At 38.8% G+C, this 72,089-nt stretch overlaps 3 protein-coding genes across 3 annotated transcripts; 1 reads left to right on the top strand and 2 right to left on the bottom strand.

Moving 5' to 3' along the window:
- The first annotated feature begins 5,527 nt into the window (after positions 1 to 5,527).
- Positions 5,528 to 18,255, top strand: LOC118816498 (C-type lectin domain family 4 member M-like). The gene is made up of 6 exons (XM_036582905.1): positions 5,528 to 5,629; positions 7,265 to 7,410; positions 7,554 to 7,660; positions 7,762 to 7,903; positions 17,774 to 17,880; positions 18,014 to 18,255. Exons 2-6 carry the CDS (start codon positions 7,306 to 7,308, stop codon positions 18,159 to 18,161), a joined length of 609 nt encoding a protein of 202 aa, XP_036438798.1. The 5' UTR covers positions 5,528 to 5,629; positions 7,265 to 7,305; the 3' UTR covers positions 18,162 to 18,255.
- An 18,621-nt stretch (positions 18,256 to 36,876) lies between these two features.
- On the bottom strand, positions 36,877 to 48,137 carry LOC118816497 (CD209 antigen-like protein 2). Its single transcript, XM_036582904.1, has 6 exons — positions 48,034 to 48,137; positions 41,848 to 41,927; positions 41,223 to 41,387; positions 37,875 to 38,017; positions 37,673 to 37,779; positions 36,877 to 37,506 (listed from the first exon to the last, which is right to left on the bottom strand). Exons 1-6 carry the CDS (start codon positions 48,135 to 48,137, stop codon positions 37,356 to 37,358), a joined length of 750 nt encoding a protein of 249 aa, XP_036438797.1. The 3' UTR covers positions 36,877 to 37,355.
- Positions 48,138 to 52,169: 4,032 nt separating this feature from the next.
- LOC118817085 (C-type lectin domain family 4 member M-like) lies at positions 52,170 to 61,910 on the bottom strand. Its single transcript, XM_036583777.1, has 4 exons — positions 61,711 to 61,910; positions 53,220 to 53,320; positions 53,008 to 53,114; positions 52,170 to 52,916 (listed from the first exon to the last, which is right to left on the bottom strand). The coding sequence occupies exons 1-4, from the start codon at positions 61,835 to 61,837 to the stop codon at positions 52,769 to 52,771; spliced, it is 483 nt and encodes a 160-aa protein (XP_036439670.1). The 5' UTR covers positions 61,838 to 61,910; the 3' UTR covers positions 52,170 to 52,768.
- Positions 61,911 to 72,089: the final 10,179 nt, after the last annotated feature.

Here is a 72,089-nt window from a genome sequence, read left to right as displayed (position 1 = left end):
AATGAGGGAAGGTTTGATATGCACAAACTGGAGGATGTTCATGGATGTTCTCAGCATATTTACTCTATATGTATTATTAATATAATGTTTATTTATTTAAAAGAAATACTATTTCTGTTTGTTACTGCTTCTCCTCATTGTTCCTGACAGTAGCACAGTAGCCTCTGCAGGCCCTCTAGTAGCCACTCCACCAACAATCCACGGAGGCATTTTCAATTCAAATGATCAAATTAAATATTTTTATCCATGACTCTGTCAATAGATTAATAAGGACATTGTTGGTTCTCTGTGTGTGAAAGGGGAGGAGTGAAAACCTCCTGCTGAGAAAACACTTTTTTTAAATGATAACTTGTTTTCTCACCTACAAACGTGAAAATCCCCTTTTTGATAAAGCTACGGCCCACCAGGAAAAGTATACAGCACTTGTGGTTTTAGGGACCTTCATTCAGCATTGAAGACATCATAATGTTACAGTCTGTGTTTGGTGTCACATCATAATGATCCACTAGAGGGCACCAGTGAGCAGCTTAAAACCTGATCCAGCACTAATCAGTTATACACATGCTGTATAATTTTTCAGGCCAAACTGACAAAACTGAACTGAATCCAATCCAATCCAAATCGCACAGGGCTGCAACCCAACTCTGGAAGTCTGCGTAAGAATATCCTCATAAGTGAGATCATTACCAAGAGGCTGCATTTAGGTTGACAAACTAAAGGAAAATGTCTGCTTCAAGAAGCTTCTACACATGTACCATGTGACTTGAGGTCTCACACATGTGTCCAGCCTCACTATCTGACTATCTACCACAGTCTGCTTAGTCTAGACTATTTACAGTTACAGCTGAGCACAGATACTCTGCAGTGGCTTCCCACCAGTAGATAAGCTGACGAGCAACACACGCAAAGTCATCAGTTCAGACCTATTTAGACTTACATGTTCTGCTCCAGTCTGTCACAATAAGATGGATATGAGGGAGGATTTCTGTAAAGTTGCTTGTGACAATATCTGTTGTAGAACATTATATAATGAACTGAATCATATTCAATACATAGTTAATTGAAAGTAAACCAAGTTTTACTCAACTCACCATCTTTGCTTCTCTGATCTCACAATCCTAAATGGCATGACACTGATTCTTATCACTGCAGCAAGAAGGGCTAACGTGCGGCTAAACTCCTCCGTTTAACCATATGAATGTTCAAGTGTGCCACATTGTCTAATACATCCTAATGCTCTACCATCTGACCTGCCTCCCATTTCTGAATCTAGCTTCTTCATGTCTCTCCTGGCTCTCTCACCTGGCTCAGGGTGTTTGTACCAAGTTCTCTTAAGTTGTTATAGTTCTTATCAAACTCCTTCTAGCAGCAGCTTCTGCAGCTCAGGAACATGTTGTACACTGTCTAACTCGTCGTGTACAGGTGGCAGAAACTGGATATTTTTCTTTTATAGTGTTGCAGTTAAATTTTTCTTTCTCAAACAGTGTCACGTTGTTTAATTAGATGCCACTTGAACAGTATTTCTAACTGATATTTGAAACATAAAATGTGGTCTTTTCAAAGGTTATGGCACATTTTCCACTTGTTCCCGAATTTGTTCAATTCAGTAAATAAACAGAAATTATTGTACAGCAAAATGCCATATTTAAGTTTGTTCTCTGTAAAGGATGAGAACTTATTTTCACCTAGAACATCAACAGAGCATGTCCTTTGACAGATGGTATTCAAACTTATGACTTGAAAAACCATTGCATGTACTTAAAATTTTGAATTGTTAAAATGTTGAAAATATTGTGTGAACTCAAAATCTGTTTGTAAATCAGCATCTGCCCACGATTCCCAGTGAAACTATGATGAAAAAACACAAATTCTTATTGTTAGAGGTAAATAATTGGGTTCTACGCTGTATGAGTCTCACTGAACAGAGGGTTGAGCTAAAGATCTGAACTGAAGAATAAATGAACACTGATCTGAGACTGATTCAGATTCTCTGGGTTCCAGGTTCTGGGTGAATGGAGAACCAAATAACCAGGGGAATAAAGACTGGGCTGAGATTTTTTCTTTGAGGAACACTGTTTTTTAAATATTTCAATATTTTTATGGACGATCCTCAGCTCATCTTTGCTCCTGAAGGGCTGGACCTGGAAGCTGATTTTGTATTAAATCATGATTTCAGTCACCTGTTATTATTTAATCACTTTACCTCATTACCAACCCTAAATTGCTTCTGCCCCAACATTTTTTGGTATGTATTGTGGGCCTAAATTGTGGGAATGGATGTATATTTACAAAAGAAATGAAGTTGACCAGACAAAACATGAAATATCTTGTGTTCATAATGTCTGCAATGAAATACAACTCAAAGAAGCTCAATATCCCTGCTAAACAATCTACTACTGAACCATCTTAACCACAGTGGAGTAGAACATCCAATAATGACTGTGTGAGGACATTAACAAAAGGGTGAAATATGGTTCACAAACTATACGAAAAGTTGCTTCTGCACACAAATCATGTGACTCACACACCTCAAACACCATCACAGTCTCACATCTGTGGCTGACATCACTATCTACCACAATCTTCTTCATTTAGAACAGGTGGTTTACTATCATAGTTCAGCACAGGAACTGCAGCAGCTTTAAACTGACAGGCAGCTCATGCAGAGTCACATTTACAGTTTTCAGAGTCATTAAAGTTAATATCAGTGAGGGCAGAATAAAAATGATGGAGGATATGTATGCAAATTCAGGAATTACTGTAGACAACAGAAGAAATTTAGATAGCGGTGGGCATTTATATGAAGACCTTAAAGTGAATGAGGATGACAGAGAAACGCAGAAGACCAGGAGGAACAAAAGGAACTCAGGTAGAGTAACTGCAGAGAATATACACATTAAAATGCTGAGAAAGACGACAAAACCTCTCACAGTTTAAATCTTTATTGGATTTTTCTCCATGTATTACTATGACAAATAGTGCTATAATCCTACATTAAAATGTATTGTTAACCAGCTTTAATGAGTAACCAATAGAATTCTCTCTTTTCTTTGAAGGTTTCTCATATTGAGTGATCTTAATGTGATTAATATTTCAGTTGACATCTCATGACATTGTAACTAGTAGGTGTATCTTGCATTGTACTGTATCACACAGCGGCAGTTCAGTATAGAGCAGTTTGCTCTCTGGACCACTTAGAAACACAAAAGCAAATATGATTTTGTGACCCTGAAACACACCAGTCAGTTCACTCAATCACAAATAGCCAGTGCAATAAATAAATATGGATTTTAAGTTAAAAAAAAAATAAAAAAAAGAACTAAAAGAGGAAGTTACTAAATGAATAGTATCTCTTTATCTCTTTACACTCTAAGAAGTAAAATGTAACTATTAAAGGGGAAATTCACTAATTTCTCCTGCATAATTCAAGTTTTTAAAATTCAGAAAAATTCAGAGAGGTTTTAATATGGAATGCTGTTAATGGTAACATAGAATGAAATATGAAACCTCATAACACCCTGCATAGCTCTCCACCATGAATGGATTTAAAATTTTAGGTAAAAAGTTTATTTCAAAACTATCGAAAAACAATGTCTTAGACGTCATGCAGCGTAACCACCAGACTGTAATTGGTTTCTTTGATGTAGTTGTTAGAAACATTAAACCCTTCAGACGTCTGGCTCCTTTCACTACTACTGTGAAGTTTCTCTAGAAAGGATCATTTCACACAAACCTCTCTGAATTACTCTGTTCACATCTTAATGATTGTTTTACACAGAAATTTGGAAAAAAAACGGTGGAGTTCCCCTTTTAATATGTAGCGAGGCCCACAGCAAACAAAAATAAACCAAACAGAAAGAGGGCTGAAAAATTCATCACCATATATAGTCATCTTTTGATCTTACATGAGCGCAGACTAATGTACTGCAAAGGAAATCTGCATGAATGTAAGTAGCTGTCAGCAACCACAAGAGGGAGCCATCCAGCTGATAACTGATGGCAATCTGAGGCTTTAAAAACAGAAGTATATATGACATGCGATTGGGAGCCTCTCTCAGTGTGGCTCGCTCACTGTAGCTCCCTGACAAACTGAAGTATCTGTTAATGCCATTTAGGGGCTCTATGATAATCAAGCCTGGCTATAAAGTCCTTATAGAGGCGATTCATTGCCTTTTCAATGAGCAAAACAAAGTTACGCTGGTTGTGTTATATTACTTTAATTAATTTTTAAAACTTTTTAACTCATTCATGTTCAAAAAGTAAAAGTAATCTATATTAGTATTTTATAGGGAGTGTTTTGTGATTGGTCTAAAGTGATTCCATTTTGTATAGTTATGCCCTGGATGAACATTTAACTGTACATTCACTTCCTCACTGTCCATTTTATCAGCTCCACCTACCATATAGGAGCACTGTGTAGTTCTACAGTTACAGACTGTAGTCCATCTGTATACTTTGTTAGCCCCCTTTCACCCTGTTCGTCAATGATCAGGACCCCCACAGAGCAGGTATTATTTGGGTGGTGGATCATTCAGCACTGCATTAACACTGATGTGGTGGTGGTGTGTTAGTGTGTGTGTCGTGCTGGTATGAGCAGCACTGCTGTGTCTGATCCACTCATACCAGCACAACACACACTAACACACCACCACTACGTCAGTGTTAATGCAGTGCTGAATGATCCACCTGCTCTGTGGTGGTCCTGTGGGGGTCCTGACCAGTTATGAATGGGGTAAAGGTGTGATAACAAATTAAAACAGATGAACTACAGTCTGTAATTGTAGAACTACTCAGTGCACCAACATGATAAAAGGAGCTGATAAAATGGACAATGAAAGAAGATACAAGGTAGCTGAACCTAATGAAGCGCTCAGTGAGTGTGTCAAAAAATCATGAGGTGTATTCACTTCTTTACATGACTGTAGCTAATAATTACAACTAGAAAGCAACCTGTGTAGATATGATGCAGTGCTGAGGTGTAACTTAGTAATCTACAAACTAGTCAACTACCAAGCTAACAGCATTATGCTGTATTATAGTGAAGAGTAAATTGTCAAGTATCTGCACCTGACTTCCACTGCCCCCTGAAAGCCCCTCGTTTTTTTGCTTTTTGCTTTTTTCCGTTCAAGAGATGTTCTGTTCAATAATGTTATACCAGCTCCTAAGGACTCACCATGTTACACAGCTATAGATAGATATATACAGATATAAAAGAGAGATTGAATACCTTTTTTCTTTTTTCATTATTGTTTATGTTTATGAATAGAGAAGTTTAATTCATGTTTCATATTTATACAAAGCCACAAGACATTTTTACATTAATGTAAAAAAAAATTACATTGTTTCTACACACTGTGACTGTTTTCAGGATGCTACAGACTGACTGCAGTGTGTCTGGGGCTGCTGTGTGTTCTCCTGCTGACTGCCATCACAGTGCTGTGGGTCAAGTTCACTGCAGAGAGAGACCAGCTACAGATCAGTTACACCAAACTGGCTGTAGAGAAAGACCAGCTACAGACCAGTTACACCAAACTGACTGCAGAGAGAGACCAGCTACAGAACAGTTATGGCTCTGTGGTTCGTCAGCTTCAGAATCAGGGAGACTGTCTTCAGAAGTTCTCTAATTTGGGTGAGCAGATCATCTCTAAGGTTTAAGATGGTCAAGTCCTTTTGAAGCAACTAAGTCACTTCGAAATGTGTAAGCAAACAGTACATATTACCACATTTAAATCATTGTGTGATTTATGTATCTATACAGTACTGTGCAAAAGTCAGAAAACACCCTTTCATTTATTTAATTTCTAGTCAAAATGGCCTTTAAGGACAAGCGTGAAAGATAAAGAAATAAGAAAAAAGTTCAATTCACAGTCACTATGAACAGAATTTCCAATCCACCGTTAAATAAATGTCAAACCATCCATCTAAGAATTACTAAATGTTAAACTGTTCTGCTCACTAGAAGACCTGATTAGCATTAGCTTAACTAGCACAACAGCTCTGCTCACCACAAAACCGGTTCAGTTCAGTTCCAACTAAAGCACCAACACAGGTTTATATTCAAGTCTAAGGAAGTGAAACAGAGCACCTGCTGTTGGAAGCACAGAAAAGCCAAAGTTTTATCTATTCTGTGGAGTCTGGATCTGTAGCATGTTAGCTATACTAACAGTAGCTTAGCTAGCAGGCCAAATGTGCCACACACCACAGTACAAGTTAGATTCCAACTAACTGGTGCTCTGCTGACACTGTAGATCATAAAAACTCATGTCTGAGAGAGCAAAGTCAAGAGACTGTTGGACTGACAGAAAGTAACAGTTCACACTGTAATAATTCTGATCATCATCATCATTTTTAAATTCAGTGATTACTGCCCAGTGCTAGATAAATATGAAATTTAGATAGATTATATTTAGCGTTGTTCTCTTTGGTGTTAAATATATCTTTGCTGCTTTTTTATGACAATGAAAAATGTATATCTTTTACTTTACTGGAAATTACATAAACGAAATGGGGTCTTTGACTTTTCAGTAGTATTTTAAATGGAAATTTCATGGAGTTATGTTCTTCACTCCCAGTAACGGAGGGTTATAGCACTGTACAATCAGTTGACTCAGTCCAGTTGATGTGTTTTTGCTTTGTGAAAGTTTGATAATTATATAATAAGTGGAATCAGTTTTGAAAGCCTTTAACTGTTACTGTAATATAGATTTATTAAGTATGTTGAGCTCTGTTTACTTGTGATTATCACAAACATTATTTCACACATTCTGAAGTGCTAATCCTGTTAATTTCAGTAACTATTTGACATAACCTGAAAACATTAATGAACAAAAACACTGCATCCAATATGGAAACAGCTACATTTCCATAATGAGTAAATACCAGACTATCATATTACATTTAACGTTATGATGCAGTTAGGAATTGTACTGATATGATATTGGAATCATATCAGTACTGACAGATAATGGCTGAAAATGAAATTGTAAATGTTATATTTATCCACCTTAAGGTTTTATTGCTGATGCAGTCAGCTTTAGCCCCAGTTTCTACATTTTTTACATGTTTATGTATTGGTATCAGAATCAGCATCAGCAGATGTGCATAAACATTATCAGACAGTCATCATCTTTCAGTTGTCATATTAGTATATCTCAAAATTACCAGTACAGTAATCACTCACTCACAGTCACTCACATGTGAAAGAAGAAAATAACTGTGATATTAAAATGTAAAATGAATCTCTGTGTTTGTGTTCAATTCATAGAGGCAGCAGCACAGCAGGGCTGGACATTTTTCAAGACCAGTATGTACTTCATCTCTACTGGAGGGAAGAAGAGCTGGAGTGAGAGCAGACAGGACTGCAGAGGGAGAGGAGCAGACCTGGTGATCATAAACAGCAGAGAAGAACAGGTGAGAGAGAGAGAGAGAGAGAGAGAGAGAGAGAGAGAGAGAGAGAGAGAGAGAGAGATTTGTGATAGTTTACCGCACAAACACATGTGAGGTGAATTACTTTTCCTCTCTGTTTCTGAGAATCTACATCTGGTTGTTAACAGAACTTTATTGAAATACTGAGACGAGGACAGAGAGCTTGGATTGGACTGACTGACAGTGAGAAAGAGGGGGCCTGGAAATGGGTGGACGGCTCAGCACTGATCACTGGGTAAGAGATCACTGAACTGAACTCTGGTGATGGTGCAGTTAAAGACTCTCACTCCTCACTGCTCTGATCAACACAGTGGATTCTCTGATTCTCTGTTTCAGGTTGTGGGGAAGTGATGAACCCAATGGTGCAGCAGGAGATGAGGACTGTGTCGTAACTGGTGACAAGTCTGATCCTGTAAATAACTGGGCTGATTATCCCTGTAATGACCGGTTTGTTTGGATTTGTGAGAAAAGTATTTTTAACTGAGAGTGTTTTAGAATAAGTGACAGCGAATATCAGCAGTTTGTTTGGATCTGTAAGAGAATATTTAGCTAAATGGTCACTTCTAACTCAGCATATTTGTATATAATTCATAACTGTCACTCTTTTAATTACCTTTGATTTGCTGATTATCTTTTCATGGTAGAAAAGAAACAGGATAGGAAAGTCAGAGATTAACAGTGCTGCAAACTCCTTGAATCAAATCTTTAAAAATTAAAAATTCTATAATTGTGTTAATTTTAATATGGGGGGGGGTGGTGGTTCAACCAACTTCTAAGACTGAACTGTGGAGGTGTGGAAAAACATCCTTGCAGATTTCTATGAAAAACTGAAAGTGAGTCTCCTGAACGGAATGGAAGTTGTATTAAAGGAAAAGAGTGGATACATTAAATACTGAATATTTATGAATTTAGTTGTGGAGGTTTCTGGGTAGTTTTCTGTTTAGTGTTTGTTTTCTGACTTGATTTTCTTTTAACAGTTTGTTTCATACATCTCATTTTTGTACATTTTACAGTTTTTTAATCATATTTACTTCATTGCATACATTTCTTTTGAATGCTAAACATGTCGCTGTGTTAGAACCTTTTAATGTCTAATACAATTAATAAAGCTTATAGTTTATCTAGCAGACATGCCAATAAATCATGAATGTGTTGATGGTGACATGTTTTCATTTTAAAAATACTGATATTTTATGGTGTTCAGTTATGCAATCATCACCATCAGGTATGATTTTGAAACGAAGTCATTCAGATGAATGAAACTTTACAGAAAAAGTACATTGTTAATATGGTTGGTTTCAGTGGCTCATTTTAACAAAAACAACCTTTTAGGAAAAGCACACAAACCCTGCTTAGATCTGTGAATTGTTTTGTGGTCAATGTGACTGTAATTGCCAAAAAAGTGCAGAGACACTCATTTATAATCTATGTAAGATATTTTTTTATATAATATCATTATTATATAATCTATATAAGATATTAGTATTATTATTAAGGAAATATTAATGTCACATTGCCCCCTGGCAAAAGTCAGCCATCCCGACAACCCACACAGCCCAAACCTGGGTCCTGGCGTGAGGAGTCCTGGCCTGGACAAGCACCGTTGGGCACTCACTCACCCCAGTCCTTGTTCAGGGCTGTGTTCTTGCCACCCTCCACTTTCCCCATCGTCCAATGTGCAATCACTTAGTGGTGTAGGAGACGCAGGAAAGGCCTTTGAGTTCTGCTATGAGAAATGCTCTTTATTACCACCAGGAGAAAAGAGACATAAACACAGCTGGGCATGGCAGTAAAGGTCACCAGCCATAGCTCTTAACTCAATAGGCATACAACCCACTCTAACTAAACCCACAGCCTGACACAAAATAACACAAACAACACATAGATACAGCTTAAACTAAGGAGCAACAGCATCAACATACAAAACAGCAACATTCACCGCCCCTTTGGTGGAGAAGCCTGAAGTGCAGCTCTACATACCACGAAAGAGAGCAAGTGGCCGCCTCCACAATATACCAGCAACAGGTTTAAATGAAAATCAAATATCACTGATTGAATATGAACATGACTGCAAATCCACCTCTGAAAATCTCCACAAGAATCTCCTCTTAACCAGAGTTACAGCAAAGAAAAGAAACCTGTGTAAGTGCATGTAGCTCAATAACCACAAGAGGGAGCCACCCGACTGAATCAGAGAGGACACATGAAGGTCTACATTATATAGTCTTTGGTTTCACTAAAACTGTGAGGAGGACATTACTAGTGATGTGTCGTTTGTAAATATTAAATGTCGTTTGTGATATTGTAAATATTATGAAGCTGTAACTGAAAATCACAGGACCCACAGCCCCCATTTTTGTCCGTTCATTAATTAAAAGATAAAAATGGTAGACTACAGTTTTATTGAAAATTAAACGACACAACATGCTGATCCCATTGGTTTTATGGGCAGTGGCCCATGTGCCCAAGCCAATAGAAGGCCCCCGTGGCCAATTATAAGAAAATCTAACAGTGGTTATCACCTGTGGTGGGAAGTTTACTAGCAGCACAGCAAAAAAAAAAAAAAAATTAAATCTGATCATGAGCCAGATGCTCTCCACATCTGTCATTATTTCAGTCAAGCTTTCATTTTTTTTTAGTAGTGAGCTAGTGTTACTTCCTTCAAACGTCCTTTGAATATGAAGCTCCAGATACTGAAAATATGTGCCAAGAGGAATCAATTAAAGCAAGATCTGATACCTGACAGAGCAGAGGATGCCATTTCCAAATAGAAATCTATAATGTGAGCTGTCTGAAAAAGAAAAAAAGAAGGAAACAATTGCATCGTCCTTGTTGGTCATGATCTGTGAACTGTCTACTTTCATGTTTAAAGTCATCAGAGGTAAAATATAAATAGAAAAATACTTTCCACACCCACTTTAGGAAAACTGAATGAAGCAATGTACCAGGACTATGTACCAGGGTATTTATACCAGGACAGGACTATGTAATGTACCAGCACGTATTAGAGGAGAATGTAACCTTGTCTGCCTAGAAACTGAATCCCTGTAACATATAATGAAAATAACTCAATGCTGCTTTCTAAAAAAGAAGGTGAAGGTGTTTGCATGGCACTCTCTCCTGACTCAAATTCCAATGAAAATGCATAGACTGATTCAGATTCTCTGGGTTGATGGATGGAGAACCAAATAACCAAGGGAATGAAGATGCTCTCACACTCTAAGATGGATCTGTGAGAAAAGAGTGTCTTAATGATAAATTGATATGATTACTAGAACACAGGCAGAATATACTGAGCAGTTAAACCAGATCTTGTTTCTGTCATTGTACATGTATTCATAAGAATGAACTCCATTGTCTTTTACTTTGGACTTCCCAGAAACAGAGACTGAAACACTGTCTGTGCTACCATATCAATGTTTAGAAACAGTAGGTGAATTAGGATCCTGTGGCCCTCTACAGTATTTAAAACTGTTCAATGTGAAATTCTGCAGGTCCAGTTTTAACGCTCTCTAGTGGCAGAATCTACTGGTTACTAAACTAAACTTCACCTTTAGAACCTTTAGTGTGATGCAATTTGCATATGACAGAAATTGGAAATGGGTGGACGGTACAGCACTGACCACTGAGGTGAAGGATCAGGATTCCAGGCACCTTGAGCTCCACTGGATTATCTGGGTAGCAAAATATATAATATATAACAAAATACTCCAATCTGCCTTCAAAGGATGAAGTCCAGCATAGATGTCCTGTCCTCCCACCTGACACACCTGAGCATCCACTTCTCCTAGCCTCAGAAAGAGACAATTTTATATGATGCGTAATCTCAGAAATTACTTTGTCCAAATCTACACAATAACCTACTTATTGAACTGTCATATCTCTTTCAGAGACGTCTAGGAACATTATTTTAATACGACAGTATATGTAACTTCTCTTTTTCCCTTAGAATTAAACAGGTCGTTTCTGTTACTGAGCTCTGTTCTGATTGGCTGCCTTGTATTGTGATCTTTCAAAAAGCAGTCCAGTCTGAAACATGCCTTATAACTTCAGCATGAATGGGCGGAGCTCAACAGCTGTGGGCTGAATTGGTGGGAATTTTATCATTTTATTTTATCGGAATTATGAAAAAGATTTAAGCAGTTCCAGTTTACAGGATTCCAAAACAGTGACAATAACAAATAATGAAATACGTACAGTAATCATGAGTATGATCATGAGCACATTGTTGCTCAGCATCTCATAAACTTCTAAGACAGGAGTGTCACTGTCAGCTCCTGGTGGGCCATGACTCTGAAGATATCTCCCTCTTCTAATGCTGACATCAACCCACAAAGCTCTTTCTTTGTCTTTTTAATAAAGCTACGGCCCACCAGGACCAGAGTTCAGCACACGTGGTTTTAGGATCGTTGAAGACATCATAATGTTACAGTCTGTGTTTGGTGTCACATCATATTGATCCACTAAAGGGCACCAGAGACCAGCTTTAAAGCTGCTCCATCACTAATCAGTTATACACACGTTGCTGTATAATTTATCAGGCAGGCCAAACTGAAACTGAACTGATTCCAATATTACAGGGCTGCGAACTTAACTCTGAAAGTCTGAATATAAGACTATCCTCATAAGTGAGGACAATACCAAGACGCTGAAAACTTCTGCTTCAAGATGCAGATGTACCATGTGACTTGAGATCTCACAGATGTGGCCAGCCTCACTATCTAACTATCTACCACAGTCTGCTTAGTCTAGACTATTTACAGTTACAGCTGAGCACAGATACTCTGCAGTGGCTTCCCACCAGTAGATAAGCTGACGAGCAACACACGCAAAGTCATCAGTTCAGACTTACATGTTCTGCTCCAGTCTGACCACAGAATGCATGTAAGGAATGATATAGGAATTACTTTAGACAACAGAACAAATTCAGACAACAGTGGACATTCATATGAAGACATTTGTTCCAATGAGGACGACATGGAGACACACAAGAAGAACTGAAGGAACTCCAGTACAGTAACTGCAGAGAAAGTCTTAACTGGGGATTTTCACTTATATAAGCATTACCATGCTATTTAATGCTACAGGCCCAGGCTAGATGAGTTGATTAGGGTTTATGAGTTGCAACGTCCACCTGTGTGCATTTGTCTCTCTGCCTACTAATACACATCTCTTTCACTCAGTAGGTGTTGAGAGACGAGAGAGAGGAGCCACGAGGCAGCCGCATGGGTCCAGTGCCACCACCTTCAGTTCCTGGATGTGGACATCCTCCTGGCAGAGGCTCACCTGGTGGCATATGCAAAGGAAACCCTTGAGCTCTTTCTGTATGGCGTCAATTCCAATTCAACATTGGCAATTGAGGAAGACTCAGGCCAACTTTGTTGTGATTGGCTGGTTGCGAGTTGCTAAAAAACCAGAAACAGGACTTTCACTCTGGAAGACGACCTTCAGCGCACACCAGTACAACAGCGTTAGCCGAAACGCTGCCTGTAATTACTCCATTTTGTCTTTATAAATGTTCAGTAATCATGATTAATCACTTGTTCCCCAATATGTTACATTCGGCAAATAAATAGAAATTATTGTGCAGAAAAATGCCATATGTAAGTTTGTTCTCTGTAGAGGATGTGTTCTCTTATTTTCACCTAGAAAATCAGTAAGGATATTTACTTTGACAGAGGGCATTCAAACTTTTGCATGAGACTCGAAAAAATATTTTATGTACTTAAAATATTGAAATATTAAAATATTTAAAATATTGTGTGTACTCAACAAAATATTGTATATCAGCATCCACCCACAGTTACCGTTGAAACTGTGATTGAAAATCATAAATTCTTATTGTTAGAGGTAAATGATTCAGTTCTAAGCTGTATGAGTCTCACTGAACAGAGGGTTGAGCTAAAGATCTGAACTTAAAGCTAAATGAACACTGATCTGAGACTGATTCAGATTCTCTGGGTTTCAGGTTCTGGATGAATGAAGAACCAAATAACCAGGGGAATAAAGATTGGGCTGAAATTTTTTGTTGAGGAATATTGTTTTTAAACGTTTCAATTATTTTCGCATGCATTTGTTGTCAAATTGGCGATCCTCGGCCCATCTTTGCTCCTGAAGGGCTGGGCCTTGCCTGGATTCTGCTTTTGTACCAAATCATGATTTCAGTCAGCTGTTTCAAATCACATCATTATTTAATCACTTTACCTCATTACTAGCCCTAAATTGCTTCCGGCCCAACGTTTTTTAGTATGTATTGTGGGCCTAAATGGTGGGAATGGATGTATATTTACAAAAGAAATGAAGTTGACCAGAAAAAAGATGAAATATCTTGTGTTCATAATGTCTGCAATGAAATACAAGTCAAAGAACACTTTAGAAATCACTGATTTCTTTGGGGTTGTAGGGAGCACAACATCCATGCTGAACCATCTACCACCTACTACCATCTTAACCACAGTGGAGTACAACATCCAATAATGACTGTGTAAGGAAATTAACAAAATCAACAAAATGGGCAGTCGTGGGCTGGAGGTTAGGGAACCAGCCCTGTGACCGGAAGGTCGCCAGTTTAATCCCCTGAGCCGACTGTATGTGACTTAAGTGCCCTTGAGAAAGGCACCTAACCCCCAACTGCTCCCCGGGCGCTGCAGATAGGCCCACCACTCCGGGCAAGTGTGCTCACTGCCCCCTAGTGTGTATGTGGTGTTTCGCTGCATGGATGGAAATTCCCTGTTGGTGAAATTTCCCTGTTGTGGGCTAATAAAGGTCATCTAACAAAAGGATAGATTATGGTTCACAAGATATCGGAAAAGTTGCTTTTGCACACAAACCATGAGACTCACACACCTCAAACACCATCACAGTCTCACATCTGTGGCTGACATCACTATCTACCACAATCTTCTTCATTTAGAACAGGTGGTTTACTATCATAGTTCAGCACAGGAACTGCAGCAGCTTTAAACTGACAGGCAGCTCATGCAGAGTCACATTTACAGTTTTCAGAGTCATTAAAGTTAATATCAGTCAGAGCAGAAGAAAATGAGGGAGGATATGTATGAAAATTCAGGAATTACTGTAGACAACAGAAGAAATTTAGATCGCGGTGGGCATTTATATGAAGTGAATGATGACAACAGAGAAACACAGAAGACCAGGAGGGACAAAAGAAACTCAGGTACAGTAACTGCAGAGAATATACACTTTAAAAATGCTGAGAAAGACGACAAAACCACTCACAGTTTAAATCTTTGTTAGATTTTTCACTTCACCATGTATTACTATGATAAATAGTGCTGTAAGCTCACATTAAAGTGTATTGTAAACTGGCTTTAATCAGTAACCAAAAGGAATTTTGAAGGTTTCTCATGTGTTTGAGTGATCTGAAGTGTGATTAATATCTCAGGTGACATCTCATGACATTGTAACTAGCAGGTGTATCTTGCATTTTACTGTATCACACAGAGGCAATACAGTATAGAGCAGTTTGCTCTCTGGACCACTTAGAAACAAGAAGTTTAAGACTCTGAAACACACCAGTCAGTTCACTCAATCACAAATAGCCAGTGCAATAAATAAATATGGATTTTAAGAAACATAAAAACAATGAAAAGAGGTGAAGGTACTAAATAAATAGCATCTCTTTATGAAAAACACTGAAACAAGTAAAATGTAACTATTAAACTGGAATTTCACTATTTTCTCCAGCATAATTCAACTGTTTAAATGTAAAAAATAAATAAATACATAATTTAAATTAATTAATTAATTCAAAATCATGCAGTGGTTTGATGTGAAATGGTTCATTGTAGAGAAACTTATAGACTCTTTGCAGATTTCTTTACAGTGGTGGTGATAGGAAGCAGGAGTCATAATGTCTACAAAACAAATACAGTCATTTTATTGAATATCCTAAACCACCAGTGAACCTACATGTGTGTTTTGAGTTTTAATATGTAATGCTGATAATGATAATGGTAACAAAGAGGGAAATCTGAATCTTTGGGGACTGTTTTGCCTCATAACACCCTGCATGTAGCTCTCCACCCTGAATGGATTTTATAAAATCTAATTCTAGGCCACAAGGTTATTTAAAAACTATTGAAAATTGGATCTCAGACATCAGGCAGTTTTCTGTGATGTAGCTTTCAGAAACATTAAACTCTTCTGACGTCTGGTTCCTATCACCTCCACTGTGAACAACTCTGCCTTCTTAAGTTCCTCTAGAGTGGAGCATTTCACACCAAACCACTGTAAACGACTTTTTTTACATCTTAATGATTGTTTTACACAGAAATTAAAACGGGTGGAGTTCCCCTTTTAATATGTAGCGAGGCCCACAGCAAACAAAAATAAACCGAAAGAGGGCTGAAAACTCATCACCATATATAGTCATGGTTTGATGGTACATGTACAGACTAATGTACAGCAAAGGAAATCTGCATCAATGTAAGTAGCTGTCAGCAACCACAAGAGGGAGCCATTCAGCTGATAACTGATGGCAATTTGAGGCTTTAAAATAGTATATGACACGCGAATGGGAGCCTCTCTCAGTGTGGCTCTCTCACTGTAGCTCTGTAATTACAACTAGAAAGCATCCTGTGTAGATATGATGCAGTGCTGAAGTGTAACTTAGTAATCTACAAACTGGTGAACTACCATGCTAACAGCATTATGCTGTCTTTGAAAGAAGAATAACATGACCAGTATCTGCACCTGACTTCCACTGCCCCCTGCAAGCCCCTCAGAGAGACCCACTTTGTTGCTTTTTCCATTTGAGTTGTTCTGTTCAATAATATTGTACCAGCTCCTAAAGACTCAAATCTTCATCATGTTACACGTTAGATATACACAGATATAAAGGAGAGACTGAATACCCTTTTAGTTTTTTTTATTTTTAAAATCATATCTGTGCCAAATCTAATTCATATTTCATATTTATACAAAGCCACAAGACATTAAGTGTGTACATTGTTTCTACTCACTGTGACTGTTTTCAGGACATGCTTCATACTGACTGCAGTGTGTCTGGGGCTGCTGTGTGTTCTCCTACTGACTGGCATCACAGTGCTGTGGGTCAAGTTCACTGCAGAGAGAGACCAGTTACAGACCAGCGACACCAACCTGACTATAAAGAGAGACCAGTTACTGACCAGTAACACCAAACTGACTGCAGAGAGAGACCAGCTACAGACCAGTAACACCAAACTGACTGCAGAGAGAGATCAGTTACGGACCAGTAACACCAAACTGACTGCAGAGAGAGACCAGCTACAGACCAGTTACGTCTCTGTAATGCATCAGCTTCAGAATCAGAAAGACTGTCTTCAGAAGTTCTCTAATTTGGGTGAGCAGATCATCTCCAAGATTTAAGATGGCTAACTCTTTTTCAAGTAACTAAGTCAAATTGAAATTTTAAGCAAGCGATACATATTATTATCACGTTTAAATCATTATGTGATTTATGTATCTATACAGTACTGCGTAAACGTCAGAAAACACCCTTTCGTTTATTTGAGTTATAGTCAAAATGCCCATTAAGTATAAGCATAAAAGCATCGTAAAGTGCATAAAAGTGTTTACATCACTTTTGTGCTGTCTCATCCAGCATTATTTCAAACTCAAAAATAATCAAAACGATCAATTCACAGTCACCATGAACAGAGTGCATCATTTCCAATCCACCATTAAATAACTGTCCAACCATCTATCCATCTGACATTTTTAAATCTGAATGGATTAGTTAAAGACTATGGATTAGTTAAAACACATTACGACACTCCTTGCTTCAGAAGAGTTCCTGAACAGTGTAAAAACTCAAATAAAGATACCATAAAATTTCTATCAGTGTAATCAAAATCTATTTGTTTCCTGACTTAAGTTTGGAAGTGACACCAGAGGTTGTTTAATCCATTTATTAAAGCAGTTAACTTTAGCCAATCAGATCTGATCCAAACACACTTTGGGCCAGAATATTACCAAACTTACAGGATTTATTGTAAATATTGTATTTTCCTGTAAGCCATTTAGATGCAGTGAACTTTACCAATATAGAATGACTATCAATACTTTGATCTGAGTGTCTGAGTGTGTTCTGTGTGTTCTATTTATAGTGAAGGCAGTGCAGGAGGGTTGGATGTTTTTCAGCACCAGTGTTTATTTCATCTCTACTGGAGAGAAGAGCTGGAGTGAGAGCAGACAGGACTGCAGAGGGAGAGGAGCAGACCTGGTGATCATAAACAGCAGAGAAGAACAGGTGAGAGAGAGAGAGAGAGAGAGAGAGAGAGAGAGAGAGTAGGAAAGGGAACGCTGCCCACTGATCTTCAGCTCATTCTTATCTCAATGACAGGAGTTCATCCTTAACAATATGGGCAGCAGTCGAGCTTGGATTGGTCTGACTGACAGCGACATGGAGGGAGTCTGGAAATGGGTGGACGGATCAGCTCTGACCACTGAGTAAGAAATAGATTAACTGGTTAACTGATTATTCCCACCTTCTCAAGTACCGACTGCACCTTTTAGCAGATGGATAAAGGTATGCTAACAGTGAACACTGATCAGAGACTGATTCTGATTCTCTGGCTTTCAGGTTCTGGGCTCAAGGAGAACCAAATGATCAGAATAATGAGGACTGTGGTGAGATTGTGAATGTGCTAAATAAGAAGGGCTGGAATGACAGACCATGCTCTTACAAAGAAGGGTGGATCTGTGAGAAAAGCGTTTCAGTGGTAAACTGATATTGACTAATAAAATGTTAAAATTTATCAGTGGCCACCAACTCTGATCCTGGAGATTTACTTTGATATGGAGTCACATATACAGTCTGTCACACCTGCTCCCACCACTGAACTTGTTCAGAAGTCCCTGATTGGCTGGATCAGATGCATTAGTGTTGGGTAATGGGTGCAGCATCAGATGTAGGTTATAACTAAACTCTGCAGGAAAGTAGATCTTCAGGAGGAGAGCTGTGGTCACTGATTTACATTTACAGCATTTAGCAGATCCAGAATGACTTACAAAAGTGCTTCACTGTCCACTCAGATTATGTATCTTAGCTTTACTATGTTAAGAGTCTAAACACACATTCACTGTTTCTTAGTGTCTATAAATTCTCACTATGAATTCAGTCAAGTGTCCCTGGAGCACTCATATCCAGACACTTCTGTGCTAAAGAGGAGGGTCACATGACTGTATTAACATTTGGGAAGTCTGAGATCCATCAGTGGACAGTAGGTCAGATTATGATCATGTGATCCTCTATTGCAGTTAAACCTACTGAATGTAAAATACATCATATCGTCGCTGTTGCTCAAAAACTTTGTATTGTATTTGTAACTTTGTAAATCATGTTACTTCAGATGGCTGAGAGGCACAAGGAGTTAGTCTGCCCCCTGGTGGTGATGTTTAACCTTTGCAGTACTTTTCTATGATCTATAGTTCATAGTGTCACTATTTTAACTACTTTAACTATTTCTAACTAATCTTTCATAGAAATCAGATCATTTTACACATGTTTCATGTTGCTTCTTTTCTTTTTTATTATAAACCAAAAGGTACATTTTTACCATCATTTTGTATTTTATTTCTTTCATATTTTCTCTATTTGCATAAATTTCTTTTAGAATATTTCTGTGCAAGGAATTCAAGTGAAGATATGATTATGATGTAATACAATTAGCTATAAATCATGACTCTGTGTTGGTGGGGCATCATTTTTATTATAGAAATGTATTCAGTTTCTCTGTTGATGCCAATAATAATTTGATTTCAGTTGCAATCAGCACCTGTGCAGGTCTGCAGAATTACAGAATGTAGCTTATTAATAACTGTATTAATTATTCACATTAATACAACTTCAAACAACTTCAATATGATAAAAATCTTACTAATCTGAATCTTTATCTGGCTTAGAGATCAAAGTTATCACTCTCGGTCTCATAGAAGTAGAAATAATGTAACACTCATTTACTTCCTGAAGAACCTGAATCAGGATAGTAAAGAACTCCAGAACTGTCTGTAACAGGTAGTAGTTACTCTATAAGAAACAATGAACTTTCACTTGTCTGACGCTCAGAGTGTGAGACACAGTGAGACTCCAGCCCTCTTAAGTTTGATCGCTCTCTGATGGGAGAGACTAACTTTCACAATGTTCTGATGCATCATCATCATCTTAATAATATTTTTGGAGGATTTTTACAGATATTGATCTTTTCTTTCTTTTATATTTTTGGTATGTTAATATTTTATACTGCGTTTGTTGCATTTTCTTTTTTGCTGTTGGTGCTGATTCTTTCTTCCTCAGATCGTATCATATCATGTCATTTTCACAGACAGAGTTCAGTTAAAGCTGTTTTTAAATACAAAATGTATTAAAATAGTAAAGCACTTGCAGAAAACTGAGATGTGATCTGGGAACCTCACATGAAGTTTGACTGCCCCCTTGTGGAGGAATTAAAACTCTGCAGTACTTTTCTGTGACCTGAAGTTTATACTGTCACTTTTTCACATACATCTCTACTTCAGCATCTTTCTGATAATCAGATACATTTTTTAAAATTATTTTTGTATCTGTTGCTTCTTTGTTTTTTGTGCTATAAAAGTTCATTTTTGTCATGTTGTGTCATTTTTTTATCATATTCACTGTTGAAGTTGAAGACAATGTTCAATTGACAGAAAAGTCTTGACCAGTGTTACTTGGTAGGGATGTTATTTTTAACTTCAAAAAATCTTTGCAGTTCATTCATTTGAGTTCAGTTATGGAATCACTTAAGCAGCACAGTGTGATTACGAAATGATCATTGTAATACAACAAAACTTCACTTTTAGAACCTTTAGTATGCATCACTTGACCAATGGGGTAAAATATCAGGGCTCCAGGTGCTTTGAGCTCCACTGGAACTTCTGGATAGTGAAACATTTTGCTGTAGAACTTGTATTTGCTTAGTTACAGCAATTCTCTGTCCATAGAAAGTCAAATCTGGCCATGTATGACCAAGTACACATAAACCTGCCTTCAAGAGATGAAGTTCAGCAGAATTTATTGCACAATTATTGTTTATTTACTTCATTTAACATACTAGAATAAAATAAAACATAAAGTGTGGCCTGTGCAAAAAGTCATTTTTTATGTTTTGTGTTTTTTAAAATGTTGAACTCAGAGTTCGTACATTAAAATGTGCAGAAAAATGCCACATTCATTTCCACATTGATTTGGTTCCCTGCAGAGGATGTGTCAAATCAACAAAACATTTCTTCGGATCACAAAACTAACGGTGAATGAGAAATGACTTCGTACTCTACGAAAATCAAGGCCTCAAATTCTTCATCTTGAAGCCATTCTTCCTGGAAAGAACAGTAGTGCTTATTTTGGGGGACTTCCTCCTTGGCCATTTTTGTGCTTTGTCTTTGTTTTACACAGATGCTATGACTTGTAAACGCTCTCTTTATGACTTTCCAAAGCATTAAAAAAACGCCAATTATGCTAAATGAGACAACTGGCCTTAATTTGCCAGTGGGATGGGGGGGAGTGAGGAGTGACAAACAAACCCCCCCAACCCACAAAGATGTAACCAACACTATCACCAACACAAAGAAGTTGGTTTCTTGACATTGAATTTTACATCAAACCACTCTGGATGCCTTGTTCATATCCCAGTGTTTGATACAAAATAACTGGAATTCCCTTTTAACAAAGGTAACTTTAACATTAGCAACCAGGACTTGACGCCATATTGAAGGCTGTAGCTTAAAAACTAAGCTCCGTCTGACTAACCAAAAATCTCCTAACAAAAAAAACAAAAGTGCGGCATAACAACACGACCTACAATGGCATCGTCCTGCAGAAGTTGAGGACAGAGAATCGAGAAGGTCACGAACAAACTAAGCTATCATTGACAAAGCTGGAATCATTAATGAAAGAATTGAAGGCTGAAATGACAAAACTCGAGAAAATAACTATGGAGACAGCGGGCCGCATTAGTACCATGGAGGACAACGGGCAGAGATATGAGAATGTAATCCGGTATTTGCTACGCCGAGAGGTTATTCTGGCGGCCTGATGTGAAGACCTGCAGAACAGGTCAAGACGCAATAACCTGAGAATATACCAAGTGCCCGAAGGGAGTGAAGGAAAGAATGTGCGTTTGTGAAAGAGCTGATTCAGTCTGTTCTCCAACCAATGCCTGATGTGAATCTACAAATAGAGAGAGCCCATTGATCTCTAACAGCTAAACAAAAAAACCCTTCCGCTGCTCCGAGGTCTCTGATGGTCAATTATGTGGACTATTCAGTGAAAGAAGCAATTCTGAGACAAGCATGGAGTCAAAAACAGATCATTTACAAAACAGAGCTGATATATTTTGATCATGACTACTCCCCAGTTATAAAAGAAGAGAGCACAGGTGTGGGAGGTTATTAAACAGCTAAAGCAGATAAGCATCAAAGCCAAGTGCGTTTACCCGGCACAGCTAAAAATGTTCACGGAATCTGGTGAGAAGACCTTCCCGACCCTCATAGATGCCCTTCTGGAGCTTCAAGAACTCGGCATGCAGGTTCGGGTGGACGAGCGGGAGCAGATGGAGAAAGAGTTGTCCCAGTATAGATGGAGCAGCGCGGGAGGGAGACGAGGAAAAGATCCAGTGGTGCTTACTGGCACGGATGTTAGGGCCTTCTTCAACGGAGCTGAGTGACCTCAGTGCATGACTAGTTTTCATCTTAGGAGGCTTGAAACAATGAGCGTTAGGAGGACTGTAACAGTTTTACTGTAACAGACAGAACTTTATGTCGCGCAAGTAAATTACCCGCACAGTGAGCAGTGACCGTTCCATGAGTCAGACGACGGCAGCTCAGACACAATGTGTGATTCCCCCAGAGGAGCAGTCACCCTCCCCTGCCCAAGTCACAACAGGAACTGGTTTGTGTTTAGGAGCTAAAAAAACAGTTGCGTATGTGGAAGTTCATTTTATCTTGTTTGCATTATCTTAGCTGCTTTGTTGTATGTTTTCGTTTTGTTCTTTCTACCTTGAGAGTACTGAGGGACTATGGATATCTTGCATTTTTACAAGACTTGACTTTATACGCACCAGGAAAAGTACAATGTAATATATGGACAGTTTAAACTGTATTAGCTATAACGTAAAGGGGATAAGCAGACCAGTTAACAGGAAAAAATATTTTGCCAACTTAAAAAACTACATTGTTCTGTAGCTATGATTCAGGAGATCCATCTGTCAGAGAACAACCATTTAAAACTAAAAAAAAATGGGTGGATCAGGTATATAGTGCTTCTTTTGAAAACAGGGGGAAAAAGGGGGGTTGCCATTCTGATTAATAAATCAGTCTATTTTAACCTTGAAAAAACAATTGGAGAAAGGGGGGTAGATATGTGATGGTAATAAGAAATATAGGAGGTACTAAAATAACAATGTTTAATCTATACGCTCCAAATGAGGATCATACACATTTCTTTAAGAATGTAGAATCTTTATTAGCAGATAAAGCAGAGGGAACTATTTTGATAGGTGGTGACTTCAATTGCATTTTGAGACAAAACATGGATAGATTCCCAGTAGAAGTAGGACCTTTGTGCAAAAAATCTACCTCTCTCCTGACAATGATGGGTGAATTGGGCTTGGTGGATATCTGGTGTTATTGTTCTTGTTGACAGTGTTGCCTGAACACGCTTACCAATGATCAGTTTTACATACTGCATGTTTTATTGATGATTGCAAGAAAATTAATTACTATTAATTGGATGAAGCCTAACCCCCCAATGATTGTTCAATGGTTACAAAAGGTCAAGCCCAGGTACAATTAAAATGATCTATTTTTAAAAGAAGATGGAAACCTGCTATTGTTTACCTCAGTTAGGCTTTTTTTGTTTGTTTGTTTGTTTGTTTTTTTACAGGTGTAATAACAACACATAAATATATAGGAACGGAACAGAACTGTTTATATATTTAAGCGGGATGATGTTCATGGATGTTCCCAGCATGGTTTGGTGCACTAAAAGCTGTAGACTCACAGACTATAAGAAAACCTGCTTCCAGACATAGATCATCATCTTAAAGGTCATCACAGTCTCACATATGTGGCCGGCTTCACTATCTAACTGACTCTCCTTAATTTAGATGAGTCTATTTACTAACACAGTTAAGCACAGATCCTGCAGTGACTTCCTGCCAGCAGCAGCATTGATCTGACAAGCAGCACATGCAGAGTCACTTTAAGAGTTTTCAGAATTCTTAAAGTCACTCAAAGCAGAATGGATATGATGGAGGATACTTATGAAATTTCAGAAATTACTGAGGACAACAGAAGAAATTCAGATAGCAGTGGACATTTACTTGAAGACATTTATGTCAATGAGGATGAAATGTGTAAGACCAGGAGGAACAAAAGGAACAGTGACTGCAGAGAATATACACATTAAAAATGCTGAGAAAGTGGATAAAACCTCTCACTCACATACAGCAGATCCTCAGTACAGAGGTAAGTTTAAGTCTTTATTGGGATTTTTCACTTACCCGTCTATTACTAGGCTAAATAATGCTATAGGCCCACACTGTAATTCAGTATTAACCAGTTTTAATCAGTAACTAACAGAAACGTTTTTGAAACTTTCTTTTATCACAAGTGAGTCTGATTAACATCTTAACATAAGAGATATGACATCATAACAAGCAGGTGTATCTTGCATTATACTGTATCACACAGAGGCAATCCAGTATAAGGCCGTTCACTGTCTAGACTTCTTGGGAACTTTGCACAAGAAAGCAGAAATGATTTTGAGGCCTGATAAGAGACATAAGGCAGGTGACTCAATCAGAAGTAGCTGGTACAAAATTTTACATGTGAATTTCCAGAGAAGAAACATCAGACAGCAAGTTCACTGTCACGGGAAAAATGACTGCAAGAAAAAGGGCAGAATATTCACCACTATATAAAGTCGTGGTTTCATCATATACAGTTGTACACATACACAGCAAATGAAATTTGCATACATACAAGTAGCTGTCAACAACCTGTCTGCTTTCACCCTTTAAACACGGTGAAATCACTCTGACATGGACACTATTCTTCTACTTAATGGATCATTTACAGGCTTACCCACCTAATTCAATTGGACAGAAATTGTATTTGGAATGGCCTCAATCGGACTAATCTATTCCAACTGAGCTGTATACACGGCCGTATCAGTCAGATTATTAATGGATTATCAGGCTGCATATTACATGGCTAGTGTGTTTAATAAAGTATATATGCAGCAATTAAAAGCAGAGGAATGTGAGAAGGTGTCTTGTTAGGAGGATAATTGCCTGGGGAAAGATGTGGAGGTAGTGGTTAGTCCAAGTCTTTAGGGATCTCACTATTGTTCTCCACTGAGATGGAAACCCCTGAAAGAGAGGATGGCCAGCATGTGAGGGGTCAACCATAATCCTCCCTGCCCTCTTCTTTATCCTAGATAAGTAAAGATCTTCAAGGGTGGAGAGCCGACAGCCAATGATTTTCTCTGTACATCATAGCTTATGTGTCGTGTGCGAAGATGCAGAGCCGAACCAGATGGAGGATGTGATGATGCATTCTATTATGGCAGTATAGAACTGGACTAGCTCTGTTCTTATGTTCTTGACTAGAAGGGCAATTGCACTGATCAGTGCAAGAAGAAACGATTTTTAACTATTGTTGGCTAAATATATAATAGGTTGATAAACACTATATCAGAGGTCTTTAATTAAAATTCAGTAAGGTCCAGTTAAAGAAAATATCCTCAAGCAAAGGTCCGGAACATCATAATGTCTAACTTGCATTATGATTCAGTGCCATATACTGTAAACTGAATTAGCCTAGTAGGTATATCAACATCTTATGCAGTCAACAACTGAATGTCAAATCAATTCAGTAATATTTCAACAATATTTGTTGTCAGTTTTCTCTTTTAGAGCACACCATGTAAAATAATCTGGCTCACTTTCTTCTCCAACTGCTGTGTCTCACCTCGTCCTTCCCCTGTGTGTGCGTCATTCACTCGAGTCTCAGTGCTCATTGTAATGCACAGATCTTATTGGCTGAGTAGCGTCATGTGTGATTTTTACAACGCATGTGACTATTAGTGACCTCTTCACTATATGGACAAAAGTACTGGCACATCCCTCCTAATTACAGAGTTCAGGAGTTTCAGCCACACCCACTGCTAACAGTTAGATAAAATTAAGCGCATAGCCTTGCAGTCCCGATGGACAAACACTGGCAATAGGATGGGTCGTACTGATGAGCTCAGTGACTTTAAACATGGCACTGCCATAGGATGCCACCTTTGCCACAAGTCAGTTTGTGTAATTTCTTGCTAGATCTGCCCCTGTCAACTGTACGTGCTATAATTGTGAAATGGAAGCACCCAGAAACAACAACAGCTTAGCCACAAAGCGGTAGACCACGAAACCTCACAGAGTACGGCCGCTGAGTGCTAAAGTGCACAGTACCTATCCTCTGTTGAATCACTCACTAAAGAGTTCCAAACTGCCTCTGGAAGCAACACTGGGGAAGGCCCTTTTCTGCTCCAGCATGACTGAGCCCCAGTACACAAAGCAAGGTCCATAAAGGCATTGTTCGGTGACTTTGGTGTAGAAGAGCTTGACTGACCCGCCCAGAGCCCTGACCTCAACCCCATTGAACACATTTGGGGTGAACTAGAACAGAGATGGTGAGCCAGGCCCTCTCATCCAACATCAGTGTTTGACCTCACAAATGAATGGGCAAAAATTCCCACAGACACACTCCAAAATCTTGAAGAAAACTTTCCAGAAGAGTGGAAGCTGTTATAGCTGCAAAGGGGGGACCAACACCATAATAATACCTATGGATTTAGAATGGGATGTCATGGAAGCTCCTGTAGGTGTGATGTGTAGGTGTTCCAATACTTCTGTCCATAAAGTTTGTAAAAACACCCTAAATGGGGGCAGTGGCTGGACCGCCAAAGGGCACAGGAACAGGAAGAGGGACAGGTCACAGATCCAGAATGAGACAGGAGCTGGACCAGAGACCTGAAGCAAGAGCTGGGTCATGTCTTCAGTCACAGAGCTCCATGCCCACTCTATCACAGTCAGAGTGGTATAGCCACTCTCCCAAAAAGTTCTTTTTTCCTTGTCACAGCGCTCACCTGCGTTTGTGTTCTGTGCGTTGAAACCAATTGTAGCTTGTATCTTGGTAGCTCCCTGGTTAAGTGGACCTGTCTTAGATTGGAATGCATACATGTGGGTTTTCCAAATGGAGGCAACTTTCTCACTGGGACAGCTCTGGGACCTCTTCTGATTTGCTTTTACACTCAAAAAAGTACAACCCCACTTCCAAAAAAGTTGGGACGCTGTGCAAAACGTAAATAAAAACAAAATGCAATGATGTGCAAATCATTTACACCCTATATTTGATTGAAAATAGTACAAAGACAACAGATCTAATGTTGAAACTGAGAAATTTGATTGTTTTTCCAAAAAATATATGCCCATTTTGAATTTGATGCCAACAACACGTTCGAAAAAAGTTGGGACAGGGGCAACAAAAGGCTGCTAAAGTTGTATAATGCTAAGAAAACACCTGGTGGTTGATTGACAACAGGTTAGCAACATGATTGGGTATAGAAAGAGCATCTCAGAGAGGCTGAGTCTTTCAGAAGTAAAGATGGGGAGAGGTTCACCACTCTGGGAAAGAGTGTACAAACAAACAGTGCAACAATTCAAAAATAACATTTCTCAACGTAAAAAAGCAAAGAACTTTTAAAAGATTCAGAGAATCTGGAGAAATCTCTGTATGCAAGGGACAAGGCCAAAAAACAGTATTTGCTAGCTGTGATCTTTTGGCCCTCAGGTGGCACTGCATTAAAAACAGACATAATTCTGTAGAGGAAATCACTGCATGGGCTCAGAAACACTTCTGAAAACCAATGTCTCTGAAAACAGTTTGTCACTGCATCCACAAATGCAAGTTAAAACTCTAAAATGCAAAGAAGAAACTGTACATAAACAGGATCCAGAAATGCTGTCACCTTCTCTGGGCCCGAGCTCATTTAAAATGGACTGAGGTGAGGTGGAAAAGTGTCCTGTGGTCTGACAAATCAACATTTGAAATTCTTTTTGGAAATCATGGACACTGTGTCCTCCGGGCTAAAGCCTACTCAGCTTGTTATCAGTGCACAGTTCAGAAGCCAGTATTCATGATGGTATAGGGGGGCATTAGTGCACATGGTATGGGTGACGTGCACATCTGTGAAGGCAACATTAATGCTGAATGATATATACAGGTTTTGGCAACATATGCTGCCATCCAGTAGGGATCTGCTGTTAGCGCTAGGCAACACAGCGGTGCTGCTGAATGAGAGACCCAATATCCCCCATGATCTGAGGAGGAAGAGATGGTGGAGTTGTGCATCGTGCCAGGAGAAGACGTTATAGACCTGTTCTTCCCTCAGTCATTATGGGAAATGTAAGATCTCTTCCCAATAAGACCGACATCAGAGGGAGTACCGTGAGTGTAGCATCATGCTGTTCACTGAGTCATGGCTAACTACACTAACTCCGGACATGGTCGTCACTTTGGGTGGCTTCCAGCTCATATGGGCAGACAGGACATCAGGGAGCAATATAAAGGGAAAGGAGGAGGGCTGGTAGTATTTGTGAATGATAGATGCTGTAACTCTGGACACATCACTATTAAGGAGTAAATCTGCTGTAAGGACATTGAACTATTAGCTGTTAGCATTGGGCCGTTTTACCTACCAAGGGAATTCTCACACTTTATCATGATCGCTGCGTACATTCATCCCTCTGATAACGCTGATGCTGCCTGTGACGTCCTGCCCACAGCTGTAAGCAGGCTGCAGACACTACACCCACAGGCCCGGGAGACTGAGGTCATTTGGACTGCAGGGGGCACCTTTTTCGACATCGTTTTGGCATCAGCCATCTTTTATGGAGTGGGGCAGCAGCATCTCAAATGCAGACAGGAAGAGACTTGACAGACTCAATAAGAGGGTCAGCTCTGTCCTGGAAAGTCTCCTAGACCCAGTGTAGGTGGTGGGAGACAGGAGGATGTTAGCCAGACTAGCATCCATGCTGGAGAACAACTGCCACCCCATGCACGAGACTTTGACAGCACGAGGCAGCTCCTTCAGTGACGGGCTGCTTCACCCCAAGTGTGTAAAGGAGCGCTATCACTTTCACTCACCTTCCTTCCTGCTGCTGTTAGACTGTACCACTAGCACTGCTCCCAGTAGAACCCTCCTCCACCACCCACTGGACCTGACACAACTACAGAACATAAACTGTGAAATTCATCACCATTTCCTGTGTGCAATATAATCAATACTCCATGTGCAATACATGTAAAATATCTCTATAGTGTAAAGATTTTTTTCTTGCCTATTCATAATGTTTAAATTGTTAATTCATCACCATTTCCATGTGTAATATAATCATTACTCCATAAGCAATTCAGGTAGAATATCCTTACAGTGTAAATATTTTTTGCTTTTTTATTTATAATTGTTTATATTATTCATTTTTGTGAATAGAGTTTATGTGAAGGATATAGTTTATATTTTTGTCTTATATTTCTTATTCTTTTATCTTTAGTATTATATATATATTGTCTATATAATAACAAGTAACCAGCTGTAACCTTGTTAAGTAATTAATTAATTAGTTAAAACTGTTTAAAATTCATTTGAAAATAGTCCTTACATTTTCATTACACCTTCAGGGTTCTTGATGAAGTCTGAAAAGCTGTCAGTTTTTCTTTTTCTTGCCAGACAGTAGATTTCATGAACATCTTAATAAATACACTATAGGGACAAAAGTATTGAGACACCTATACTTTACACCTACAGGAGCTTCCATGACATCCCATTTTAAATCCATAGGCATTAATATGGAGTTACTCCATCCCTTCACAGCTATAACAGCTTCCATTCTTCTGGGAAGCTTTCTACAAGATTTTGGAGAGCGTCCTTGGGAATTTTTGCCCATTCATCCAAAAAAGGCATTTGTGGGGTCAGACACTGATGTTGGACGAGACGGACTGGCTCACAATCTCCATTCTAGTTCATCCCAAAGGTGTTTGATGGGGTTGTGGTCCAGGCTCTGTGTGGGCCAGTCAAGTTATTCCACACCAAAGTCACCCAGCCATGCCTTTATGGACCTTGCTTTGTGCACTGGGGCTCAGTCATGCTAGAACAGAAAAGGTTCTTCCCCAAACTGCTCCCACAAAGTTGGATGCATACAGTTGTCCAAAATGTCTTGGTCTGCTGAAGCATTAAGATTTCCCTTCACTGGAACTAAGGGACTTAGTCCACCCACTGAAAAACAACCCCATAACATGATCCCTCCTCCACCAAACTTTACTCTTGGCACAAGACAGTCAGGGGGGGAAACATTCTCCTGGCATTCGCCAAACCCAGTCTTGCCCCTCAGACTGCCAGATAGAGAAGCATGATTCATCACTCCACAGAACATGCTTCCACTCCTTCAGAGTCTAGTGGTGGTGGGCTTTTCACTACTCCCTCCAATGCTTGGCATTATGCATTTTGATTTTAGGCTTGTGTGCAGATGCTCAGCCATGCAAACCCATTTTGTGAATCTCCTAATGCATAGTTCTTTTGCTGATGTTGCTTCCATAGGCAATTTGGAACTCTTTAGTAAGTGATCCCTACGAGGAAACTGCTACATCAGTAATAGTAACTCCGGTCAATAATTATTAATATTAATACTGAGGGTAACACAGAAGTACAGTAAGTCAGTCCCATTCTTTATTATCTATTCCATTTCAACATTGGAGCACATCTCTGATAGCAGGTCTGGAGTAATCGAAGAACTCGCCCCAGACATTTAATACAAAAATCTGATCTAGATGGCTCCAGCTTTTCCACTTTCTCAGGGAAGGATAAACAGCCTATGGACAATCTTAAATAGCCTCTCTGTAAACTGGTTGGATTGAAGACTAAAGGCGTTTTCCTTGTTTAATGTATTATAACATTCAAAAATTAAATGTTTAAGTTTGAGGCTGGAGCTAATTTTTTTATTATTGTTAAAGCTATAATCCTAAGGTATAACTGAGATGAAATCAGAAGACAAAAACAGCCAGAATAGTCAGAAAGCCAACAGAGGAATAACAAAACTGGGAATAAAACAAGAGCTCAGAGACTCATAACAGCAAAACAATACATCAAAACTCAGAGCTTAATGAAGGCACTATTACTAGAAACTGATTCAGGTGAGTGAGAGGGACACAGCCAGGGATCTGGACTCCAGAGCACTGATAGGAGGAGACAGAGGTAAATTATCCTGTAAAAGAGGCTATAGGAAAAAGGGCTAAACTTAGATGATTCTGTTTTGCCAAATTGTAATCCAATTCAAGAACTGATGGTCATCCATTTGAATGAATCCATTTGTTTCCTGAGCAAAATGTGGAAGTGACACTGGAGGTTAATTAAGCCTGATTAAAGCAGTTAACTTTAGGCAATCTGATCCAAGCACACGTTTTGGGCCAGCATATTACCAAACGTACATAATTTATAGTAAATATTGAATTTCCTTATAAGCCGCTTAAATGCAGAGAACTTTATCAGTATGGAATGATTATCAGTACTTTGATCTGAGTGTCTGAGTGTGTGTATATGTGTGTTCAATTTATAGAGAAGGTGTTGCAGGAGGACTGGATGGTTTTCGGCACCAGTCTTTACTTCATCTCTACTGGAGACGATCTGGCATGGGAGCAGACAGGACTGCAGAGTGAGAGGAGCAGACCTGGTGATCATAAAGAGCAGAGAAGAACAGGTGAGAGAGAGAGAGAGAGAGAGAGAGAGAGAATGAGAGAGAGAGAATCACTGTTCTTTAGTTGTGCATTTTCAGATTTTGTTATTATAATTACAGGAATTCATTGCCAGAAAGCTGGGCAGCAGTCAAGCTTGGATTGGTCTGACAGACATTGAAAGAGAGGGTGAATGGAAATGGGTTGATGGCTCAGCACTGACCACTGGGTAAGAATAACTGTGAATAGCTTTAAGCCCCATTTATCTCATCATCTCACAAAATGCACACTTCCTATTTCTCAGTGTTCTATTTTGTAGGGGTTTTGCTACGTAATAGACAACACAATATACTGTTTCATAGTTAAGAGGTAACTGTTCTGGAACCAAGCAGAGACGAATGAACAGTGCTGCACTGACACTTAAGTAACATCTAATAACTACCAATAGGTACTAGTTAATTACTCAGTGAGTAATAGTGTAATTAGTATAACAAATGATTAGAGTAATTGGTAACACTTTACATTAAGGGTCGCTAATCAATCATTAAATATATAATAATCAACTATTAGTTTCCCATTATTTAGTTATTAGTTAACTCTTCATTAAGCATTAGCTATTACTTAGTAATTGATTAAGCACTTATCAATAGTAATTAAGTACACTGTTAGTTGATAAGTTAGTTTGTCGTTAGTTTGTGGCTTACTTACTCGTTATCTGTGTGCTAATTGCTGCTTATTACATTGTTAATTAACTAATAAGTGTTTTTCTTCATATAAAGAAGTAACGTGATAACTTACTAGCACCTATGTGTTAATCCCGCTAATTATCTGTTAATTAACTTTCCATCACCTCCATATATTCAGTTGCTTCACTTTTCTCACTTTGGTTCATTAAAGATGCTTATGGTCACATCTGACCATAAGATGAGCGCACACAAATTCATGGACGGTTTTGTTATTCATCACGTTCATCTTGGCATGTCTGTACTCATATCTGGTAGGAGTGCATGTAAATTTGGGCATAAATGCTGGATATGTGGCTAATTAACCAAAACTATTATCAACATAATCTGTAATTGCAAAAATAAGAACAACAATAGAAAATTTCAATAATACTAATTTGTGTGCATAACAGTCCAGTACAAAAGTGGATGTACTTACTTTACCTCCGAGTCAGAACAGCATCATTCCTCGGACTAAACGACTTCGAGTTTTGGGAAAACCATCATCATGTATTTGGTGAAACTGAACGTCAGACCAAACGCTGTCAGACCAAAGGGCCTCAGAAAAACCTGTGAAAATGTTATACTGGCATTTATATCAATATACACAATAGTTTTCTAAGTTATAGGAACCAGAATGCTCGCCCAAGCTTGCGTTTGGTCTGATACCTTTTTTCTGAGGCCCTTTGGTCTGATGGCGTTTTGTCTGATGTTCAGTTTCACCAGATCTGAGTCATGACGATGGTTTTTCTCGAGACTCGAAGTCGTGTAGCTTGAGGAATGATGCCGTTCTGATTCTGAGGTCTGAGGATGTCCTGAAATGTACATCTAGTGCTAATTAACATACATTTGCATGTTGGACAGTCTGAAAACGAAAAAGCAAAGTGGCAAATCAAAAGTCAATGCCCAGCAGGTGGCGCCGATGTTCATTTGCATTTGTCATTTTATTCTGACACTCTGACACACTGCAGCTGACTGCTGTGAAAAAGAAATAAGAACGTAAACTTTGCATTTTGATGTTAGTTTTGACACGTATTCTGCATTTCATGAAGAAAAGCCAAAGTGAAGCTTGGATTTTCTTTTCTCTATTAACTTTTTGATTTTAGATTTGACCATGAAAAACCAGAATAACGACTGAAATGAAATGACAAATAGCAGTTTTACATTTATTTTTATTTTTGTCACTAATGGCTCGTGCTCATGTGAAAAATGAAATTGCAAATGTAGGTATTTCATTTTATTTTCAATTTTGGCAGGATATTTGTGCAGACGTTTGGAAAAAGAAAAGGCAAAAAGAGGTTTGCATTTACATTTTATTGTTTTAATTTTAATTTCTTTTTTGGCCGGATTTGCCTCCCATACCTGTATGACCGCTGTCACTCTGTAATGCAGCGTATCTCAGTAGATGAGGGTGAGATTTCTCCTCCTCTGCCGTTTCAGACGTCTGTGAAAGGAACTTTATGGTGAAGTAGATTATTGTGTGGATTCTGGTGAAGTATTTTCTGAGATTACTCATAGTATAAAGAGTCTTTCTGAGAGTAGAAGTTAGAGGTCAGACAGGTCAGGTGGGAGGACAGCAAAGGTATGCAAAAGTTTGTGCGCCCCTGGTCAGATGACGTTTTGTTGATTTCCTAAGTGAAAATAAGTTAAACGTCCTCTACAGGGAACCAAATTAATGTGCAAATTAATTTGATGTTTTCCTGCACATTTTAATGCACAATTTCTGTTTATTAACTGATTTTAACATTTTTAAATTGTACCATTCACTTTTTTTATTAATCTCTTGAAAGCAGGTTTGTGGACTTGGTCACAAATGGTCAGATATGACTTCTTATGGACAGGGAATTGACGGCAGAGAATCGACCAAGCAAATACAAGTTCTACAGCAAAATATTTCACTATCCAGATATTGCTGTTGAGATCAAAGCGCCCTGGAGACCTGATATTTTACCTCAGTGGTCAGTGATATGCTGTCCACCCATTTCCAGACCCTCCGCTTAATCTCTGCCATATACAAGATGCATCAAACTAAAGGCTCTAAAAGTGTTTTATTTTATTAAAATGACCATTTCATGATCATACTGTCCTGCACAGGTGATTGCACAACCGAACTGAATAAATAAAATGCATAGAAAATGAATACTTTTTTGATAAAACATAACATTCCAAACAAATAACACTGGTCGAGACTTTTCTATTAATTGAAAAATGTCTTCAACTTAAACCGTGAATACGGTAACAAACATGACAGTAGAGGTGTATGTAAAAAGGTAAAATGATAGTATGAACTTCAGATCACAGAAAAGTACACCTGATTCTAATTCCTCCACAAGGGGGCAGTCAAACTTCATGTGAGGTTCCCAGATCACATCTCGGTCTTCTGCAAGTGCTTCACCATTTTAACACATTTTGTATTTAAAAACAGCTGTAACTGAGCTCTGTCTGTGAAAATGACATGATATAATAAGATTTGAGGAAGAAAGAATCAACAACAGCAAAAAAGAAAATACGGTATAAAATATTAACATACAAACAATATTAAAAAAAGAAAAAAAATTATCTGTAAAAAAAAGAATTCTCCAAAAATATTATTAAGATGATGATGATGTCTGCCCTGCAATGGACTGGCGACCTGTCCAGGGTGTATCCTGCCTTCCACCCAATGACAGCTGGGATAGGTTCCAGCACCCCACTGCGACCTAGAAGGATAAGCGGTTTAGATAATGATGTGTGTGTGTGTGTGTGTGTGTGTGTGTGTGTGCGTGTGTGTGTGTGATGATGATGATGATGATGCATCAGAACGTTGTGAAAGTTAGTCTCTCCCATCAGAGAGCGATCAAACTTAAGAGGGCTGAGCATCAGACAAGTGAAAGTACATTTCAAAACCTTCAATCTATAACTGATAGATATGCTTCCTGCCTAAAGGAGGGTCTGTCACAAGTAATAAGCGGGACACAGTCTGGCTTTATGAGAAAAAGATCAGTACATAATAACATTCGTCAACATCATTCAGACTTTTTCTCTTAATACAAATAGCTGTATTTCTTTACCACAACGCTTCGAAATCAGAAGAGGTTTAAAACAAGGCTGCCCAACAGTGAAGTCACTGTTTCTCTTGGTGGCAGAAATATTAGCTAATTTTATTAAGAATTCTAATGTAGCCAAGCTTAAGATTTTTGAGGAAGACATTATCATCAGTCAATTGGCAGATGATACAATTTTTAAAGGATATTACAGAAGTGGACAAAGTAGAAGTGGATGATTAAAAAATGGTGGTGTTGATGTGATTTTGCATTGTGATGACTCTGTTTCCCAAACTGCCTATAAAACCGTGCGCCTTTCATCAGCAGGTGTTATTATATGGAAACTGATTCATTTCCATAATTTTAGTCCTCATACAACTACAATTTATAACAGATACATTCTGTATAAAATAAGTCACTTTATATAAAAGAATGAATGGATGCTGAGGAGTGGGCAGTTCCACACTGTTAGATAGGAATGCTGATGTTTATGCTGTTGTGTTTATAGTCTGAGCCATGTTGGCTGTAGTCTCAGCTGGGCCGGGGGGGGGGACAATGAAAAGTTTAGCTGTATCCTCTTCTTTACACTCATGATCCCTTCTAGAAAATGGAAATGAAATACTAAAAGATAATTTTTCAAATATGTTATTTAGATTAATGTTTAATGGTGTCTTATATCCCCTATCATGTAACAGAAGTTCTATTTTACGATTGTTCAGTAAATATAAAATTAGAAACTAACAGACAGACTACATTAGTTTAGTTCCCCCAAAGGTCGAACAAATACAGCACTTTGGGTTAAAATTTGCTTTATAAATAAAAACTACTTACATTAAATTCATTTTAAAGGTTTAAACAATGTTTACCCTTCAAGTAAATTTTTAAGAAAGAGGTTTAATTTTGAGGTTAACAGCTGTATATTTTATGAAAAATAAACGTCTGACCATTTGTTCTATAACGTGAATGTAATAGACGAGGCTACATATTAAAAATTTTCTGTTTAATATTAATAAAAAGAGTAAGTTTTTACACATGTACTCTAGTTAATGTTAACATGAATTATCCCTTTATGCTTAATCCAACTGACCTTGAATTGAATTTGACTTCCTAACCACTGTAAGGCTAACTTAGACAATTTGCATGGTTTTCCATGTAATTACTGAATAAGGGAAATATGGAAATATCCTTAATCCATGCCCAGCCTCATTACTTCTTTAAGGGGTGTTTTCCCCTTTAAAATCCTGAACCCATGCCCAGTCTACTTATTTTACCTAAAAAATGCTGGTTTTAAGGACACTTTAAGGTGTAAAATCAAGGAGCTGTTTTTTGTGGAGCCACTTGTGGTACAATTTCAATAAGCATATATAATCATATTAAAGTTATTTAAAGTTGAGTTTTATTAATTGTAATTAATAATTTACATTCTGTGATCATGCAGACCTGCACAGGTGCTGAGTGCAACTGAAATCCAATTATCAGCATCAATGAAGAAACTGAATTCATTTTTATAATAAAAAATTATGCCCCACCAACACAGTCATGATTTATTTGCACAGAAGCATTTTAGAGGAAATATGTTGGATTTTTTGAAATATAAAAGAAAATACTAAGTCATGTTAAAAATGTACATCTTCTTCAGTTTATAGTAAAAAAGAAAAAAAAAATCTTAGAACAACATGAAACTGTGTAAAATGATCTGATTTCTATGAAAGATAAAAGTTAAAATAGTGACACTATGAACTTCAGACCATAGAAAAGTACCGCAAAGATTGAACATCACCACCAGGGGGCAGACTAACTCCTTGTGCCTCTCAGTCATCTGAAGTTACATGATTTACAAAGTTACAAATACAATGTAAAGTTTTGTGCAACAGTAATGATGTGCTGGATTTGACATTCAGTAGGTTTAACTGCAATAGAGGATCACATGATCATAACTGACCTACTGCCCCCTGATGGATCTCAGACTTCTCAAATGTTAATACAATCATGTGACCTTTCACTTTGACTGAGTTCACCCTGAGAATACATTTATAGACACTAAGAAACAGTGACTGTGTGTTTAGACTCTTAACATAGTAAAGCTAAGATACATTATCTGAGTGGACAGTGAAGCACTTTTGTAAGTCATTCTGGATCTGCTAAATGCTGTAAATGTAAATCAGTGACCACAGCTCTCCTCCTGAAGATCTACTTTCCTGCAGAGTTTAGTTATAACCTACATCTGATGCTGCGCCCATTACCCAACACTACTGCATCTGATCCAGCCAATCAAGGACTTCTGAAGAAGTTCATTAGTGGGAGCAGGTGTGACAGACTGTGATTAAACTACAGTCCACAGGAAGGTCGACCTCCAGGATCAGGGTTGGTATCATTTTATAACTAAGTATCAGTTTACCACTAAAACACTTTTCTCACAGATCCACCCTTCTTTGTAAGAGCATGGCATGTCATTCCAGCCCTTCCTATTTGGCAAATTCACAATCTCAGCACAGTCCTCATTATTCTGATCATCATTTGGTTCTCCTTGAGCCCAGAACCTGAAAGCCAGAGAATCAGAATCAGTTTCTGATCAGTGTTCATTCACCTTCAGCTCAAATCTCTCAGCCTCAGTACTGTTAACATGCCTTTATCCATCTGCTAAAAGGTACAGTCGGTACTTGAGAAGGTGGGATTAATCAGTTAGCCACTCAATCTGTTTCTTACCCAGTGGTCAGAGCTGATCCATCCACCCATTTCCAGACTCCCTCTGTGTCACTGTCAGTCAGACCAATCCAAGCTCGAATGCTGCCCAGATTTTTGAGGATGAACTCCTGCCATTGAGATAAGAATGAGCTGAAGATCAGTGGGTTACATTCCCTTTTCTACTCTCTGTCTCTCTCTCTCTCTCTCTCTCTCACCCTCTCACCTGTTCTTCTCTGCTGTTTATGATCACCAGGTCTGCTCCTCTTCCTCTGCAGGCCTGCCTGCTCTCATGCCAGTTCTTCTCTCCAGTAGAGATGAAGTACAGACTGGTGCTGAAAAACGTCCAGTCCTCCTGCACTGCCTTCTCTATAAATTAAACACAGAACACAGATGTACACACACTCACACACTTGGAGCAAAGTATTGATAATCATTCCATAGTGGTAAAGTTCACTGTATCTGAGTGGCTTATAAGAAAATACAACATTTACAATAAATTCTGTAAGTTTGGTAATATTCTGGCCCAAAGTGTGTTTGGATCAGATCTGATTTGCCAAAGTTAACTGCTTTAATCAATGGATTTCTGGTGTCACTTCCACACTTTGGTTAAGAAACAAATAGATTCTGCAGGAGGATCGTCAATTATAGTATTGGACTTGAAGTGGGCAAAATAGAACTATTCCTAGGGGAACCAAACTTAATGTGCAATGTTTACAATATTAGCAGGAAACTAACTTTCAAGGGTATAATGTAGACTTTGGAGGTCCGATGTTCAGTCTGATCTTGTTTTTCTAATTTTGTGCAGCCGGTTTTATTGCAGTAATGATTTGGGGATTTGGCTGTATGGAACCCTTTTTTGCCGGGACTGTCTTTGGCTTACAATCTTTGAAGTTACTCAGTTTGTAAATAAAGATTGCTTGCTCTTGGATCCTCCTTGCTTCTCTTCTTCAGCATTACAGTTGATTTTCTAAGTGGCTTTTGCACAGACCAGCTTTAATGCTTTGTTTTTCCTAATATGTTGAAGTAGTTGTGCATTAAAATGTGCAGAAGTGTGTTTTCTGTAGAGGATGCGTTGACTTATTTTCAACAACTTTTGCCTAAGACAGTATGAGATTATTATTTTTATTATTACTATGTTATTGTCAAGCTAACTGTAGTGTGTTTTCACTGTCCTACATTTTACCTTACACACTGACAAAATATCGTCAAATAAATATTGCTTAGAATATTGATGATCAGCAGTTTATCTGTAAAAATATTACCAATAATTTTGGTAATATTTTACCAAAAATGGTAATAATTAATGACTTTTAGACTGAAACATTGCTAGAGATTATAAGAATGTGTGCCCCCCTGACCATAAGGCAAATCCTTAAATGGATGCACCACCAGAGAGCACATTAAAGCTGGCAGTACACTTAAAAGGAAAAAAGACATTGTGAAGCAAAATGATGTGTTTTTGGCCACAATGAAGGTTTAAGTTTGGACAGTGTGCTGTACACTGATAGTGTCAGGTATTTTACTTTATGTACACATAATTTGTAACTGCACTCTCTGCTGTTCTACATTGCACTTAAAGTCAAAAACTGATCCCTATTTTGAATCTACTGAGACTTATATGATGTTCAGGCACTGTGTTAGGAGGGAATGCAATATGTGAAAATGTATGCTCCACTGAGCGATTTGTTTGAGCTGCATGCAAGTCCCTGATATGCTTTTCAGATCAGTGTGTTCATTTAGTTTAACCCTGCATGACAAGCTAGACAGTGATGAGGAAAATATTCTGTTAGCAGGTGGTGTGCTGCAGTGATTTGGGCAGTACTGGTCCTTGCAAAATGATAAATTAGCATAGTTACATTTTTTACTGATAGAAATTTTATTGTATCTTTATTTAAAAAAGAAAGTTTTTTGATGTTCAGGCTTTTCAGACTTGGATCAAGTAAAATGTAAGGAGTGTTTAACTAATCCAGTGTCAGCTTACCTAAAGGTGAGAATTTCTTTTGAAGCTCATCCATTTTATTTTTTACACCGATGTAGCGTGACTCCAACAGATTTTTGTCTTCAAACAGTTTGTTATACTTGGTCTGTAACTGGTCTCTCTCTATGGTCAGGTTGGTGTAGCTGGTCTGTAACTGGTCTCTCTCTGCAGTGAACTGGATCCACAGCACTGTGATGGCAGTCAGCAGGAGAACACACAGCAGCCCCAGACACACTGCAGCCAGTCTGTAGCATCTTCTGTCTGCAGTGCTCAGACCTGAAAACAGATACAAGCATGTTTTAGTGAATGAATTAATTGTTCAGATGTTAAACAAAAATAAAGCTCATGAATTAGTAGAGTTTGTCCTTGTGTGATATAGAGTGAAAGGCCTTATGCTGCAGTGCTGCTGTTGAGTTAGTCAGTTAAGATGCTAAACCATTTACTAAACACATTTTCAACTGATACACCGACATGACATGAAATGTCAGCGTTGAGTAGTTTTGATTCTGGAATTGTTTTTACATCCAGCATGTTAATAAAACTCAAAGACTGGTGTTAGCATGTAATTTACAGCAATGTATTTAAAATGTCTTTTAAATATATATAAATATATGCCCATATATTTTTTTCCATGTGGGTGAATTAAAGAAGCAGATGTCAGATATCAAACATGTCTTTGCTGATCAACTGTAAATGATTAATCATGTTACACCCCTCACCCCTGGTAAAATCACAGGAACGCACGTCTCAAATGCTTCAATGCTTTTATAAAACGGCAACCAACAATATAATACACAGTGCGGTAAAATGTGATTAAATACAATCAATAAAAACAATTCAGCTCAAATATGACTCCATGAATAACGCAGCTTCAAACATTGCTCAGCCATGTTATATAATGAACTTGAACCACATTACCCATAATTCAACATTACCCAGGAGCTGTCTAAGTTCTGTAGGAGTTGCAGTGTTCACTCATCAGTGTTACAGATACAGATGTTCTGTTACAGAGGCACAGAAAGTTTGCTTAAAGTTTGCTTATATTGTTAATACAAAAGCTCTGAGGTCATTTGCATCCAGCTCCAAACTGATAGAGAAAACTGCTTATGTACAGTATAGCTGTGGCCAATGACAGCTGGTTAATCAGGCACCACGTGTGAAAGCTGTGTCTCTTCAAGAAGTAATGGGAGATATATTGGCCCAGGGGTGCACAACTCCGGTCCTGGAGGGCTGGCGTCCAGCACAGTATGGAGGTTTCCTTACTCAAACACACCCATTAAACCTGCCAATTAACAGATGAGTGTAATCAGGTGTGGCTGAGCAGGTAAATCACCAAACTGTGCTGGACACTGGCCCTCTAGGACCAGAGTTGTGCACACCTGTTTTGGCCAATCGACCACATGAAGCTAAACTAAGCTAAATAGCTCAGAGAGAAGCACTCTGGTTGTGTGACATAGAAGAGGATGACAGAAAGCATCTTCAGGAGCACCCCTGCTGTCAAGGCAGGGTTGGACTGGCTGGATCTGATTACAGAGCATTAGTTGGGGAGCTCCGGTTATGCTCCCTTGCCACCTTCTGTGTATAGCAAGTTACCCCAAGACAAGTTCATCATGGCACTGTCTTCAACTGAGTTACGCATCCACACAGAGCTGGCCAGCCCATATGACTTACAAGATGCCCTGGAGCAGGGGCTGGAGAGAGAAATGGTGTGGTCATCAACTTCACAGAGCATGGATATAACCAATCCTGCGGTCAGAGCTGTGGAGGAGACATGTGTCACCAGTGCATGGGTGCAGGAGATGACAGAAATGGTAGGCTGGCCATACTTGCTGCCACAGAGCTAGTGGCATGGGTCCATTCTCGGTCTGGACAATTAGACTTAGGGAGTGCCACTTTGAGCTTCAGAGGTGGCCTTGTAGTGATAAAGAAGCAACCAGTGCAATGACCTAGAGCTGGTCCAAGTAAGGGGAGGCAAGAGGGCTCAGAGGTGGCAAAGGGAGGCGAGGCTGATGGAGGATGAGAAGACGCTGTGAAGAACTAGTCCGGCAGCGTATCTCCCCCACATGCAGCTTAGCCAAAGAAAGTGCCATCCCACAGTGGTTGATAGGGCAATTAGGCATTAAACATACATCCTTCACGGCGTACTCGCCCGATGCCGTTACCAGCTCTCAACCTGATTCAGCAAATGTGCCAGCCAGCAAAGTGCTCACCCCTTCACCTGTAAGAACTTTCCAGAACTTCCCTCCCCTGAGCGCCCTGTGAGTCTGGCAGCCCATGCACCACTGAATCAGGCTGCATCTAACAGAGAGAAGCCCAGAGGGAAATCTGGCAAAAGCTTACCAATGAGATGGATAAACAGCAAGCAGGAAATGCTGTCACAGATCTTAGTGGAGTTTCAGGACTGCTTTGCATTTGATGAAGAGGAGCTGGGACAGACTCACCTAGTACAGCATGACATCGACACAGCGGATGTGACACTAATGTTGTAGCAGCCGCAACACCTTCCCCTGGTTCCACAGGAGGCTATAGACCAGGCTATAGACCAGCCATCGGAGAGACACCAGTCATCATGGTCCCAAAGAAAGGAGGTGAGTGGCACGTCTGTGTAGATTATATAAGGCTCAGTGAGGTCACAAAGAAAGACTTAGGCCCCATTCCATGGCTATGGTGGATGAATGTTTGGATCTAGCGGCTGAATGCTCCTGGTTTTCATCTTAAGACTTAAGGAATGGGTACCAACATGTACTGTCCCCAGTAAACGTCATTCTGCACAGGCTATGCCATTTCAAGGTTCTTGCTTTCAGATTTTGTGATGCCCCAGCAGTGTTTGAATGCTTAATGATGAGGGTGTTCAGCTACAAGTGTGGCTAGTCTTCTTAGACAACATACAGGTGCAAGAAAGTTCATTGCTCAAAAAAGTTCAAATTCATCACTGACGTTCCGTTCCATGCATGGCTCTGCAGCGTCCGGTCATTTTGGAGTCACAAAAACACTTCACCAACTCTGATAGAGTTTCTACTGGGGATGGCTGAGGCATGACAGAGGACTTCTGAAGGTGGTGTGATCTGTGTAGGCATGCAAAGGGCATCAAGGGCAGTCCTGGATCCACATGCAGCATTTTGGATGAGTGAGCTCAACACCGGGTGAACCCCTGCAGCAGGTGGGAGTTGACATAGTAGGACCGTTTCCATGCACCACTTGTGAAAACAGTTTTGTGCTGACCGCCATTTCACCAGATGTCCAGAGGCCTATGTGTTGCTGGATCAGGAGGCTGAGATTGTGATTAATGCCTTAATTGAGGAGATGTTCAGAAGGTTTAAGGTTCCATAGTCCATTCATAATGACTTGGGATGGAACTTTGAATCTAGAGTGTTCTCTACCATGTGCAAGCAGTTCGGGAACCTGAATACACGCACCTTGTTCCTCCCTCAGAGTGATTGGTTGATGGAGAGGTTTAACCGCACCTTAGTCGAGCAACTAGCTACCCTTGCATCCACACACCAACATGACTAGGACAAGCTTGTGCACCTGGTCCTCATTGCGTGCCACTCTGCAGCCCAAAATTCAACCTTGTGTACTTTAGCCCAACTAATGCTGGGAAGTGAATTCAGGACCCCCATTGAAAAGGCATTTTTTCCCCCTCAGACACCCCATCAAAACTGGCAGGACCAGAGTAGCCCCATTGGCTCCAAGACGCTGTGGACTTGCAACAAAAAAAGAACTATGATCTGCATGTGGCAAAAAAGGAACTACGACCTGCCTGCCTGGGGACTTCTTAGTAGTGGAACTTGTATGGGTCTACAGCCAGAAAAGGAAGAAGGACCAGTGCCCTAAATAGGACAGCCACTGGGTGGGGCCATGTTAGATCTTGGAGAGGTTAGGAGAAGTTGTGTGTAGAGCGCAGTTGCGTGCTTCTGCCTGCTCAACCCACCCTTGATCCCCCCTTGACACCGGACCCCCCTTTAAATTCTTCCCCTGCCAGTCTGTATGGATGACTTCACAGCCTTGGGAGTCCCCCACCACAGGTCATTGGTTCTTCTGCATTTATTTACGGGTTATTCTAGTAAGGACTCTTATTCTGAGGGTAGGGCTAGTTTCCCCCAGAGGGATGTGTGTTTGAGCTGGAAGAACTTAACGTCACTCAAGAGCTTTGAGAGAATAAAGTGTAGTTCAGGCTAAAAGTGAACTCAGCGAAAACTGCTTATGTACGGCGCAGCTGTGGCCAACAACAATTAGTTAATAAAACACCACAACCTAGCTGTGTTTCTTTTAATAGCAATGAATGCTACAATATCAACTTACTTGTGCAAAAATTCTCAAGTGAGCTAAAGAATGAAGTCCTTATACTAGATTTACAAGAAAGCTTGAAAAAAATTCCATATTATTTGGTTAATGATTAAAGCTGGTTAACGTTACATTGTAGTGTGGGCCAATAGCGTTATTTTGCCAGTTAATACATGAGCAAGTGAAAAACATCAATAAAGACTTACCTCTATACTGAGGATCTGCTGTATGTGAGTGAGAGGTTTCGTCCACTTCCTCATTATTTTTAATGTGTATATTCTCTGCAGTTACTGTACTGGAGTTCCTTTTGTTGCTCCTGGTCTGATGAGTTTTTGTGTCATCCTCACAAATGTCTTCATATGAATGTTCACTGCTATCTGAATTTCTTTTGTTGTCTGCAGTAATTCCTGAATTTGCATATATATCCTCCCTCATTTCCATTCTGCTCTGACTGATGTTAACGTTAATAACTCTGATAGCTCCAAAAGTGACTCTGTATATCAGGTTAATGCTACTGCTGACAGCAAGTCACACCAGAGAATCCGTGCTCAACTGTGACAGTAATCAGTCTTCTCTAAACTAAGAAGGTTGTAGTAGTGACGCTGGCCACAGATGTGAGACTCTGATGACATTTGAGATGCATGAGTCACATGGTACGTGTGCAGAAGCCTCTTGGAGCAGAAGTATTTCTTTAGTTTGTCAGCTTAATTCAACCTCTTGGTTGGTCTTCATTTAAGAGGATATTCTGATGCAGATGTTTAGAGTTGGGTTTTTGCATTGTCCAGCCTGGTAAGTAATAAAGCAATACGTGTGTAAAAAAACAATGTCCTTAAGAATGGAAACTAAAAGTCACATTAACATTTTAAAATCATATTTGAAATAACTGGTGAAATCTAACAGAAACAGCATAAACAGTTTGTAGTGTTTGGCTCAAATATCTCAAAACAATGTTGTTCCAGCTGTGCACATATCTCTGCAACGAGGAGCTTTTCAATTACAATTTCTTGTTAACACTACTCCAAAATTGTAACACTGAACATGTGGGTAATGTTCAGTGGGTAAACTGGGTATCAATTTGCTAAATCACAAATACGATATTGGACAAAATCAAAGCCAAGATAGTTATAATGGTTAAAGAGACAAACTGCTATTTGAATGTATGTATATAACCTGATCACGACTGAATCCCATCTGAGATGAAATCCTGCCCAGGTGTTCACCATCTATAAAAAGGGATCTGTTCTGGAATTATTTTTTTCATAATAAATGGTCCGTTATGGGCCCAGCATGTAATAAGCAACTTCTTATTCATACATATATAAGTAAGTGAGAACATTAGGTGTGATGTGGATGAGAACAAATTACCAAATTATTAAGATCTTTTCTCTTTGCTAGATAACGTAAAGATGTACCATTCTATTCTGTAATTTTTTCATTCACTCTAAATAATGATTTGCCAGTTCAAGCTTAAAAACATTATTAATTGTGTTAATAAGCAATTTACCAGATTTTAGTTTAGACTATTAAAATCATCATTTACATCAATTCTAACTAATTACAATATTTACAAGTTAAAATTAATATTTACTTTAAGGCCAACAGTAATTAGAGTTTCTGAGGCGACTGTGATGTGAGTGATGAAGTATTTCTCTTGTAGTGTTGATGTTTTGATGGAATGGATGTATTCTGAGATGCTTCTGCTGTGTTTTGGTAGCTGTAGAGCATTTTAGGTATAAAATAAACTATTGTGCTGAGCTGCATGTCTGCAAAAGGAGCATAAAGAGTGAACTTGAAAAATGCTTCTTAGCAACTGCGTAAAAAAAAGGATAAATAAAGCTGCTCAATGGTGTCTCCTTGTAGATGATTTTGGTGAGACACCACACACAGACTGCTTGTAATGCTAGATTCCTGAGACCAAATATGTTGTACTCCAGTCCTGGTGGGCCGCAGCACTGCAGAGTTTGACATTCTACCTCATTAAATACCTGATTCAACTCATCAGTGAATTAGCGAGACCTTTTGGGTTGATTTAAGCATCAGAAGAGGGAAATGTCCTCAGAGTCATGGACCACCAGGAGCTGAGATTAACACCTCTGTCTTAGACGGTTTTGAGATGCTGAGCGACTGTGTACTCATGATCACACTAATGTATTTTGTAGTTTGTTAGAACTCTGAAAACTGAAATTGAATACAGTTTCCACCTTTTTTGGGTCCATCAGTAGAACTTTGCCTTTTTCCTTCAATGATAAAATATATTTTGATGTAAAGTTCATTGTGTCTAAATGCTGTTTTTTATTGTGACAGTTGCACATGATTTTATCTTGTCTGTGTGGAGAGGTGTAAACTGTTTTCCCAGCAGTTTGTCACACACCCCTCACACTTACTAGCTGCAACATTTCACACTAAGAGTGTCCTTGTTCCTGTTAACTGCTTGTCACGTCTCACATGCACTTTTCTTTCTGGTTTCATGTCATTACTGAAACACAGAGTGTTTCGCAATATCAAGAACATTAAGAACAGACTTGTGATCTAGGTAAGAATGTTCTTGACAAGTTACCATGTGATAATGAACTCACAAGAACACAAGGATGGAGACTGTACATACAGGAGTGTGAGATGTGCTGTGTTCTTGCTATTGCGCAACTCCAGCTGATTTCACCAGTGTTAAGATACCATGTAGTAGCCTATCAGTTCAGATTATTACCCACAGAATAAAAAAAACACTTTTGTACAGTAAAAATGAGCAGAATCTAAAATGTGTGGTTTGTGCTGTTTTGCCTGGCTGGAATAAAGCCAGCTGTGACAGCAGGTGTGATGTTGCTGGATAAACTTTGATTAAAAAGAGTTTCTATTAAATTAATATAGCTGTAGGGTAAGGGACCGTCTGATTAAAAGTACCAGAAATGTAGAAGGAAAAGGTGCTACAGCTGTCATTACTGAGCTGAGGAGCTAATCCAGAAGAGAGCCAGACTGAGGAGAAAAAGATGAAGAGACCTGCTATAGTGCCACTTATATTTGGCAGAGGCTCTTTGCTGTGAGAGACAAACTAATGCATACATGCAGCTGTTTCATTCTTTCCCTTTAACTCTTGATTTTAAGATGTTAAAAATATTATAAAGGGCTCACAGAGTAAAATCACAAAGAATAATAAATCAACGTTAAATCAACAATAAATCACATCAATTACTATGTGCAGGAAAAAATGTAATAAATAAGCGTAAAGCATTTTATATTCTTTACGTAATAAACTCTTCTCAGCATTTCTCCAAACTCGACCTCCAAGTGTCCATCTTTAGTGTGTATATCCAAAAAGTTCATCATCAATTTGGCCAGGATCCGGCCCCGAAAAAATGAATAAATAACAGACGGAGTATAAAATGATTTCACTTTGATAGTTGGTGTGAAGTGTTGTAAAACTATTAAGAGCAAAAAAAAAAAAAACTTTTGAACTTGGCCACTGCTGACTTGTCACGCATTCCTCTGGTTCTGACTCTCCAGAGAACTCCAACTCCCTGAACTTTCTTGGAGATCACGTGACTGCTGCTCCACCATCCACAGCCAATCGACGTTCTCCTTCACCCGAATACTAATCTGTCACACCTGTTCTGTTTGTCACATGATTTTGACTTTTGCCCTTGCCCTTTGGCTTGTTTGCCTGTTTCTGTGATGTTTGTCTTTTTGCCTTTTTAGATTGTTTGGGTTTGACCTGTATCTGTTTTCTGAGCTTGGATCACATTTCAAACAGTAAAGACTATTTTTCTAACTACGTCTGCGAGCATCGAATCAGTTGCGTCGTGTTACGTAACTTCATTAAAGCTACCACAGCTGCGTAACATTACTGTTATTCTAAAAGGAGCCTTGTCCTGACATGTCAGAACAAGTTTCCATGTTATCTGTTGTTTGTACCAAATGAGCAAATACTCAACAACTTTAGTGTCTATTTCTCGCCTCATTTTTTTTTCTAAAGCAGAATTAAGTTTATAAACATACAGCTGTAGGTCAGAGTCCTTTTCCTGGTGCCATCATGCCACATTGAATGATTGGACGGTCAGGTTGTTCTCGTTGGTAAGTCATGAAGCAATGCATCCTTGCTATTCGGGGTGGATCAGGACACATGTACCTGGGCTCTGCTCCTGAGCTTTGCCATGCTGTTTCCTTCACCTTCTTCCCTGGCCAGCTGCCTTGCTCTTGGCTGGCTGGATCTGTCCAGGAGGGGGCAGGCATAATGCTTAGGTACCCCCTTCTTCTGGGCTGCCTTCTTCACCACCCGCCCTCAAGTTTGTTGATATGCCTCTCGATTTCCTCAAGCTCAGTGGCCACATGCCACCCCTGACACCAATGTAGCACTACGAGAGAACAAGAAAATATACAACTAAGTTGTAACACACATTTAAGCATGATAGTTTGGTTTAAGCATTGGAAGAGGGAAATATCTTCAGAGTCAAGGCCCTCCAGGAGCCGACACTGTCACCCCTGTCTTAGAAGATTATGAGATGCTGAGCAACTGTGTACTTTTGTTCATACTCATGTATTTTGTACTTTGTAATCATTATTGGAACTGGTTCAACTTTTTTCACAGTAGCTTAAAAATACGATTTGGGTCTCGAGTTGAACTGTGCCTTTTTTCTTCAGTGATAAAATGTATTTTGATGAAATGTGTATGATGTACAAAATGAGAAGTGAAGTGCATTTTCATCTTCGTAGGTGAGCAAGCAAGTCAACGTTCATAAAACTCTTTTTAATGTATCTAAATGCTGTTTTTTTATTGTGACATTTGCACATGGTTTTTTCTTGGCATTGTAATCTTTGTGGCGAGGTATGAACTGTTTTCTCATCAGTTGTTCTCACCCCTCTTGCTCAATAGTAGCTGTAGAGTATATACACACACATATATATATATATATATACACACTTAAGTATTCATTCATATAATAATTATGTATTTGATATTTACAAAGATTATGATATAATCTATTCAAACCCAAGGTATTAATAAAGACAGTAATAGGCTAAATATACACAAGTCAACATTTATAGGGTACTTTCTGTTGGGAGGTGTCTGTTCCAAACCCTACCCCCTAAATGTACACTTTCTTTTTAAGATGAAGTTTTAGACTGTTTAGATGTATGTAATGAACATAAGGCTGGAGGCTGCACATACAGGAGTTTGAGATGTGCTGTGTACTTGCTATTGTCTAAGTCCAGCTGATTTCACCAGTGTTAAGGTTTAGTATCCCATCAGTTCAGATTTTACACACAGAATCCAAAAAACATAGTGTTCAATACAAATAATAGAATCTACTATGACGGCTTTGTGCTGTTTTGTTTTTTTTTTTTGTTTTTTTGCAATAATAAAGCCAAAACGTTTATCAGCTATTACAGCAGCAGTGATGTTACAGGATATATTTTGATTAAAATCCTGGCTTTCTAATAAATTAGTATAAATGCAGACTGAGGAAAGAGTAAAAGTAGGAGAAATGAGGAGAAAAATTGTGCTACAATCGTCATTGCTGAGCTGAGGTTCTACCTGTGTGATGTGTGTGCACACAAAGGGGAGCCAGATTCTGCTGTGGAGTCATAATTCAGCACAATAACTCAGGTTCATGCATCTGTTACAAGCAGAGTTGATTACTATAATTTAAGAAAACAATACATACCATACAACTCATACAAATCGCATCAGCACACATCCGATCAAAATCAAAACAGAGAGATCATAATACTCCAGTTTTAAAAGGACTGCACTGGCTGCCTGTATCATTCAGAATAGATTTTAAGTTCTGTTACTAGTTTTTAAGGCTCTAAATGACCTTAAAGTTCCCTCTTACATCACAGAGTGTCTGTCTGTTAATGTTCCAGCATGTGATCTTAGATCTGCAAATGCTGACCTTCTGCAAACACGTTCTGTAAAATACAGAAAACATGGAGAGACTCGTTCAGTTATTATGCTTTTTATTAGACTGTCAAGCTCACTGCACTCACTTTTAAGAAGCATCTAAAAATCTAAAAACTTAGCTTTTCATTAAAACTCTACATATTGTAGTATTTATCTTCTGTTGATCTGTGTCATTTTCACATATGGATATATATATATATATATATATATATATATATATATATATATATATATATATATATATATGATTATTATTATTAGTATTATTAGTATTAGTATTATTATTGTATTTATAATATTACAAACAACATTTAATATTTTCAAATGACACATCACCACTAACGTACTCCTCATAGTTGTAGTGAAACCAAAGATTATATATAATGTAGACCTTCATGTGTCCTCTCTGGTTCAGTTGGGTGGCTCCCTCTTGTGGTTGTTGAGCTACATGCACTTACACAGGTTTCTTTTCTTTGCTGTAACTCTGGTTAAGAGGAGATTCTTATGGAGATTTCAGGTGCAGATTTTCAGTCATGTTCATGTTCAAACAGTAATATTTTATTTCAGTTAAACCTGTTTCTGGTATGTTGTGGCGGCTGCCACTTGCTGTCTTTCGCAGAGGGGGTTCTGGAGGCGTGGCGTGCAGAGCTGCGCACCTGCCCTGTTAGGGACTTTAAATGTTGTTATTTTGTGTGTTGATGTTGTTGTTCCTTACTTTAAGGTGTGCGTATGTGTTATTTGTGTTATTTTAAGGGGGTTTAGTTAAAGTGGGGTGTGAGTCTACTCTAGAGTGAAGAGCTGTGGCTGGTAGTGACTTTTCCTGTAATCCCCGGATGTGTTTATGTGCTTTTTCTGCTGGTGGTAATAAAAAGCATTTCTCATAGAAGAAATCACAGCCTTTTCCGTGTCTCCTTCTTTGCCAAGATGCTACATTAATATAAAGTATGCACAACCAATAATTGCTGGATCTGCTTTTAAGCTGGTGTTTGGTGCCCTCTTGTGGATTATTGTGGTGCGACACCAAAATCTATCCTGTTTAAAATGCAAATTCAAAGTTCTTTAGAAGATTATAAGACCAAACTAATGATCATGTATTTTGTAATGTTATTGCTCACTGACTGATACATTAGAACTGTACAAACTGGAACTGATACCTGATCCTCAGCCAGGAACATTAGAAGTAGTACATTTATTGAGATTAGAACAGAGTCTGCAGCTTCTACTCAGTGGGTACTTAACTCAAAGATAAAGATTTCATTAATATTCCCTTAATAATAATAAATATGTCTTCGATTATAGATAATCTTGTAGATTATAGGTGTCTCTGTTTCTGATCATTATTTTAGTGAATTAAACTCACACTGCTCACAAAACGATGCATAGATCCAAATAAGGTTTATGTGCTTTTGCTAAAAGGTTGTTTTTGTTAAAATGAGCCTCTGAAACCAACCATACTAACAATATGTGCTGCTTCTGTGAAGTTTTATTCATCTGAAAGACTCCATTCAATAATCATGCAGGAAGATGGTGATGATTGCACAATTGATGCAGTGAAACACACACACACACACATTTTCTAAGCCGCTTATCCTTCTGGGTCACGGGGGGAGTTGGAGGCCACCCTAGCAGTAATCGGGGGGAAGGCAGGAAACACCCTGGACAGGCCGCCAGTCCATCGCAGGGCAGACACACATACACACACACTCACACACACACTCACATCTCGGGGCAATTTAGCCTGTCTAGTTGGCCTGACTGCATGTCTTTGGAACCGGAGCACCCGGAGGAAACCCACACAGGGAGAACATGTCAAACTCCACACAGAAAGGACCCAGGCCCTTCTTGCTGTGAGGTGACAGCCCTACCCGCTGCATCACCGCAGTTGAAACACCACCAACATAAAATATTAACATATTTAAAGATAAAAACGTCACAACAAACGTCGCCACCAACACATTTATGATTTATTGCTGTTTCTATTAGATAATCTATTAGTCCTATTAAATGTATTAAACAATTTAAATTTGTACACAGCTACATGTTTAACATTCCAAATGAAATTTATGTAATTAAGTAAATATGATAAAAACATTTTAATTTACAAAAAAATCAGATGCATGTACAAACTACAGATTCTACACAGATTCTGCACTGACTTCATTCAGCCTCCAGGGGGCAATCAAACTTTCTGATCACACATCTGATGTCTGATCACACATCTGGCTACAAACAGTCAGAAATTATACATTAAGCAGAAAATGACACAGAAGCCTCTACAACTAAATATAATAGCAAAATATTCAGTATTTAATGTGTCCACTTTTTGATTAGGTCTGTATAGTTTTGCCACATTGTGGTTAATGATTTAAGTGTGAGCAGAAGATTAAAATGAAGTTATTAAAGAGTCGACTGTACATTTCTAGAAAACTGATTGAAGTGCTGTTAGAAAGGACATTCAGTCCCCCATCAGGCCTATCCTGCAGAAACAGAACAGCACAGACCAGCATGCATTCTGTGCTGGTCTGGTGCTGGTTCAGCTAGTCACCCACCATGGTCATCCTGGTTGACCAGGATACCAGAATACAAAACACGACATATGCTGGTTTTACTGGTGACCAGTCATGGTGGTCTTCTAGCAGGGAACGCCCCTTGATTTTGACGATAGTAGTTTCAGAGTGACTCTACTCCAAAGTCCAAGACAGACTGAACTGTCAGAAACATTAAAGCTTGATATGTTAAAGTTGTTTGAATGCTTTTGTCATAAACTTGTCTAATACAAAAACCATGAAAAAATAATAAGCACACAGGTCAAATGTAATTAAAACAGTGATAGTTATGAATTAAATACAAATATGCCGAGTTTATATTCCCAACAAGGATATTCCCCCTATATTCCCTTACAGGTCCAAACAAACTGCTCATATTCCTGGCTTTTGCTGCCGTTCGTTCTAAAACACTCTCAGTTAAAAATACTTTTCTCACAAATCCAAACAAACCGCTGATTACAGGGATAATCAGCCCAGTTAATTACAGGATCAGCGTCATGGCCAGTTACGATACAGTCCTCATCTCCTGCTCTACTGTTGGGTTCATCACTTCCCCAGAACCTGAAAGAGAGAATCAGAGAATCCACTGTGTTTATCAGAGCAGTGAGGAGTGACTGTATCATCACCAGAGTTCAGTTCAGTGATCTCTTACTTAGTGGTCAGTGCTGAGCCGTCCACCCATTTCCAGACCCCCTCTGTGTCTCGGTCAGTCAGACCAATCCAAGGTATCTTTTCTCGTCTCAGTATTTCAGTAAAGTTCTGTTAACAACCAGATGTAGATTCTGAGTGACAGAGAGGAAAAGTAACTTATTGCACACATATTTCTGCTTGTGTGGTCTGACATAAACCATCAATCTCTCTCACTCCACTCTCAAGTCTGCTCTCACTCCAGCTCTTCTTCCCTCTAGTAGAGATGAAGTACATACTGGTCTCAAAAAATGTCCAGCCCTGCTGTGCTGCCTTCTCTGTGAATTGAACACAAACACAGAGATTCATTTTACACTTTAAAATCACAGTTATTTTCTTCTTTCACATGTGAGATGTTTATTTGAGTCCTTGGTAATTATTCCTCACATTAAAACTGGATTACTGTACTGGTAATTTTTTAGCATTTTAGGATGCACTGATATCAGAATTGAGGGATTCTGACTGTCTGATATTTTTTATATCTGATGCTGATACATTTATAAAATCTTGATCTACCTGTCTTTGATTAATTTGGATACATATTACAGATTTTTTAAGCAATTATCTGTTAATACCGATATGGTTCCGACATCTTTGTGCATCCCTAATTGCATCATAACGTTCCTACGTTGTGTTAAGAGCTATTCGAAATGTAATATGATGATCCACTATGGAATTTACCCACTATAGAAATGTAGTTCTTGCCATATTAGATGCAGCATGTTTGATCATTAATGTTTTCAGAGTATGTCAAAGCAATACACAGGATTAGCACTTCACAATGTTGGAAGTAAATGTATTTGATAAATGTAGTATTTATGCTGTCTCACTGAGGGGGAGACTACATCAAACCTTAACAAACCTTAACAAAACTACATCACATCAGCTGGACTGAGGCAACCAATTGTAAAGAGCTAAAACCCTCTACTTTACATAACTCCCTGAAATTTCAAAGGAAATTACTATTAAAAAGAAAAAAAAGACCCTTTCATTTATGTAATTTCCAGTAAAGTACAAGATGTCAGAAAAAGCAGGACCCAAAGCCTCCAACAATAATTATAGTCAATCAATATTTCATATTTATCTAGCATTGGGCAGTAATAAGGTTTACCACAGTATTTGAAAATGATGCTGGTATTTCTAATTGCTTATGAAATATGAGAATTATAATGGTGTCAGCTGTTACTTTCTGTCTCTCCAACAGTCTCTTGACTTTGCTCTCTCAGACATGAGTTTTATTATCTAGACTTGTGTCAGCAGAGCACCAGTTAGTTGGAATCTGACCTGTACTGTGGTGTGTGACACTTTTGCCTGCTAACTAAGCTACTGTTAGCTTAGTTAACATGGTATGGATCCAGACACCACAGAATAGATTACACTTTGCCTTTCTGCCCTTCCAACAGCAGGTGCTCTGTTACACTCCCTTAGATTTGAATCTGTTCTGTGGTGAGCAGAGCTGTTATTATGCTAGATAAGCTAATGCTAATCAGGTCTTCTCTCCTATTTAGGTGGATTAGAATTGATGCACTCTCTTCACGTATTTGGTGACTGTGTAAAAATAAACTTTTTATTTTAATGCCTTTATGTTTTTTAAATATATAAATCACATGATTTAAATGAGGTAATAATGTATCGCGTGCTTAAAAATTTAATCTGATTTAGTTACTCCAAAAGGAGGTAACTGTCTTAAACCTTAGAGATGATCTGCTCACCCAAATTAGAGAACTTCTGAAGACAGTCTTTCTGATTCTGAAGCTGACGAACCACAGAGCCGTAACTGGTTTTCAACTGATCTCTTTCATTTGTTACATCCAAAAATCTGGTCTGTAACTGGTCTCTCTCTATAGTCAGGCTGGTGTAACTGGTCTGTAACTGGTCTCTCTCAGCAGTCAGTTTGGTGTAACTGGTCTGTAACTGGTCTCTCTCTGCAGTCAGTCGGTTGTTACTGTTCTGTAGCTGGTTTCTCACTGCAGTCAATCTGGTGTAACTGGTCCGTAACTGGTCTCTCTCTGCAGTCAGTTTGGTGTAACTGGTCTGTAAATGGTCTCTCTCTGCAGTCAACTTGGCATAACTGGTCTGTAACTGGTTTCTCTCTGCAGTCAGTTTAGTGTAACTAGTCGGTAACTGGTCTCTCTGTATAGTTAGGTTGGTGTAACTGCTCTGTAACTGGTCTCTCTCTGCAGTGAACTTGATCCACAGCACCATGACAGTAGTCAGCAGGAGAACACACAGCAGCCCCAGACACACTGCAGTCAGCCTGTAGAATCCTGAAAAGAGTTAAAGTGAGTGAAAACTGTGTACGCACATAACGTCTTGTGACTTTGTACTTATATGACTTATACCTGTGTTTATACATACACTTACTGAGCACTTTATTAGGTACACCTCCTAGTATCTACACTCATTGTCCATTTTGTCAGCACCACTTACCATATAGATGCACTTTGTAGATCATTGTATCAAATATGATTACAGACTGTAGTCCATCTGTTTCTCTGCATACTTTGTTATCTTATTAAAATTATTTGGGTGGTGGATCATCCTCAGCACTGCAGTGACACTGATATAGTGGTGCTGTGTTAGTGTGTGTTGCGCTGGTACAAGTGGATCAGACACAGCAGTGCTGCTGGAGTGTTTAAGCACCTCAGTGTCACTGCTGGACTGAGAATAGTCCACCAAACAAAAATATCCAGCCAACAGTGTCTTGTGAGTAGTGTCCTGTGACCACTGATGAAGGACTAGAGGATGACCAACAAACACTGTGTAGCAAGAGATGAGCTACTCTCTCTGACTTTACATCTACAAGGTGGACCAACAAGTTAGGTGTGTCTAATAGAGTGGACAGTGAGTGGACACAGTGTTTAAAAACTCCAGCAGTACTGCTGTGTCTGATCCACTGATACCACCACCACCACGTCAGTGTTACTTCAGTGCTGAGAATGATCCCCCACTCAAATAACAATTCTCTGTGGTAGTCCTTTGGGGGGTCCTGAACAGTGTGAAAGGGGACTAACAAAGTATGCAGAGAAACAGATGGATTACAGTCTGTAATTGTAGAACTACGAAGTGCACCTATATAATAAGTGGAACTGATAAAATGGACAATGAGCGTAGATACAAGGAGGTGTACCTAATAAAGTGTTCAGTGAGTGTATGTGGACATATCAATATTTGATCTTCAGATAAACAGTATATATAGATAAACATTATATAATTCAGTGGTCACCAACTTTGGTACTAGTCGAGTCTAGCTCAAACCACAATCTGCTACACCTGCTCCAGCTAATGAACTTTATAAGTTCTTGGTTGGCTGGGTCAGATGCATTAGTGATAGGTTAGGGGGTGCTAGCCTGTTAGAACAAGACTTTTCAGGAAAGTATGTCTCCAGGAGGAGAGTTTGACTTTACAATTATTGTTTTTGCCTAAAAAATTAACTCACATAATGTTTCTGTTAAAAATGTAAGTACACCCCTGACTTCAGCACCTGGCACTGCATGACAGAAACAACTTTAACTTTCCTATAACTGGCTACCAGTTTCTGACATATACTTGGAGAAATCTTTGTCCAATTGTCTTTCAATTGTGCAATGTTTGAGGGGTTTCTTGCATGTACAACCTCTTTCAAATCCCCTCACATTTCAAAAAGATTCAGATCTGGGCGTTGATTTTCGATTCCCTCCGTTTCTTCATTTTGAGCCACACCTTGGTGGGTTTACTTGTATGTTTGGGATCATTATCCTGTTGGAAGTTCCACTTCTTAGCTTCAGCTTTATTGACTAATGGTCTAACGTTCTCCTCAAGCACTCTCTGGTATGACAGACAATTCATAGTTGATTCTGCGATTGCAAGTTGGCCAGGCCCTAAAGCAGCAACTGCATTTCTGTTTATTTCAACTACATAAAGGATGACAAAATGTTCATTTTCAGTGTCACTTCCATATAATTTTTATCTATTAACAATGTTTAAATGAAGACCAGATATTAGGGGTGTTGCCAAACCGATACTCAGTATCAGTTTTGGCCCGTCACTGGCCGAAATCACTGGGTTGAATATATGAAGAAATACAGTATAATCTGATATGATCCATTTGCCTAAACTATCACATCAATGCTTCACTACACTTTGAGCGAAGTGTGTCATAAGGGCTGTCAATAAATATACTAAATTTGATTATAAAATATATAATAAATGTAAGCTACATTTAGCCTACTGTTCCAGCATTAGCAACCTGAGGGCACATCTCAAAACTATGCACCCAAATTCATTCAGTTCCTCCTCAAATTCTTCCTCCTGATAAATCATGGTCTCGGGCGCACACATTCACACAGCACTGAAGCAGTAGACAGTGAAATGGGTAAAAAGTCTCAATTTAATAATCTAATCAGCGGCAAAGTGAAGGTTGAAATCTTTTTTACGTTCTTCAGTTGCAATGTTGTTTGGTGCTGATTTCTACTCAGTGAATGCAGATCCTGAGGATGTGGCTCATGGAGGGGAACGTGAATTTGAGAGTCACCTGAGTCTGATGCAACACTCTTGTGGTATTGGTTTGCCCTCTTATGGACATAATGCACAAAAATAAATATTCAAATGGAACCGATGTGTTTGTCATTTTTGGCCAACTTTGACAGCCCTAGTCATGAGACAGATCAGCAGCATGTGAACAGTAGCTTGAGCGTGAGTGAGACATGTCGGTAGTGCGGCAATGTGGTCTTCATGTCAGCTCTGTGGAGTCAGTGATGCAGCTTATTTGATATCAGGTGTAATAGCTAATAATAGTTTCAGTTGGGAGTGCCTTAAGATGCTATGTCTACTCTTTTATACTGGAAATACTATTATTTTTATGTTATGGACTACTTATAATTTTGCTATGTCATTAAGGTATAGGCCACATTGAACGCTGAAACTTTTGTACAAAGATGCACTTTAAATTTCATTTTAAAATGTCTGAATTGTGCTGACCAATCAAAAATGACCAATCAAAAATGCTGCTAAAGTTCTGTGTGAAAAAGTTTAAATAAAAATAAACAGCAGTATTGCATTGTATTGTCATGTTGTGTCCTATGTATTTCTTCCTTTAGAGAAGTAGGATATTTGTTTGAACATGATGTTATTTACATGGCTAGGTTAAGCAAAGTGCCTTCAGACAAATGTATTAACAGCTTAGTTGTTTAAGAGAGGGAAAAAGATGGTATCAGATTGGTATCTATACCGGCAGATACACAAGGTTGTGGTATCTGTGTTAGTATTGGACATGAAAAAGTGGTATCGTGCCATCCCTAATTTATGCACGTTTCTTTTTCTGTGTATTTATCTCATGTATTTATTGCATAAGCTACGTCTGATTGAGTGAACTGAGTTGTGTCGGTTTCCAGGCCACAAAATATCTGCTTTCTTGTGCAAAGCTCCCAAGTGAGCTAGAGAGCAAAATGCCTTATACTGGATTGTCTCTGTGTAATACAGTACAATGCAAAATAAACCTGCTAGTTGGGATGTCAGATCTCGTATGTTAAGATGTTAATCAGACTCACTTATGATACAAGAAAACTTGAAAAAAACATTTCTTTTGTTTACTGATTAAAGCCAGTTAACAATACGTTTTAGTGTGGGTGAGGTGTCTGAAGTTCCATGTATTCTGTTTTTGCAGGTTTGGAATGTTTAAGTTAGGGGGCCCCTGGTCCAAAGGCCCTCATAGGGAGTGGGCCTCTCTTAGTTCCAAATAGATGAGATCATTTTAAAAAGGACCATATGTTCCGTCTCCTTTTTTCAACAACAAGTAGCATATATAAGCAACTGGATTATTCTGTTCTGGAGGGGACACTTTAGAATTGGCACGGATCCTCTCTCAGATACTTTATAGTGCTTCATATGATAATGTTTTACTTTGTAATAAACATCTTATACAAGTAAGGCGGTGTCAGCGGAGACTTCTTCTTCATCTTCACATCATCACTATTCAATAAACAACATGGGCCTATAGCATCATTTAGCACAATAATGTATGAGTAATCAAAGAAACCCATGAAGACTCAAACTTCCTTCCGTTCTGAGGATCTGCTGTATGTGAGTGAGTGATTTTGCTGACTCTGTCAGCATTTTTAATGAAATTCCTTTTGTTGAGGGTCGTATGTGTTTCTATGTTGTCCTCATTGGCATAAATGTCTTCATATGAACGTCCACTGCTACTTGAATTTCTTCTGTTGTCTGCAGTAATTACTGAATTTGCATATATATCATATATATCCCCTATCATTTCCATTCTGCTCTAACTGGTGTTAACTTTATTAACTCTGATAACTCAAAGTGACCCTGCATGTGCTGTATGTCAGCTTAATGCTGCTGCTGGCAGGAAGTGACTGCAGGGTTTCTGTGCTCAACTGTTCTTGTAAACAGCCTGGTCTAAATTAAGTACATTGTATTAGATAGTGATGTTGGCCACATGTGAAACCGTGATGACCTTTGTAATATGTCAGTCACATGGTTTGAGTGCAGAAGCAGAATTTCCTATAGTTTATGAACATTTATTCACCCTTTTGGTGATGTCCTCACACAATGAGGAGAAATTGTAACAGGCAGAAGTAGTACAGTAACAGTACTTGCTTTAAATAGTTTCAGAGAACCACAAAGTAAGTAATAAAAGATGAACACCAGGTTAGTACTGAGTCTGCAGCTTTTAGTGGCCTACACCATGCTAGGAACATCTATAAACATGAGCTGTACTGAAAAGCTCAGTGACTGGCACTTTCATAGCATGTCACCTCTGCCACCAGTCAGTTCTTGGCCACTCTAAGTGCTAATATTGTGAAATGGAAGCATCTACAAAAAACAACAGCTCTGCAACAAGGTGTTAGACCCCGCAAACTCACAGAGCAGGGCTGCCGAGTGTTGAAGCACATAGCTTGCAAAAATTGCCTGTATACCACACTCACTACAGAGTTCCAAACTGCCTCTGGAAGTAACATCAGCACAAGAACAAGAGCTTCATGAAATGGGTTTCTATGGCTGAGCAGCTGTACACAGGCCTTAGATTACTATATGCAATGCTAAGGGTTGGCTGGAGTGGTGTAAAGCACACCTCCACTAAACACTGGAGCAGTGGAAACGTGTTCTCTAGATGAATCATTCTTCACTGTCTGGCAGTCTGATGGACTACTATGGATTTGGTGGATGCCAGGAGAACATTACCTACTGGAATGCACAGGACCGACAATAAAGTTTGGTGGAGGAGAGATAATGGGCTGGGGCTGTTTTTCAGGGTTACAGAGGGGGCGCTCTCACTGTTTTCCTCCTCATTTGCCATAAAAATGCAAAAGAGACAACCCAGTGAAGAGCTTGTCATTTAATTATCTCCCTTTACAGGTAAAAGAAAAACACAAAACATGAATATTCCTTTTGGGAATGAGCCAAATCCAGCATGTAGCCATATTTAAAGTATGTTCTGTTGGTAGAAAAGTGTTCCAAGTGTAGTTGAATGTATTTGTTGTCGTGAGCGGTGAAACAGCTGAACACACAACACTCGATAGTTAGCAAAAAGACCACAAGGCACTTTGCATGCAACATCTGATTAAAAAAAAAGTACACGTGGCTGTCAAACACGATTGGTTTAAATTACTGTAGCCACACACAGGCTTCTGAATGTCGAATACAGATGGTTAACAATAATACTGCAGTAACCTGTACGCTTCTAAATGCTGCATTAGAATGGTTAAAACATGGTCATTTACACATTGTTTTAGATGTATTCACACTTAAGCTGATGTGAGAACAGAGAATCCCAGAAGACCCCGTTCCCCCCCTGCAAATTCCTCCAGCTCCCGAGCCGGTCCCAGGCCTTGGATATATAATCCCTCCAGCAGTTCCTAGGACGAACTCGAGGTCTCGTCCTAGTCGGCCGTGCCTGGTAACCATCCAACGGGAGGTGGCCAGAGGACATCCTGATCAGATGCCCGAACCACATCAACTGGCTCCTCTCAATGAGGAGGAGTACTAGCTCTACTCTGAGCTCCTCCCAGATGACTGAGCTCCTCGTCCTATCAAGTAGAGTGTAGCCTGCCACTCTGCGAAGAAAGCTCATTTCCACTGCTTGTATCCATGATTTCATTCTTTCAGTCATTACCCACAGCTTATGACCGTTGGTGAGGGTGGGGATGTAGACTGACTGGTAAACATAGAGCTTTGCCCTATGGCTCAGAGTCCCCTGTACCTTGGGGTCTTGTTCATCTATTTATTACATAAGCTACTTTTGATTGAGTGAACTGACTTGTGTCTGTTTCCAGGCCTCAAAATCATATATACTTTCTGGTGCAAAGTTCCCAAGTGGTCCAGACAGTGAGCCACCTTATACTGGATTGTCTCTGTATGATACAGTATAATAGAAGATACACCTGCTAGTTATGATGTCATATCTTGTATGTTTAGATGTTAATCAGACTCACTTATGATACAAAAAAGCTTAAAAATTTAAAATTAAATTATTTTGGTTACTGATTAAAGCCGGTTAATGATACATTTTAAGGTGGGACTACAGCATCATTTAGCACAGTAATTAATAGGTGAGTGACAAACCACATGAAGAACTTACCTCTGTTCTGAGGATGTGCTGTATGTGAGTGAGAGGTTTTGTTCACTTTCTAAGCATTTTTAACGTGTATATTGTCTGCAGTTACTGTACCTGAGTTCCTTTTGTTGCTGGTCTTCTGAGTTTCTATGTCTTCGTATGAATGTCCACTGCCATCTGAATTTCTTCTGTTGTCTGCTATAATTCCGGAATTTGCATATATATTCTCTCTCATTTCCATTCTGCTCCGATTAATGCTAACTTAAATAATTCTGATGACTCTCAAAGTGACTCTGCATGTGCTGCATGTCAGCTTAATGCTGCTGCTGGCAGGAAGTGACTGCAGAGTATCTGTGCTCATCTATATTAGTAAATTTAGCCTGGTCTAAATTAAGGAGGTTGTGTAAGATAACAGTGCCGGTCACATATGTGAGGCTGTGATGAGCTTTGAGATGTGTGAGTTACACAGTTACACAGTATGTTATATTCAGCATATAAAGAGGAATCAGGAGACCTGATATTTTACCCCAGTGGTCAGTGATACACCGTCCACCCATTTCCAGACCCAGCGCTCAATCTCTGTCATTTGCGATATACATCAAAGTAAAGGATCTAAAAGTGAAATTTGGTTTTATTAAAAAAACATTTCATAATTACACTGACCTGCGCAGGTGAGTCCATAACTGATAACATTATCACAAAGAAGTGGTCATGACCTATTGCCATTTCTCTTCATTGATAATCATGTTGCAACTGCAGTTCCCTGAACATTCTTTAACTGTGAACATGATAAAAAAACATGAACAAAGCATGAAAAAAAGAACATGTATAGTTCAAAAATCATGTAAGCAGTACACAAAATGATGTAAAGATTGTATCTGATGAGATGTATGTAAAAAAAGGTAAAATAGTGACTTCTTTTTTAGTAGCATTGAGTTATTTGTGTTTTATGTTATGGAGATTCAGTTTCTTGGCATATGAGATTAAATTCTCCTATAACATGATACATTCCATAGTCCTGTCCTTGGAGCTTCAAATTCCAGTTCAAATTCTTCATAAATCCAATGGGCTGATCTGGGCCTGGTAAAAGCAAGTATACAGCATATCTCAAACTCCTGTACTTGCATAGTCTGTTCTTGTGTTCTTCCAAGTTTGTTTGTAGTTCTTGTCAAGAATGTTCTACCCAAGATCACAAATCCATTCTTTGTGTTCTCGGTGTAGAAAGACACCCTAATTGCCCCAAGATGTGTATTCTTGTTACGTCTGGCCCAGTGAGACTACAGCCAGAGACAGAAACAGTAACAGTTGACATCAGTCTGGATGGAGCAAAGACTGTATATGTAAATGAAAGAAATATTTTTTGATCATTTTAATATTTTTATAAATGAAAAACATACTCAACACTGGTCAACCGGCAGGTTAATGTAGCAGAACATACCACAATAGGGTATGTTTTCTTTTGAGCTGCTCTACCAGCATGACCAAGAAATTAAACATTGTTTAAAGGACAAAAAAAAGGGAAAACTGAATTGTCCTTACTTTTTTGTTAAACAAATAAGTTTGATATAGTATATAAACACTGGAGGTTTCAAAACATACCATTCACTCGTCAGTCCGTTCAGTTCAACTGCGAGTTCGTACCTTGCCTTGAACATGTAATGATAGTAGGAGGGAAGACTGATTGATAGAGACGGGAGAACCCTGAGAACTTGTGCTGGAGGTCTGGGTGGCTTCTGCCTGTAGCTAGAAGGCCAGACCCTCCTTGCAACTGTGGTAGGACTGCCATTTCCCTGAGGAACAGTGAGGGGATGAGATGGTGGAGGGGATTGCGAGAACTTCATAGGAAGCAGAAAGTAAGGATGTGAATATGAATGCTAGATTGAAAAGAGCAGGGATTTCAGGCATGTACCCCCCCAAACCTCTGTTATTCCATAACTCCATTACAAGGAAACTATAATAATACATGGATAAGTGAAAAATCCCAACAAAGACTTAAACTTACCTCTGTAGAGGATCTGCTGTATGTGAGTGAGAGGTTTTGTCGTCTTCCTCAGCATTTTCAATGTGTATATTCTCTGCAGTTACTGTACCGGAGTTCTATGTTGTCCTCATTGGCATAAATGTCTTCATATGAATGTCCACTGCAATCTGAATTTCTTCTGTTGTCTGCTGTAATTCCTGAATTTTCATATATATCCTCCCTCATATCCATTCTGCTCTGACTGACTGGAGCAGAAATAATAAGTCTGAACTGATGACTTTGTGTTTGTTCATCGTCAGCTTATCCACTGGCAGGAAGTGACTGCAGATTATCTGTGCTTAACTGCAGTTGTAAATAGTCTAAATTAGAAGATTGTGCAAGATGGTGAGGCCGGACACAGATATGAGACTGTGATGGTCTTTGAGATGTGTGAGTCACATGGTACAGGTGTGTAAAAGCATCTTGAAGTAAATGTTTTTCTTTAGCTTGTCAACCTTAATTCACCTCTTGGTAATGTCTTCACTTATGAGGATGTTCTTATGCAGACTTTCAGAGTTCAGTTTGCAGCCCTGTGCATATTGAATTCAGTTCAGTTTTATTTCTACTTTGGCCTGCCTAGTAAATTATACAGCAATGTGTGTATAACTGATTAGTGCTGGATCAGCTTTGGTGCCCTCTAGGATCAAAATGTTGTGACACCAAACACAGACTTTTAAATACTGAATGATGATTATTGACACCATATGTGTGGTACTCTAGTCCTGGTGGGCCACAGCACTGCAGAGTTTAGATTTTACCTCATTGAATGTCTGATTCAGCTCATGAGTGGATCAGCAAGACCCAGTGTGACTTCAGCATCAGAAGAGGAAATATCTTCAGAGTCACGACCCACCAGGAGCTGAGATTATCACTACTGTCTTATAAGGTTATGAGTTATGAGATGCAGAGTAACTATGTACTCATGATTATACTAATGTGTTTTGTTATTTGTTTTATATATATATATATATATATATATATATATATATATATATATATATATATATATATTGTTAGTGTCCTTTAGAGCCCTGCAAACTGGAACTAGTTAGACCTTTTTTACAGTAGCCATAAAATAAAATCATAACATTGATGAAATGTATATGATTTAATGAGAAGTAAACTGAGTTTTCATCTTTATAGGTGATCCAGCAAGTCGACATTTATAAAAGTGTTTTTGTGTCTAAATGCTGCTTTTTTTGTTGTGGCAGTTGCACATGATTTTTTGATATCGACAGCTGCAGTTGTGCTTTCTTTATTATGTCTTTGTGGAGAAGTGTGAATTATTTTCTCACCAGGGGGTCTCACCCCTCACTTCTCCCTCATCACTCACTAGCAGCTCAACACAACATTTCACACACAGAGCCAACAGTGTCCTAGTTAATCTGATAACAGTAGAAGTAGAAGTAATACAGAAATAGTACTTCCTTTAAAGAAATAAATACATTTCAGAGAACCAGATATAAACCTTCAGTTACATCAGCTCTTCCTCTCTGTTGGGTGCCTCTATGTCTATGTGTGGTTAGTTCAGCTGTAAAGATGCTGCAGTAAAATCTGTATCTTTAGTTTCTTATGATTTAGGATCTTCATTCTCCTCCCTGTATGACCACTGTCACTCTGTAATGCAGCATATCTCAGTAGATGAGCGACATCTGTGAAAGGAACTTTATGGTGAAGTAGATTATTGTGTGGATTCTGGTGAAGTATTTTCTGAGATTACTCATAGTATAAAGAGTCTTTCTGAGGTTAAGGGAAGTCAGAGGTCAGGCAGGTCAGGTGGGAGGAAAGGAAACGTACAGTTGTATTCAAAGGTTTGAACATCTCTAGTCAAACTAGATATTTTGTTGATTTTCTGAGTGAAAATATGTTAACACATCATATATGGGGAACAGAACTAAATATGGCATTTTTCTGCAAATTTTATTGCACAATTTCTGTTTATTTGCTGAGTTTAACATAAAATATAAAATAGCATAAAACATAAAATAAAAAAACATGCCATAACTTTCAAACAGGCCACATTTAATGTGTTATTTTTCCAGTTTATTATATTAATCCAATAAACAGTGATACTGCATTAAAACGTGCAGATGTGGATGTGAATTTATTCTCACTTAGAACTTCAATAAAACATATAATTTAATCAGGGGCTCCTAAACATTTGGATATGACTGTGTGCTGAATTTCATCCCCTGAAGTCATGCATGTGTACTTGGTCATAGATATGACTTTCTGTGGACAGGACATTGAGGGCACGGAATCACTGCAACCAAACAGATACAAGTAGAGCCCTGATATTTTACCCCAGTGGTCAGTGATACACCGTCCACCCATTTCCAGACCGCCTGCTCAATCTCTGTCATGTGCAATATGCATCAAACTAAAGGCTCTAAAAGTGAAATATTGTTCTTAATAAAATGACCATATTTTATTAATAATAAAATAACATTACCACAGAGAAGTGGTCATAATTTATTGATATTGATATTAATTAATAATCATTTCTCATATCGAATTCTTTGAAATGATAAAAAACATGACAGAACATGACAAAAATGAACATTTATAGCACAAAACTCAAAGAAGCAACATGTAAAATGGTATGTAATATGTAAAAGGTAAAATAGTGACAATATGAGCTTCATAGAAAAGTACTGCTGAGTTTTAATTCCTCTATAAAGGGGCAGCCAAACTTTGTGCAAGTTTCCCAGATCACATCTCAGACTTCTGCAAGTGCTTTATCTATATCTATGAAAATAACACAATATGATACGATTTGGGGAAGAAAAATCTAACTCCAACTATTTGAACACAGATACTCCAAAACAACTATTAAACACAACTACTCCAACAATAACAGTTTAGCAACAACAGATGCCATACAGCACACTTCCCCCCCCTGTGGTCGACCGTCCCGATGACCCACTCTGAGCCCCAGCCTGTCCACTATCCTTGCCAGCACAAGTGGCAGCGGGTGCCCCAGTCCTTTCTTGGGGCCGTGTTCTTTGATGTAGTGGCTGCTCTCCAGGTTTGCCGTTATCCTTTGACCATGGTGAACACCAGCTCTGTGGGCGTCCTCTCCACTGGTGTGCCGGAGCAGAAAGACTGAATGGAGCATGCAATTGCTGTGGTGGCCCTTTCTTTTCCATGCACTGGTCAGAGCAATGCACATACAGCTGCACATCCATGCGGCAGCCAGGCCAACTGTGCCACTGGCACCTGCCCGAAATGTCGCTGTGGTCAGTTTCACTGTCATGTTGTTTCAGCAGAGCACCTGTTGTGTTTTCCCCTCCAGTGCCAAACACAGCTATGCCGAGCTTAGCCACACTGTTTCAGTGGCAGGAGTAGCATTTGGTATCCCCTTCCTCTGGGCTGTGTCTTTTTTGTGTTGGCGCAGAAGAAGATGCAGACAACATGGCATGTGGACCTGATGGAGTAACTACTAACATTTACAGACATTTTTGGAGTTTACGTGATATCCTGATCCTGGTTTTTCAGGAAGTTAAAGAAGTACAGGGCATTCTCATTAAATCCATGGTTATTATGGTAAATTAAGTGAACAGTTGAATGTATGGATTAATTCCCTGTTTACTCCTTGCCTTTCACTGCAGCTGCCATTAAAGCTATCAGTCAGATCAACTTTAATTTTATTTGGGGAAAAGAGGTTCATTATATTGGAAAAGCTGAATTAATCAAGGATTCCAAATACGAGGGTTGCGAGCCATTGATTTTCAAACTGTTGGCGCACACTTGAAGTGATTAAAATTTATTACATCTGATGGAGTTGAGCATTTAGTTCTGTGACGAGGAACATTTTTAAAAATTGGTGTTGATGTGATTTTGCATCGTGAATTCTCCATCCTTAAATTGCCCATAAAACTGTCTCTTTAATCAGCAGGTGTTATTACATTGGAAACTGTTATAACTGTAATTCTTATACAGCTCCAGTTTAGAACAGATTCTAGAAAGAAACAAGTCATGTAATGCTGGGTTGATGAACCAGACACTCACGGAAATAAAATGAACCATAAGGTTTATTAAAAGGAGGATTAACCAAAGGAGCAGGGTTCACACCGGACCAGGTCAAAAATGAGAGCAGCAACAGACAGGTATATATATATACACACAAATAAACAGGTGAAAGCCATCAGTATTCAGGAGACTTGGATCTGCTGGTTGACGGAGGATTGGCTGGCGGAGTCACATCATAAACTGAGGAATCTTGGGAATTTGAGTTTGTAAAGTGGTTGGAGACTGACTGAGAGCTGTGAACTTGAATTCCTCATTACTATAAGAATAACTCAGCCATGTAATCCCATGTAATTTCCATGTAATTACTGAATAATAATCCTTAGAATGAAATGGAGTCTTGGAGTTTATGAGGTTAAGAGATATAAAGAAATATCTGGAATCCATGCCCAGCCTCCTTCTTTAAGGGGAGTTTCAGTAAATACACATATGCAGATTACAGTTATTTAAAGTTTAATTTTATTAATGAGAATTATTAATACAATTATCAATAAGCTACATTATATAATCATGCAGACCTGCACAGGTGCTGATTGCATGTACAGATGTACAGAAACATTTTAAATGAAATTTATGCGAATACAGTAAATATGAAAGAAAAAAATACAAAAACATGGTAAAATGAATCTTTCATTTATAGAAAAAAAAGAAAAAATGAAGAAGCAACATAGGAAACTGTAAAATTATCTGATTTCTATGAAAGGTAAGGTAAAATAATTTTAAATAATGTTCAAACAATGACACTTGAAAATGACTGCAAAGATTAATCCCTGCCACCAGGGGGCAGACTAACTTCTTGTGCCTCTCAGTCATCTATAGTAACATGGTTTTCTGTAATGATATCTGTAATAATAGCCCAGATATATTTACAAGGTCACAGATTACTTGTACTCGTCTATGCAGTTTGTTGTGTGTAAGAGAATATCACTGTTGTTGGAACAAAACCTCATATCTCCAAAATTAACTTTACAGGAGGAGAAAAACCCTTTCTATTGAACCGTTCATCATGAAATTTTAACACAACACAAATGAAAAATGACAAATGGAGATTTTTGCAATGATATGCTGGGTTTTACATGCACATGCAAATCAGTTATCACAACTCTCCTCTTAGCGATCAGCTTTCTTACAAAGTTTTGTTCCAACCTACGTCTGATGCTGCACCCATTACTCAACAGTGATGCATCTGATCCAGCCAATCCATGACTTCTGTTCATTAGCGGGAGCAGGTGTGACAGACTGTGGTTTGAACTACAGTCCATAGGAAGGTAGATTTCCAGGATCAGAGTTGATGACCACTGATGAATTTCAACATTTTATTAGTATCTGTTTACCACTAAAACGCTTTTCTCACAGATCCACTGTCCTTTGTTAGAGCATGAAATGTCGTTCCAGCTCTTCTTACTACCTAAAATCTCAGCACAGTCCTCCTTCTTCTCACCATTTGGTTCTCCTTGATCCCAGATCCTGAAAACCAGAGAATCAGAATCAGTCTCTGATCTGTGTTCATTAACCTTCAGTTCAACTCAGTCTGTGTTCAGTCAAATTCATATAATTTACTACATAATCAGTTAACATCAGAAAACAGTACTGTTAGTATACCTTTATTTATCTGCTGAAAGGTGCATGAGGTGGGATTAATTACTTAATTCGTTTCTTACCCAGTGGTCAGAGCTGATCCGTCCACCCATTTCCAGACTCCCTCTGTCTCACTGTCAGTCAGACCAATCCAAGCCTTATTGCTGCCCAGATTGTTAACGATGAACTCCTGCCATTCAAATAAGAACAAGCTGAAGAGCAGTGGGTTTTTCTAATTCTTTCTTTTTCTTTTTCAATTTTTTTTTCACTTTTTTTTCACACCTGTTCTTCTTTGCTGTGTATGATCACTAGGTCTGCTCCTCTCCCTCTGCAGTCCTGTCTGCTCTCACTCCAGCTCTTCTCTCCACTAGAGATGTAGTAAACACTGGTTTTGAAAAACGTCCACCCCGTCTGCAATACCGTCTCTATGCATTGAACACAGAACACACACATACAGTACTGTGAGAAAGTCAGAGCCTGCCGTTTATGAATTAGTTTATTTAATTTCTGGTCCGAACAGCCATTAAGTTCAAGTTTCACCTACCAACTACCAACGAGAGATGAGTGAAGTTGGACCCAGAGCAACTTAAAGGACGGGAGTAGAGGTCAACAGAAAAACAAGATCTGAAATTGTTTCTTATTATTGTTTCCTTTGGGTTTATTGATCTTTTTTGGAGGGGGGATAAGGTGGGCTCTGGGTCGTGTCACTTTCTGTACAAATGTTTCCTCCGTTTTTCCTGATGCTGGAAAGTGAATAACTTGTACTTAAAAGCTGTTTTGACTGGAAATTAAATAAATGAAAGGGAGGTTTTTGACTTCTGCACACCACTGAATAGACACATATATGAAATAATTTAAATGTCTATTGTTATAATATACATTGTTTGATTAAAAGTACAACTTGAGTTTCTAAAAAATTGTGTTGACCATCTTAACCCCTCAAGATGATCTGCTCACCCAAATTAGAGAACTTCGGATGACACTCTCTCTGATTCTGAAGCTCATTCATCACATTGGTGTAATTGGTCTTCAGTTGATCTCTTTCATTAGTCACTTCCTCAAATCTGGTCTGTAACTGGTCTCTCTCTTTAGTCAGTGTGTTGTAACTGGTCTGTAACTGGTCTCTCTCTTTAGTCAGTGTGTTGTAACTGGTCTGTAACTGGTCTCTCTCTTTAGTCAGTGTGTTGTAACTGGTCTGTAACTGGTCTCTCTCTTTAGTCAGGGTGTTGTAACTGGTCTGTAACTGGTCTCTGTCTTTAGTCAGGGTGTTGTAACTGGTCTGCAACTGGTTTCTGTCTTTAGTCAGGGTGTTGTAACTGGTCTGTAACTGGTTTCTGTCTTTAGTCAGGGTGTTGTAACTGGTCTGCAACTGGTTTCTGTCTTTAGTCAGGGTGTTGTAACTGGTCTGTAACTGGTCTCTCTCTACAGTCAACTTGGTGTAACTGGTCTGTAACTGGTCTCTCTCTATAGTCAGGTTGGTGTTACTGGTCTGTAACTGGTCTCTCTCTGAAGCGAACTTGACCCACAGCACTATGATGACAGTCAGCAGAAAAACACACAGCAGCCCCAGACACACTGCAGTCAGCCTGTAGCATCTTCTGTCTGCAGTGCTCAGTCCTGAAAATGGGTACAAACATATTTCAGTGAATGAAATAATTGTTCTGATGTTAAACTAAAAAGGATATTATGAACTAGTGGCATTTGTTCTTGTGTGATAGACAGTGAAAGGTCTTATGCTGTAGTTCTGCTGTTAAGGTAGTTAAGACGTTAAACTGTTTACTAAACACATTTTCAACTGATGCACCCATGTGACTATGGATTGAACTGACAGTGTTGAGTAGTTTTGATTCTGGAATTGTGTTTTGCACCCAGCATGTTAATGAACTCAGAGACTGGTATATCAGAGTGTGTAAACACTGCACTCTCTGCTCATCATTTATGGCTGTTGCTGGGGGTGGAGCTTCACAGTATTTATTGATTCCAGTGATTTTGTTTACTGTTTCATTTTCTATTCCATGGTTTGTGTACTGCTCTCTCTGTTATCTTTGTGAAGGCTGGCATAGGTGTACGTGTGTAAAAGTACAAAGAAATGGTTTTTACTGTTTTGGGTGACCAAATTGATTGCATTTTGTAAATATAAACAAATTTTGAATTTGATGCCTGCAACACATTAAAAAAACAAGTCGGGACAGAGTAAAAGTTAATAGAATATTTAAGTTACATTTTCAAAATAAATAGGTGGGATTGGTAACAGGTGACAGTATCATCATTGGGTTGAAAAGAGCATCCAATAAAGGCTCAGTCTTTGCAAGTAAAGATGGTTCATCATGGCTTACCACTTTGTGCCAACGTTTGTGAGAGAATTGTTCAAAAAGGACATTTTTCAATAAAAGACTGCAAAGAATCTAGGTTTTTCACCAACTACCGTGTATAATGTTCAATTATTCAGGGAATCAGGAGAAATCTCAGTTCTCATAGGACAAGGCTGGAAAGCACTGTTGAATATGCATGACCTTCAAGCCCTCAGATGGCACTGCATGAGAAACAGTCATGCTACTGTGTTAAAAATAGCCACATGGGTTCGGGAGTACTGTTGTCACTTAACACTGTCCACTGCTGCATCAAGGAATGCACCTTGAAACTCTTTTACACTATACATCAGCAAAACATCAATTCTATGCAGAAATGCTGCTGAGTTCTCTGGGCCTGAGCTCATCTCAGATGATCTGAAAGAAAGTGGAAATGTGTATTGTTGTCAGATGAGTCCATGTTTCAGCTTGTTTTTGAGAAAAATGGACGTGAAGTTCTATGTGCCAAAGACAAAAGGGACCATGTGAACTTTTATGAGTGAAAAAATCCAACATCT

The sequence above is a fragment of the Colossoma macropomum genome, unplaced genomic scaffold (assembly GCF_904425465.1).
Source record: "Colossoma macropomum unplaced genomic scaffold, Colossoma_macropomum, whole genome shotgun sequence".
NCBI lineage: Eukaryota > Metazoa > Chordata > Actinopteri > Characiformes > Serrasalmidae > Colossoma > Colossoma macropomum.
Note: the sequence above shows the minus strand (reverse complement) of the source record. Positions and strands in the feature narration are given on the sequence as shown.

Bases quoted from the DNA above. Each gene is read 5' to 3' on its own strand.
- LOC118816498 (XM_036582905.1), top strand. From the start codon at position 7,306: ATGTACTTCATCTCTACTGGAGGGAAGAAGAGCTGGAGTGAGAGCAGA. The intron at 7,411-7,553 runs GTGAGAGAGAGA...GGTTGTTAACAG, and splicing joins TAAACAGCAGAGAAGAACAG to AACTTTATTGAAATACTGAG. The intron at 7,904-17,773 runs AACTGAGAGTGT...TCTCAATGACAG, and splicing joins TTTGTGAGAAAAGTATTTTT to GAGTTCATCCTTAACAATAT.
- LOC118816497 (XM_036582904.1), bottom strand. From the start codon at position 48,137: ATGCCTGCCCCCTCCTGGACAGATCCAGCCAGCCAAGAGCAAGGCAGC. The intron at 41,928-48,033 runs GTACATGTGTCC...TCTCTCTGTTAG, and splicing joins AGCTCAGGAGCAGAGCCCAG to ATGCAGCCTGATTCAGTGGT. The intron at 41,388-41,847 runs GTGAAGGGGTGA...TCTCCTCCACAG, and splicing joins GTTCTGGAAAGTTCTTACAG to CTCTGACCGCAGGATTGGTT.
- LOC118817085 (XM_036583777.1), bottom strand. From the start codon at position 61,837: ATGGAAATGAGAGAGAATATATATGCAAATTCCGGAATTATAGCAGAC. The intron at 53,321-61,710 runs GTACAGTAACTG...TTCAATTCACAG, and splicing joins CAGCAACAAAAGGAACTCAG to AGAAGGCAGCACAGCAGGGC. The intron at 52,917-53,007 runs GTAAGAGATCAC...TCTCTCTTTCAG, and splicing joins GGCTCAGCACTGACCACTAA to GTTCTGGGGAAGTGATGAAC.